The sequence below is a fragment of the Hakea prostrata genome, chromosome 7 (assembly GCF_041222555.1).
Source record: "Hakea prostrata isolate BN-2017 chromosome 7, UWA_Hpros_2, whole genome shotgun sequence".
NCBI classification, from domain to species: domain Eukaryota; kingdom Viridiplantae; phylum Streptophyta; class Magnoliopsida; order Proteales; family Proteaceae; genus Hakea; species Hakea prostrata.
In genome coordinates, this window is record NC_142606.1 from 24,265,102 (window position 1) to 24,337,190 (window position 72,089).

General features: G+C 36.6%; 1 protein-coding gene across 2 annotated transcripts; it reads right to left on the reverse strand.

Annotated features, from left to right (window-relative positions):
- Window positions 1–22,287: 22,287 nt before the first annotated feature.
- Window positions 22,288–35,464, reverse strand: LOC149010721 (pseudouridine synthase and archaeosine transglycosylase (PUA) domain-containing protein). Of its 2 annotated transcripts, XM_089161758.1 has the most exons (9): window positions 35,264–35,464; window positions 35,086–35,177; window positions 33,951–34,032; window positions 33,761–33,828; window positions 33,023–33,120; window positions 32,647–32,783; window positions 31,482–31,549; window positions 29,904–29,967; window positions 22,288–22,943 (listed from the first exon to the last, which is right to left on the reverse strand). In XM_089161758.1, exons 2-9 carry the CDS (start codon window positions 35,094–35,096, stop codon window positions 22,926–22,928), a joined length of 546 nt encoding a protein of 181 aa, XP_089017884.1. In that variant the 5' UTR covers window positions 35,097–35,177; window positions 35,264–35,464; the 3' UTR covers window positions 22,288–22,925. The 2 variants fall into 2 exon arrangements, with proteins under 2 accessions (XP_089017884.1, XP_089017883.1); XM_089161757.1 differs by having other exon boundaries at window positions 35,086–35,464.
- Between the last annotated feature and the right edge of the window lie 36,625 nt (window positions 35,465–72,089).

Below are 72,089 nucleotides of genomic sequence, written 5' to 3' on the forward strand. Positions count from 1 at the left end.
AAGTACATAATCCTAAAGTAGGTGAAGAGACACCTATGTTCTTCTTATATACTGTCCAAAACTTATCACCACTGCCGATAACCACCACAGCCCTCCTGCTGGCCATCACCGCCTCAACTTCCTCTGGTAGGAAATCACCCACCTAGAAGAAGCACGCCTAGTCATAGCCATTTTTGCTACAATATCTTGTTGAGCTTGGCTCCTATGCTATAATCATTTCTTGCAACTGCTAATAATATAAACGCGTAAAGTCTTGCCCCTGATCAATCAAATTGTTGTTGAACACAGGAGCACCAGATAAACCATTGCCAAAGGAAGGGAGAACCAAGGTTTAAAGTATCCCACGATACCGTACGATACTAGCCGATATGTTTCCATATTTGACCCAATCGATACGATACATCTTGATACATCTTTCCCTTCAATTACACTAAAATACATTAGTCAAAGCGATACAATACTCGATACAAGATGATACGTCTCTTAAAATCACCTGACCGATACGATACTTGACATCGATACTTTAAACCTTGGGGAGAACCGGAGAAACAAAAGAAGAAGAGGGGTGAGGAGAAGACGATGAGGCGAGACAAGTAGGAGTTGATTGAATTGCACGGTGATAACAAGATTCAAACAAAGAGGGCTTTTCTTTGGTAGCAAGAAATTGGATTTTGTCGGTCCTGAGGTCGAGAAACTGCCTCTGTGTCGACTAGTCGAGAGATGACGAAGACGTAGTGAGGGGCATTTTTCGAAAGAGATTCGCCAATTTCTTTCGTGGCTTCTCTTCATCTTTTCCTTCTTCGTTTGTACAAACCAGAGAGATTGAAGCACATGGAAGGAAGGTAACAAAGAAAGTTGGGTTGGATTGGATTGAGGGTTTGGAGAAATTTATTAGGTCAGACCATTCATTTCCTTACAGATATGTGGGATATGTCCCAACATCATACCAAATGGCTGAAAACTATTTATAAGCCACATCAATCCATTTGATGTGACTTATAAATGGATTTTAACGATTTGATGTGATGTTGGAACACATGTCACACATCTACAAGGAAATGATGGTTCATTTCCTTGTAAGAGATAGATCAAATATGAGTCTAAGGTTTTGGAGGGTTTATCGAAAGTTGAGGATTGAATTTTTAAAATAAGGTTTTTTATCAAAATTTATTTCCATTTAGATACAAAGAGAACGTAAACAAAGGAGTAATAGAATCAAGAGAGATAGCTTGAATTTTTAAAATAAGGTTTTTTATCAAAATTTATTTCCATTTAGATACAAAGAGAACGTAAACAAAGGAGTAATAGAATCAAGAGAGATAGCATAGTCAGAAGGCTCGAACTGAAACTTCTAGGCGTGTTAGTGTAGTTGATGTCTTTAAGACTTAATTTGCCCCCACATAAGGTGACATAGGGTACTGTGAACCATCTTCCAAGATATAAAAAATCCCAACTTGATGTTGCAAAGCACTAACAAAATACAAGAAGAGTGAGAATTTCCAATTTTTTCTATATTCCACTGATGTAAAACTAGAGAGTATTTATACAAGAAAAGCATTGAGGTCCCACTAAAAAAACCCAACTCGATGTTGTGAAGCACTAACAAAATACAAGAAGAGTGAGAATTTCTAATTTTTTCTATATCCCATTGATGTAAAACTAGAGAGTATTTATACAAGAAAAGCATTGAGGTCCCTATACTGAATAGTGTCAATGCCCCCATTTAAATTTGAGCTATCAATTCCATCACAACCCACTGTCCTCAGTGTGACAAAAGTGCTTAAACAACCCATTGCCCCTGCTGTGCGATAGTGAACTCTAATGGTACACGTTCTTGCTCGTACACCGCACACACATTAACGCGTCTTTTTACTATAAATCAAAGTAAATAGACAATGACTATTAATTAACTCGGATTCCAACATGGGACTAAATAAAAAACACTCTCCTAGAAAGAAATATTGAAAAGTTTTTACTCACTTAACGAATCAAGAAAATTAAACCTTTATTTTTATTATATTAAAAATAATACAACAAAAAATCAATCCAATCGATCCACTTAGGAATTCCGAGAATTCTTCTCATAATCCCTTTTTTGAGCTACCTCTTTCATCCAATTTGAACTAGGGAGCAAGTGATTGAGAGTGAGTAGAACCCTGACACACGAAGAATTAGGGTCTTGGGCAAGGTTTAAAGTATTGGTATCGAGTATCGTATCGGTCATGTGATTTTAAGAGACATATCGTCTCGTATTGAGTATTGTATAATTCTGACAAATGTATTTTAGTGCAATTTAATAGAGAGACGTATCGAGATGTATCGTATCGGTTGTGTCAAATATAGATACGTATCAGCTAGTATTGTATGGTATCGTAGAATACTTTAAACCTTGGTCTTGGGTCAATGATTTCCGGCAAATAGGGGTATGTGGGAGTGGCAGTGGTGGCTGGCAAGGAAAGGCCTATGGTAATGGATGGTTTTTGACAAGTTCTAGAAAAAAAGATGGGTGTAAGAGGAATCTCTTCATCCACCTACGGGTTGGGTATAAGATCAGACACAATGGTAGTTTAGTAAATTAATATTATGAAAGTATTTTGGTCATTTATTTTGAGACTTAACTTATTGTGTACCATATGTTATATTGGATTGAATTACATGCAATATAACTTTTTTTTTTTTTTAAGTAACCTTATATAACCACTTAAAGGGCAAAAATAAAAGTTTCATTCCAACTTTAAGTGACGTGAAAAAACTTAATATTTTATTTCTTTTTTCTTTCATCTCGTCTTCTTATCCATCTTCTTCTTTTTTCATGACTAAGAACTTAAACAACATCGTTCACCTTCTATCTCATTCATTGATGCACCTCATCTTTAAAATCCATAAACGTTGAAATAAAATTCAGGAGTAAGGTTAGAACAACATAATCATCATTTATGAATATCTTTTAGACAAGGTAAAAATTAAAAGTAATAATACTAATATGTGCGTACTTCAATTTTAAATACGTTAAAAAAAATGCTAAAAAAAAAAAGAAAAACTCACCAAATATAATAAATCCATATAAATGGTTTCCTCTAATGCTTCAGGGTTTGACACTTGCATTGCCATAATTACTTTCTCTTACATAGCCACAAGCTTTCTTTTGGGAATAGAAATCAAAGAATGGTGCCAAACACAATTGAACAATGATTTTACAAAAAATTAGAATATGTAATGAAGGTTTTTCTGTAAAGATTGTTCACATCAATTGCATGCATAACATAACCTCTATCATCAAAAAATGGCATTAAGCTCACACATCTTGTGAAGCTATAAACTTTTCATGTGTTTTTCCTTCTGTTTTTTTTTTATTTTTTTTTTTTTTTTTTTTTTTTTTTTTTTTTACAAGGTATCCTCTATCGTCGAAAAATGGCATTAAGGTGTTGCTGGTTATTTTGGCCAAACTCCAGTTATTAAAAGATTGGACATATATTTGGTTTTCGATAAGATGGGGGGCGATGGTGAGTAATTTCTGATAGATTGATTAGGCTTTTTCCTTCACACACATATCTGTAGAAGATTCCGAGCAAGTATTTTAGGTCCAATTTCAACTGATAGGATCCACGCTAAACTTGTTAAGAAATCTGCACAATGGTTTGTCCTCTTACATGCTAAAGCGATGAAGCATGTGCTAAAGCCTATGAAAAGATCCTTAATATCTTCTATCAAACCCAAAGCATAGTAAGGCACTTGAACTTCTCCCTTAAATCATCCGAATGGAACGGCTGAATGAACATGGAAAAAGTGGGATTTTGATTTTACCCAGCCTGACAAATGATGATTTCTATGTCTAATGGTGAAAATAATATAGGGTCTAATCCAAGGTTTAATATGTTGGCATCAAGTATTCTATTGGTCAGGTGATTTTACGAGACACATTGTCTTGTATCGACTATTGTATCATACCGGTCAATGCATTTTAGTACAATCCAATAAAAAGAGGTATCAATATATATTGTATCGTACATATTTTCCCTCTCGTCTCTTTTCATGTATGAAATATCAGTACTTGGTCCCTTGTTTGGAGAAAATTTTTAATTGCAAAGATAATGGGTAGAAAAATCATCGTGCTTTATCTAAAATATCATACTTGACCTCATAGTAAATACTGGCTCTGCCACCTGTTTGTTTTCAACATCCTATTTCATTAGGGAAACATTTGAAGATCCGTAATGGTACCATTCTTAGATTTAGATATAAATGTTGCATGGCGTGAGCTTTTTTGTGTTATTTTAGTTTCTGATTATTCAAAGACACAAATTTTTTTTTCCTTTTTTATTATTTTATTTTTGAGTTTTTATGTGTCCCCCTTAAGTTGGGCCAAAACTCGTATTGGCTTACTTTAAGTGGCCTAAATTATGTGTAACCTACAACTAAGTTACGTCTAGCATACAACTTAACAACCTCAGTTAGTGCTAATTAACTCCTAATATGAAATGACCAAAATACCCTCATAATGTTAAATTACTAAAGTACCCTTGTCTCATTCTATACCCAACCCTTAGGTGGGTGCAAGGATTCTCCCTCTGCCCATCTTCTTCTTACACCATGCCCCAACTTATCCACCTTTGTCAAAAACCCCCAAGCCCCATCCCCTTGCCGTTCATCACCGCCCCCACCTTGCCCCTATTGGAACATTGGTTTTAGGTGATCCTAACTCCAGCTCATGGAACATATAGATGTCTGTTGCTTCAAATTCTGATCATACAAAATTATGAATCTCATGGCACAATTCCAAAAATTTGAATTTACTCTCTCTTTAACTCATATTTCATGTTCATAGGAAGCAAAGATTTTGGGGCACTAGACTTGAAAGAAAATGCGTTCAGGTTTGCTCAACTGCGAGCCTTTAAAAGAAATTTTCTTCTTTTTCCTTAGGAGTAGTGATCTTTCATCATTGACTTGTAGGTAAAGGACCCAACTTTTCCATTTTTTTAGAATAATTACTCTTGCCCTATACCATACTGGCTTACTCTGGTTTTATTACTAATCAATTCTTGTTCGTTACAAAATTACCATTGTCCCAAAGTATTAAGTAGCTGTTAGGTTTGACTATATAATATCTATTAAGCCTTTTATTGAAGTTAAGAAATCAAAAGACGATACTATGCTCATTTATAAAAATCGGAGTAAATACTAGTTTTATCATTGTTTTTCAAACTCCATTCATTTTCACCAAAAAAAAAAAAATCCATTCATACTTCATTGTCTCTTTTTCTCTCCACCCATTGACGATAATGAATCAAGGCCACAAACCCTACTCCTTGCTAAACCTCAAATCTGCTCCCAAAAATTTCATATCCTTTAAAATTTTCTTCTTCTTCTACTACTTCTTAATGGTCACACTAGCTACTCTTCACTGACTCCAGCACCAGTAAATTTGACAATGATGAATTGCAACAACCACAAACACTATTATAGTGACAGACCTCAAATCTTGAAGCAATTTTTTTTTCCTACGTTCTTTCGATTTTTTTCCTTGTAACAATCCTGCTATTTGACTTTTTTATCTGACTCCAATGTTTAAAATATTCTTCTTCTACAAATTTCTCTGTAAAACTTCCCCATAGAAGAAAGGAATCAATTAACAAAAATAAGTATTCATTATCATTGAATGAATTGAATCATGTTCTTTCTTACACATTACGTACTATGCTTTTCGAAAGTAGTCTTTAGTGTTCTTCAATATCAATTTCAGTAATTTTTGAAACACAAATCAAATTGTGCAATTGTTTGTATAAGCAATATAATAAAATGGATTTATATGTCTAATCTTCAGTTTCTATTTTGAGTTTTTTTCAATCACTTCTTTCATTTATTCGACCGTTTCTTTTTAGAGAAGAAAATGGACTTATTTCCCTCATTTTTAGTTTCTATTTGAGTTTTATTCAATCATTTCTTTCTTTTATTTGACTATTTCTTTATAGAGAAGAAAATGTATTTATGATTATTTTTTTTCTATAATTAATTAAGGGTGGTACTGTAACTTGACAAAAGGGTAAATGAATAAAGAGAAAACTCTAAGATTATTTTGGGTTTTTTGAGAAAATTCACAGATGCAACATCATCAGTCAACTAACAGAGCTTAATGATAAATGGGCATTAGTAATTGTAGACAAAAATAAAGATTAGATTAGTAATTTTAAAAAGTACAAAAGATAACATAGTAATAAAGCCAAAGTACGTGAGTGCAAAAGTAATTATCCATTGTTATTTTTATTTTTTAGCATATGAGGTTCATTCGGGCCGGATTGGTCATACCTTGATTACATCCTCAGGAGGAGGTTTGCGTCTACAAAGGTAGATTCCATGACCTCTCCACTGAGAATATGGATCTTATCGCTCTATCAACCCTGTATTGATATCCATATATATATATATATATATATATATATATTTTTTTTTTTTTTTGATAAAAACATATTGAATCAAGAAAGACTAACCTATATTACATCCTATAGTATTTAAAAGTAAAGACCTCCAAAGTACAAGGGGAAGGAGTTAAAAAAGGAAACAGTCATGTGTTAAAGTTGCATGCTTCGCTATAGAGTCTGCTACAAAATTCACCTCATGGTAAACATGTGAAAACTGAATACTGGAAAAACACTTTGCCATCTACCCTCTCACCTCACTCTGATCTCCTCTGCTTCACCTGTCCACCTTCACCTCCGGTAGCACCAGCAACGCCGCCGCCGCCTCCACTAATGCCTCCTTCGAACTCTCTCGCCGGAGGAATTCTACCAATGCCATTCTCTCACTCCTCTGACTACATTACCAATATACCAGAGGCATGAAGCTCTTCACCCAGTCATGGCTTCCTCTCCCACCCAACCCAGTCTTGGGTGTCGTCGCCGTCGTCCACGGTTATACCGGCGAGACAAGCTGGTTTATACAGCTAACCGCCATCCTCCTCGCCGAATCGAGTTTCGCCACCTGTGCAATTGACCACCAAGGTCACGGCTTCTCCGACGGTCCCTGTCATCGACGACATGGCCTACTTCTACTCCTTTAGGGCTCAGTATCAAAGCCATACAGAGTTTCAAAGAACCAAATTTCACACGTTTACTCCATACACGTAACAAATCTACAACCAATGAACCAAAAGATGCTGCAAAATAGATTCGAAACAAGAAACAGGCCACTCAGCTAACTAAACAAATACCAAATCCGACCAAAATCCTCCAGTAATTTTGAACTTACTGATCTCCGAAGAAAATTGATGCAGAAACCTCAATTTAAAAACAAAGAGAACAATTAAACAGTTGCCTGATACACCCACCAATCGAACACCGAAGATCTTCCGGTATAGCTGTTGGTTCCTGAAAAAATTGAGGCTAACAAATGCAACTAAGCCATGGAAGTCAATAATTATTGGAGAAAGCTTCTAGTTGATAACAAATGTGAGACTCTGAGAGGAAGTTCATGTAGAGGCCTCATTGCTGAAGATGAACAGAGAAGCAGGTGAGGAAATGAAACACGGGATTTCGGAATGGTGGCGTTGGGTGAGAACAACAGAACATTGTGGAGGTTTCTTTCAAGGAGAAGTGGAAGAGGAAGTTGGGAATGGCTTCCCCTAGGCGGAGCACGGCTAAGCCAAGAGCTGCTACGGCCGGGGAGCTGCTCAGGGTTTCGAAGGAGCTTCAAGGGAGGTTTGAAGAGGTGGATCTGCCGATGCTCATCGTTCACGGCGAGCAAGACGTGCTTTGTGACCCGGTTCGCGTCGAAGAGCTCTATCGACGCACTTCCAGCAAGGACAAAACGATTCGAATCCACCTTGGGATGTTGCATCAACTCATCGGTGAACCACAAGAGAGCGCGACATGGTCTTCGGTGAGGTCGAATTGGCTCTCAACCGGAGCCCAACGCTAGGCACCAACTCCACCGGCGAGGTCGTTGATTGCAGGAGTGACGACAACACAGATAGTATGGAACAGGATACCCCAAACTAGTTTCTTTTGCGAAGAGGACGATGGAGGAGTTAGTGGAGGAGGTGGCGGCGGCGCGGTGCACCGGAGGTGAAGGTGGACCGGTGAAGCAGAGGAGATCCGAGTGAGGTGAGAGAATAGATAGAGTAAGGGCATTTTTGGAATTAAAGAAAAATTAACAATGGGTTAATGGTTTTACTAACGAGTGGACTAGTATGTTTAATAAATGGGGTGTCCGTATTTTTAAACATAAAGTGGGGGTGTTAGTGTTTTAAAGCCTCATTTTGTAGGGGGGTCAGTGCAATTTGAGGATTGAAATAGATGCATAGATTGTTAAAGGTTTGAAGAGGTGGATCTGCCGATGCTCATCGTTCACGGCGAGCAAGACGTGCTTTGTGACCCGGTTCGCGTCGAAGAGCTCTATCGACGCACTTCCAGCAAGGACAAAACGATTCGAATCCACCTTGGGATGTTGCATCAACTCATCGGTGAACCACAAGAGAGCGTCGACATGGTCTTCAGTGAGGTCGTTAATTGGCTCTTAACCAGAGCCCAACGCTAGGCACCAACTCCACCGGCGAGGTCGTTGATTGCAGGAGTGACGACAACACAGATAGTATCGGAACAGGATACCCCAAACTAGTTTCTTTTGTGAAGAGGACGATGGAGGCGTTAGTGGAGGAGGTGGCGGTGGTGGCGGCGGCGTTGCTGGTGCTACCGGAGGTGAAGGTGGACCGGTGAAGCAGAGGAGATCCGAGTGAGGTGAGAGAATAGATAGAGTAAGGGCATTTTTGGAATTAAAGAAAAATTAACAATGGGTTAATGGTTTTACTAACAGAATGGACTAGTGTGTTTAATAAATGGGGTGTCTGTATTTTTTAAACATAAAGTGGGGGTGTTAGTGTTTTAAAGCCTTCATTTTGTAGGGGGGTCAGTGCAATTTGAGGATTGAAATAGATGCATAGATTGTTAATGATAGTTTTTGCTTTCTTAATGTTTTTCTTTCCTTGGCTACCAGAAAAGAGACTAAGAAGCAGCGAAAATGCACAAGACATTTCCCAATTTCATTATTGAGATTTTTTTCTTTTCGTTTTTAGGTAACTAGGTTCTTCCGGTTATTGTTTGGCCCATGAAGATTCATATCACCACAACTAAGGGTGTCAATTTGGGTTCAGATCTGGGAAGAGTCCCACTAAAACCCAGTGTTTGAATTGGTTTTGGAACTGGTTATTAAATGGTATATATGAGACAGATCTAGGATTTCAGAGTAGTAGGACCAAATTGAAAACCCAAGATTTAGAATAATTAAGAAATATTATGATGATTTGAAATGTTAGCACAACTACTTTCATATGAACAGATCATCCTATTACTAACTAAGAGCAGGTTCCCCGTTTTGGGACTGTTTAATCAACAGAACAGTTTCAGATTAAATCCTTTAGGACTGAAATTGGTAAGAACTTTCCCCACTTACCAAGAATCATCCCATACAACACCCTAAACTCTAAATCCCTGCATGTAATGCCATAACATATTAAATACCCCACCAGATTGGCTCCCTAGAGTCCTTTTGTTCACATGAGATTCCAGTTATAACATAGGCTCTTTATAGTTATGGAACCTTCACAACAGCAAGATCATTGGATAATAAACCCGCCGAATAAGATCTCAAGGTGCTCAACTAAGTGAATTACATGTGGAAAAACTCTATATTTTATTTCTTTTCATATCCATTTTCTTCTCTCTTCATGACTGAAAACCCAAACAAAACATCTTTCACCCTCCACATCCTTCTCTGATAGTCTCCTTCACCATCTTCCCATTCACCTCATCTTTAGAATCCATAAAAGACGAAGTAAAGTTGAGAAGTATGGTTAGAACAATAGAACCATCTCTTATGAATATCTTTTAAAAAAAGTACTTCAATTTTAAACACATTGAAAAAAGGGGGAAAAAAGAAACTTAAACTTACCAAATGTAATAAATTCATATAAATGGTTTCCTCTAATGCTTCAGGGTTTGACACTTGCATTTGCCCATATACTTTCTCTTACATAACCACAAGCTTTCTTTTGAGGGAGCAGAAATCAAAGAATGGTGCCAAAACACAATTGATCAATGATTTCATAAATAATTGGAAGAATATGTAATGAACGTTTTTCTGTAAAGGTTGTTCACATTAAATGCATGCATTTCCTCAACCATTTGATGTCACACATCTTGTGAAGCTATAAACTTTTCATGTGTTTTTTTTTTTGTTATAAGTATCTTCTACTGTCAAAAAATGGCATTAAGGTCTTGCTGGTTATTAATTTAGGCCAAGCTCCATCTATTAAGAGATTGGATATATATTTGGTTTCCAGTAGGATGGGACCGGTGGTGGGTGATTTTTGACAGAATAATTAGGTGTTTTTCCCTTCATGCACATTCCTGTAGAGGATTTTGAACAAGTATTTTGGGTCCAATTTCAACTCATAGGATCCACGCTAAGCTAGTCAAGAAATTTGCACAATGGTTTGTCCCCTTACAAGGTGAGCGATGACAAGTGCTAAAGCCTATGAAGAGATCCTTAATATTTTTTATCAAACCCAAAGCATAGTAAGGCACTTGAACTTCCTTCTTAAATCCTCTGAATGGCAACGGCAATGTCTGAATGACAGAGAAAAAATGGGATTTTGATTTTACCCAGCCTGGCAAATGGTGCTTCCTATGTCGAATGGTGAAAGTAATATTGGGTAAAATCCAAGGTTTAATGTGTCGGTGTCAAGTATTTTATTAGTCAAGTGATTTTAAGAGACACATTGTCTCGTATCGACTATTGTATCATACTGGTCAACGCATTTTAGTACAATCCAATAAAAATAGGTATTAATATATATATTGTATTGTACGTATTTTCCCTCTCGTCTCTTTCCATGTATAAAATATCAGTACTTGATCCCTTGTTTGGGGAAATTTTTTTATCACGAAGATAATGGGTAGAAAAATCTTCGCGTTTTGCCTAAAATATCATACTCGAACTCATAGTAATTACTGGCTCTGCCCCTATCTGTTTTCAACATCCTATTTCACTAATGAAACATGTGAGGATCCGTAATGGTAGTATTCTTAGATTTAGATATAAATGTTACCTGGTGTGAGATTTTTTGTTTATTTAAATTTTTTATTATTCAAATGCAAATTTTTTTTCTTCTTATCTTTCATTATTTTATTTTTGAGTTTTATGTGTCCCACTTAAGTTGGGCTAAAATTCGTATTGGCTTCCTTAAGTGGCCTAAATTATGTGTAACATTAACTAAGTTATGTCTAGCATACAACTTAATAACCTCAGTTAATGCCGGTTAACTCTTAATATGAAATGACCAAAGTACCCTCATAGTAATTACTAGCTCTGCCCATCTTCTTCCTACGCCATGCCCCAACTTACCCACCACTATCGAAAAACCCCAAGTCCCCTCCACTTGCTAGTCACCACCACCCCCACCTTCGTCTCCCTACTGAAACCTTGATTTTAGGTGATCCTAACTCCAGCTCATGGAACATATGTCTGCTTCTTCAAATTCTGATCATACAAAATTATGGATCTCATGGCACTGCAATTTAGCCAAATTCCAAAAATTTGAATTTACTCTCCCATATTTCATGTTCATAGGAAGCAAAGATTTTAGGGTACTAGATTTGAAAGAAAATCCGTTCAGGTTTGCTTAACTGCGAGCCTTTAAAAGAATTTTCTTCTTTTTTCCTTAGGAGTGATCTACCATTGACTTGTAGGTAAAGGACTCAGCTTTTCCATTTTTTTATAGAATAATTACTCCTGCCCCATACCTTACTTTGGTTTTATTACTAATCAATCCTCGTTCCTTACAAAATTACGTTGTCCCCTTCTAAAGATATTAAGTAGCTGTTAGGTTTGATATATAATATCTATTAAGCATTTTGTTAAAGTTACGAAATCAAAAGAGGATACTACGCTCATTTATAAAAACCAGAGTAAATACTAGTTTTATTATTGTTTCAAACTCCATTCAATTTCATCCAAAAAAAATCCATTCATACTTCATTCTCTCTTTTTTTTCTCCACCCATTAACGATAATGAATCAGGGCCAGAAACCCTGCTCCCTGCTAAACCTCAAATCATCTTCCAAAAAGTTCATATCCTTTAATTTGTCTTTTTCTTCTACTAATGGACACGCTAGCTCCTGTTCAAATTGTGCAATTGTTTGTGTAAATAATATAATAAAATGGATTTATATCACTCATCTTCAATTTCTATTTTGAGTTTTTTTCAATCACTTCTTTCCTTTATTCGATTGTTTCTTTTTAGAGAAAAGATGAGATTTATTTCCGTCATCTTCAGTTTCTATTTTGAGTTCCATTCAATTAATTTTTTTTCTTTTATTCGACCATTTCTTTTTTGAGAATAAAAATGATTTATTTCCCTCATCTTTAGTTTCTATTTTGAGTTTTATTCAATCATTTCTTTCTTTTATTTGACGATTTCTTTATAGATAAGAAAATGTATTTATGATTTTTTTTCCCATAGTTAATTAAGGGTGGTACTGTAACTTGACAAATGGATAAATAAAAAAATAAAAAGAAAGAAAGAAAACTCCAAGGTTATTTTGAGGTTCTTGAGAAAATATAAAGATGCAACATTTCACTCAACTAACAAAGCTTAATGAAAAAAGTCATTAGTAATTGTAGACAAAATTAAAGATTGAATTAGTAATTTTATTTCCTTTTTCTTTAATGTTCTCTCATCTCCTCTTCTTATTCGTCTCCTTCTCTCTTCATGACTGAGAACATAAACAGCACCGTTCATCCTCTATCTCCTTCTATGCGTCTCATTCACTTCATATTTAGAATCTGTCTCTCTTCATGACTGAGAACTTAAACAGCACCTTTCACCCTCTATCTCCTTCTCTGCGTCTCACTCACTTCATCTTTAGAATCCATAGAAATAAATTCAGAAGTAAGGCTAAAACAACATAATCATCTCTTATGAATATCTTTTAGAAAAAATAAAATTAAAAATAATAATACTAATATGCGTACTTTAATTTTAACCACGTTAAAAAAGTTAAAAAAAGAAAAAGAAAACCTCAACCGATCACTGAATGTAATAAATTCATATAAATGGTTTCCTCTAATGCTTCAGGGTTTGACACTTGCATTGCATAAGTACTTTCTCTTGTATAACCACAAGCTTTCTTTTGGGAGTATAAATGGTGCCAAACACAATTGAACAATGATTTCACAAATAATTGAAAGAATATGTAATGAACATTTTTTTGTAAAGGTTGTTCACATCAAATGCATGCATTTACTCAACCATTTGATGTCACACATCTTGTGAAGCTATAAACTTTTCTATGTGTTTTTTTTTTTTTTTTTTTTTTTTTTTTTGTTATAAGGTATCCTCTACCGTCGAAAAATGGCATTAAGGTCTTGCTAGTTATTTAGGCCAAGTTCCATTTATTAAGAGATTGGAAAAAAAAAAAAAAAAAAAAAAAAAAAAAATATATATATATATATATATATATATATATATATATATATATATATATATATATATATATATATATATATATAGGGTTAGGGTTTAAGCACGAGGTTGTTTAAAGCATTACACCCCGAGTATCTAGTTTGGAATACCTGCATCATTGCTTCCAGCTAGTATTTATAGAATAAATACTGAATTCTATTGGTAATTGGACTCTCCTACAAGGCCCATTACACCGTTAGATCGTAACTAATCGCGATGGCTCATATTAGAACATAAGTTGAGTATGACCCAAATACCTCAACAATAAGTTGGGTATAACTTGAGTACCTCAACCTAATTGGGTATGACTCAATCATATCTCATGATATGACTAAAATACCTCAACCATATTAAATGAATTTACCCTAAACTTCATTTATTTTAATTAATGAAATGGACAAAATTCAAATCCATTTTCCCACCTCACTAAACTTCATTTATTTTGAATTTTTTAGGTGATATTCAGTCCAATTGAGTTGAATTGATCTCCTCTCGTTCTATTTGAGTTTTATCAATATTCTTTCTTTATGGTATTTTTTGTTTTTTATTTTTTTTTTTTATTAAAGATAAAACGGATATATAGTATATATATTGACAAAAAGGTAAATATATAAAGAGATAAGTATAGGGTATTAGGTTGAGAAAATAAAAGAGAAAGAACGGAACAAGGTAGGGGGAAGAAGAAAGTGAAGGTTGATAGTATTTGACGGGAAATAGTAATAAATAAGAGGGGCCAATAGTAATTATCCCATATATATATGATTTTCAGTAGGATGGGACCGGTGGTGGGTCATTTTTGACAGAATGATTAGGTGTTTCTCCCTTCATGCACATACTCTAGAGGATTTTGAACAAGTATTTTGGGTCAATTTCAACTCATAGGATCGACACTAAGCTAGTCAAGAAATCCTACATGGTGAGCTATCACACGTGCTAAAGCGTATGAAGAGATCCTTAATATCTTCTATCAAACCCAAAGCATAGTAAGGCACTTCAACTTCCCCCTTAAATCATCTGAATGGCAACGGCAATGTCCGAATGAACATAGAAAAGCGGGATTTTGATTTTATTCAGCATGACAAATGGTGCTTCCTATGTGGCTATATCTAATGGTGAAAGTAATATTGGGTCAAATCCAAGGTTTAATGTGTCGGTATCAAGTATTCTATTGGTCAAGTAATTTTAATAGACACATTGTCTCGTATTGATTATTGTATCATACTGGTCAATGCATTTTAGTACAATCCAATAAAAAGAGGTATCAATACATATTGTTCATACATATTTTCTCTCTTGCCCTTTCCATGTATGAAATATCAGTACTTGGTCCCTTGTTTGAGGAAAATTTTTGACCGCAAAGATAATAGGTAGAAAAACCATATTGTTTTGCCTAGAATATCATACTTGAACTCATAGTAAATACTGGCTCTGCCCCTGTTTGTTTTCAACATCCTATTTCACTCATGAAACATGTGAGGATCTGTAATGGTACTATTCTTAGATTTAGATATAAATGTTGCCTGGTGTGAGATTTTGTGTTTATTTTAATTTTTTATTACTCAAACACAATACCCTCATAATGTTAAATTATTAAAGTACCCTTGTCTCATTCTATACCCAACCCTTAGGTGGGTGCAAGGATTCTCCCTCCACCCATCTTCTTCCTACATCATGCCCCAACTTACCCACCACTGTCAGAAACCCCCAAGCCCCCTCCCCTTGCCGGTCACCACCACCCCCACCTTCACCTTCCCCCTATTGGAACTTTGATTTTAGGTGATCCTAACCGCAGCTCATGGAACATATGTCTGTTGCTTCAAATTTTGATCATACAAAATTATGGATCTCAGGGCACTGCAATTTAGTCAAATTTCAAAATTTTGAAGTTACTCTTGTTAGGGATAATGGATGCACAGCCACGAACAGAGAAGAACACAAGCAAAGCACACAAGGGGAATTTAACGTGGTTCGGCAAAACCATGCCTACATCCACCAAAGAGAAAAAGAGTTTCACTATTCCAGGAAACCTCACACCACTCTCACACCCACAAAGTATTATCCTTTGCTTGCCCCCAATCCTTATCCTCAGGATGGGTTCCCCAATCCCCTACAGGGATTGATACCCCAATCTCCTACAGAGATTGATACCTATAGGTTATCCTATAGAGACTATTTATAGGAAAACCTAAAACCCTAATCCCAATGTAATTACAATTTTACCTTAATAGTAGTAATTGACTCAAACCCTGTTTCAATTACAAATATAACCAAAATCATAATTACATGGACCCACAGAATACAAGACACCCAAACCCAACAACTCTCTCTCTTTTAACTCATATTTCATGTTCATAGGAAGCAAAGATTTTAGGGTACTAGATTTGAAAGAAAAATCCGTTTAGGCTTGCTTAAGGGCCTGTTTGGTTACATGAGTTTGGAGATTTCAAATATCTAGAGATTTCAAATCTATAGATTTCAAATCTATGGAGTTATAATTTATAAAATTAGATGTTTGGTTGTGGAATGAAATCTATGGATTCATACTAAAAAACTATTTGATCGACGTGATTTTTGTGAACCTGCAAATGTATAGTTTTTTTGAAATCTCTGGATTTCACCCCTTACCCATAAATCTACAAATTTACGTTTTTAATGTAAAAAGGTGAGTCTCTAGATTTCGTGAATCTAGAGATTTTTACAACCAAACGGGTATAATTCTCAGATTCATGAATCCAGAGATTTGAAATATCTGGATTCATGTAACCAAACAGGCCCTAAATGCGAGCCTTTAAAAGAATTTTTCTTCTTTTTCCTTAGGGGAGATCTTTCACCATTGACTTATAGGTAAAGGACTCTGGTTTTATTACTAATCAATTCTCGTTCTTTACAAATTTACCATTGTTCCCTTCTAAAGGTATTAAGTAGCTGTTAGGTTTGAATATATAATATCTATTAAGCCTTTTTATTAAAGTTAAGAAATCAAAAGACAATACTATGCTCATTTATAACAACTAGAGTAAATGGTAGTTTTATCCTTGTTTTCAAACTCGATTCATTTTCACCCAAAAGAAAATTCCATTCATACTTCATTCTCTCTTTTTCTTTGCACTCCCATCCATTGACGATAATGAATCAGAGCCACAAACCCTACTCCCTGCTAAACCTCAAATCTTCTCCCAAAAAGTTCATATCCTTTAATTTGTCTTCATCTTCTTCTACTTCTTAATGGTCACGCTAGCTACTGTTCAATGACTCTAGCACCAGTAAATTTGACAATGAATTGCAACAACCACAAACACTATTACAGTGACCAACCTCAAATTCTGAAGCAATTTTTTTTTCTGCCTCCTTTCGATTTTTTTTTTCCTTGTAACAATTCTGCTATTTGACTTTGTTATCTGATTCCAATTTTTAAAAATTCTTCTTCTGCAAATTTCTCTATAAAACTTCCCCATAGAAGAAAGGAATCAGTTAACAAATTAAGTATTCATCATCGTCGAATGAATTGGATCATGTTCTTTCTTACCCATTACGGCATTACCTACTATGCTTTTAAAAAGTAGTCTTTAGTGTTCTTTAATGTCAATTTCAGTAATTTTTGAAACACAAATCAAAATGTGCAATTGTTTGTATATGCAATATAATAAAATGGATTTATTTCTCTCATCTTCAGTTTCTTTTTTGAGTTTTTTTCAGTCACTTTTTTCCTTTATTCGATCCAAAATGTGCAATTGTTTGTATATGCAATATAATAAAATGGATTTATTTCTCTCATCTTCAGTTTTTTTTTTGAGTTTTTTTCAGTCACTTTTTTCCTTTATTCGATCCTTTCTTTTTAGAGAAGCAAAGTGATTTATTTCTCTCATCTTCAGTTTCTATTTTGAGTGTCAATCAATTACTTTTTTCTTTATTTGATTGTTTCTTTTTAGAGAAGAAAATGGACTTATTTTCCTCATTTTTAGTTTCTATTGAGTTTATTCAATCATTTCTTTCTTTTATTCGACGATTTCTTTATAGAGAAGAAAATGTATTTATGATTATTTTTTTCCATAGTTAATTTAGGATGGTACTTAACTTGACAAAGGGTAAATGAATAAAGAGAAAACTCTAAGGTTATTTTGGGTTTTTTGAGAAAATTCAAAAAGGGAACATCATTAGTTGAGCTTAATGATAAAGGGACATTAGTAATTGCAAACAAAATTAAAAATTGTATTAGTAATTTTAAAAAGTATGAGGGGGTACAAAAGTAATTATCCATTTTTTTTGATAAAAGCATATTGTATTAAGAGAGACAAACCTCTGGATATATTACATCCTATAGTATTTAAAAGTAAAGACCACCAGAGTACAAGGTGAAGGAGTAAAAGAAAGGAAACAATCCTGTGTTAAAGTTGCATGTTTGGCTATAGAGTCTGCTACAAAATTCACCTCATGGTAAAAATGTGAAAACTGAATACTGAAAAAAAAACACTTTGCCTGATTCGAATGTCAACAAGAATATAAAAGAGCTTCCATGGTGGGTTTGATGGGGAGGTCAACAGTGTAATTGGAGCTTGATTGTCACTTCCAATCTGCAGGTGTGGGATTCAAGTTGGAGTATGAACGATATTTTCCAGTTTCTTGTTTGGAGTATTAACAATCCTTTGAAAACTCTCATTGTCAACCCTATTACCACTCATGTTTTCTATAGCAAAGTTGGGGGAAAGTATGTAAATGATATAAAAATAATAATAAAAAGAAAAAGAAAATATGACATTTTTTTTCTGTAAAAAGCGTAACCCTTACCAAATAAATTTATATAACTAGTTCCCTCCAATGTTTTAGTATTTGAAGTTGCATTGTCAAATTTTAGGCAAGCAATATATGACTTTTCTTTTTATACATTGCTCACATCAACCGCATGCAATTCTTTGGCCGTTTGATATCATCCATCTAGGTATAAGACTTTCATGTTTTTCATTATAGATCATGAAAAGATGATATCAAGGTCTTACTGGTGTTTGGGCCATAGGTCTATTCACTAGGAGTGTGGACATTAGTCCAACGAGGAGGGTCAGGATTTATTTTCAAGCATTTGAGAGTGGTCCAAGACATGGTAAAAAATTTGAGAAAAACTCAAGTTTCGACAGGGTGAAAATGAGAAACTTAGGTGGAAACTTGGAAAATTTCGAGGAAACCGAGGACTTTTCCGTACAAGTTCCGACAAGTTTTAGAAAGTATTTTGGGGTGGGATTCTGTATTTAAGCTAATTAGAGTATAAATAACACATTGGTTGTATTTTACTAAAAAAAATCAATGTAGATATGTCATTTAATGTACATAACATCAATACATCAATGTAGAGTTGTCCGAAAAGTACATTATAACCTTAATTACTTAAGCACATAACATTCAATATATAATTTTTAACTTCAAAATAGTTGACAATAAAAGGAAAATACAACTTAATGCTAAGAGGAGTGCCAAGAGTGGATTCATCCTATGAACTGAGTAGTACTATACCTGTAAACATCCTCTCTTGCAACCAACGAACATAGACATCCCATGACATTTCTTGCCTATGGTTGTTAAGGTAATCGACAACTCTAACTTTATGAATCTGGTCATCAACATTCTTAAGATAACTAGCCTGAGGGAATACGCACTTTAGATATGGAAGTCCTGATGAAGGGGGTATTTGTCGTGGTATTTGGGGAAACATGAAATAAACAAAAAAATTGAAAATTTGGGAAAGCTACAAATTTTACAGGAAAAAGGCCCAAGTTTCCACGAAATTTTCCAGGTTTCTACAAAATTTTCCAAGTTTCCCACAAAATTTGGGATTTTTTTTCTCATGAACCAGCTAGTCCAACTGGGTTGAACAAGGTTTCAAGGTTTCAAGGTTTCGACGAAATTTCGACAAGTTTCGACGAAATTGAGGATTTTTTTTCGGTCCTCACAAGTTTCGTTTTGCATTTTCCAAAATGGGAAATTTTGGTCGAAATTTCACACATTTCGACCGAATTTTGTACCATAGTCCAAGAGACTGTATAATTCAATGTGAAACCCCAACTAAAACCCAGTGTTTGAGTTGGTTCTAGGACCGTTTATTAAATGGAATGAGACACACCTAAAAAGGGTTTCAGAGTATTAGGAGCCAATAAGAAAATTGTTAGAACCAAAACCGCTAGGATCAAAATCTCGACCGGAATTTCGGATCCGACGGTCCGAAATTTCGTATCACAGTCCTACGCATGAATGTGCAAGACTGAAGCAATTTCACATACAACACCCTTAGCTCCGAATCCCTGCATGTAATGCCATACCATATTAAATACCCACCAGACTGGCTCCCTTGAGTCCCTTTATTCACAGGACATTCCAGTTATAGCATATGCTTATAGCTATGGAGCCTTTACAACAGCAAAATCATTGGATAATAAGCCAGCCTAATAAAATCTCAAGGTGCTTCATCAAACAAGACAACAACTTAACACTTTGGAACTACTTCATATGAGAAAATAGAAGTTTTTAATTAGAGGTTAATAAGTATTGCAGATCCCTTTCCCAAAGTCACCTTTCAAAAACCAATGACTAGGTGTTAATCATGAAGATGGAGAGATAATCACACGCAAAGATCTTGGTTTTGTTCTAGATTCATAATCTTCCATTGTACAGCTTATGTCCATTAGTTACTTATAGCTCAACATCATACTGAACTAATGATTTCCCAGTATATGGCATATAAAGGTTTTGAACTACAGTTGGACATCATTTTCAACTCTGTAATCCAATAGAGAAGACCAGAAAATCGTGACCCCTGAATGCACTCTTTATTTTTCTGCTGGGCTGATTCATCTACAAAGGAACCAACAACATTTTGAGGATCAATATGGTATCATAAAATCTAGTTTGTGCAACAGCGAAGTTTATCATGGTGAGGTGGTGACCTAAGGTGAGATGACCAACCTGTCAGGCAGGTTAACTAACAAGGAATAATCTAAAGGAAAAAATGTAGCTAGCTCCTTGAGCCGCATTTGAAAGGCTCAATACATATCTCGAATCATGGGAAGCTCCACCAGAAAAGAGAACACCAGGGAGGCAAGCGACTGCAGGGGGATTGGCTCGAACCAATGCTCTCAACTTTAAGTTTATATAAAGGTCACCTTGTGAATGGCTTTGACTCAACTAATAAGAAAAATACAAAAAGTACTACTAAAGAACAAAGGGAAAATGAATTAGGCCAGCATAGTAACAGATCAACAAAGGTTGAGAGTACTTTAATGAGACTAAGGGTATCATTTTTCAGCATGAATCGATTTCAAGCTTAAAACTGGGATTTTAAGCGAAAGAAGGATCTTCCAGTGTAAAAGACTTTTTCAGTTTTAGTAATAAACAACGTCGTCAACTGATAACCAGGGACCAAACCACATATGCAATCCACAAAAAGAAAATGAAGCAATGGAAAACTCTGGGAGCTTAAGAGAGGACAAACAGTGTTGGCACAGTGATTGCAGTTCTGAATATATTCTATATATTAGTAGGGAGAAAAAAGAAGGTTCTGTATAGATGTTAAGATATCCAGCCTAGGACTCAACCAAAGCCAAAGCCAGATAGATGCCTTTGAGTCAAGTTGGCCAGGGCCAGGGCCAGGGCTCAGGCAGCAAGATATCATGACAATAGACTGAAGTAGCAATGTTGCAATAAATTGTGGACAACCTTATCAGAGGTACTATTCCTTTGCCTAGAAAACAATATGGTACGACAATCTTGCTGATCTTATCTATTGGACATCATTCATCTATCACTTAGCTAGACTAAAAGGTAGTACAGAAAGAAGTAAGCATACTGAATCCATATCAAGGAATTGCAATTCTCATTTATTTTCCAATTGGAAGGAACAAATAGTTAAATACATTTTTAAAAATATTGGAATTTACCTTCCCCAACTTTTATGACCCAGTGTTTTCACGCATTTTAACCCTATTGAAAAAGTGACATGGAGGATGATGTCTCTCAAAGAATTAAAATAGGGTGGATGAAGCAGAGAGGTGCGTCATGGTTCCTGTATGATTGACGTATTTCCTTTAAGCGCAAAAGAAAATTCTATAGAATTGTCATTCAACCCGCTATGATGTATGGTACAGAGTGTTTGACTGTTAAAAACATCATATAAATAAACTCAGTGTAGCAAAAATGGTAGGTGATGAGCTACAAGAAAGTCATTTGAGCTAGCACAATCACTTGTAAAATGCTCCTCTACGGAGAAGTGATATAATCCAGATTGCAGGAAGTAGAAGAGCTAGAAGTAGACATAAATTAACCTTAAGAGAAGAGATGAAAAAAGATATGCATAGCTTAGGCCATGTATCTAGCATAACCCCAAACAAAGCTGATTGAAATGTAAAAATTCATGTAATTAACCTCATTAACTTGGGACAAGACTTCTACTACTTGTTGAATTTTCTAATGAAGAGTGACAAATGGAAGCATATCATCTCCAATAATGCAGGCTCACTACTACCTCGCTGTTAAAGTTTTCTTGACTACTTCAACCTGTCAAAGTTTTTCTATTATTCTCAGTAGTGGAAGTGTTTTTTATGGAGAATTCTGGTCATCCCAAATTTAAAGTTTATGCTGGCATGTCATGCATGCTGTTTCCAACCAAGGCAATCTCATAAAAATGAATTCCGATCGATTTCTCTGTGTTATGTGGATATAGCGTCGGATTCATTTGACATTCTTACAAATAAATAAAAAAAATCCATTTGACATTGCTTTCTTTCAAGTCAACATCTAAGCATACTAATGTCTCGGCATATTTGGGTTGCCGGGCCTACAAGATTCAAAATAAAATCTCTTTCCCATAACCCAATGCATCGATCATGTTCATTTCGTTTATCTCGTACTCCGACAGACTAGTTCTCAATCTTTTGGTTCTTTTCGGTCTTCATTTAAGCCTTTACTTCCTCTGGCACCTTAGAAACAATGTTGTGCATAGTAAATCCAAATCAGCTCCTTTTTGGGTCATTGATCATATCTCCTCCATTTACAACTACATGGGTTCAGTTCCAGATGCTGTTGGTAGTAGGCATCACGCATGTCCACTCAACTCAAAATCAAGCATCTTTAGTGTAGCAACATAACTATACTCCACAGACTACAGTAGTTGTACCACCAACATTATAGCAGAAAGATAACGCGCAGGTATATGACACTCCCAAGCATAATTTTTTTTAACAATTACCAAAGAGAACGAACAAAATTTCTTTTACTCTCATTCAATGTAATTGAATGCTTTCATTACTCAAAGAGGAAACATACCATAACCCAACCTCCCAAGTAGAACCAGCAAACACTACACGAGTATTTAAACTTAGAAGTACATGGCATCAACATTACAACACCCTTACAGAAGATGCCCAATCCATCCTCAATCCAACCGCTCCATCTGCAACATCAAACCAAATGCATTTCTTAGTGTCCATTTATTTAGAACTAAAGTAATCAGTGAGATATCAATTGTATATCTTACCACCAACAAGTGAGTTAACAAAGAAATACTTTTTTTGAACTTCATTCCTAACGGAAGAACCTAAGCATATAATAATCTTAAGGGAGAAGGCTGTGCACACTACTTGCATAATGAAAGCCAGCACCCACTCTAGCTATCTATCTTGGCCTGCCCCATAGAAAAACTCTCTTGCCCCTTCTCTATGATGCCCTGGGCCAATCCCCCCACCCCCTCCCCCAAGTGCCCAAAAATAAGTGCCACCCAAAACATGCAGGCAGTGTGTCTATCCTCTCCGTGCTTGTAAATTTCTTGACGTAGTTCCCCTTACTTCCATATGCATTCTTGCCTTGCTTTGACTAGTTGATCAAACTGGTAGTGTAGGGTAGGTAGGATGAACTATATGTTCAGGCGTATAATCCAGACTAGAATAGTTAACAAAAGCTACCCTTCTCAGATGAAGTTCAAACTCTAATACACACAAATAAATAGGATATATACCTTCAGAAGATGGAAATGATCCAACAGTAGATTAAAAAGAATTTTGAAGAGAGATCAAATCTGAACAGAAATTCAACAAGATCAAATAACTCGAGAACGGCAAATCAGACCAGCATATAAAGCTCATCTAGATGTAGAATGCTTGTTTCTGAGAAGAATAAATGCTTAAAATTTCAGCCAAATCGAATGGGCAGATCTGCTGACAGACAGTGGAACTAGGACAAGTCAAAACCAGTTAAACTAGGTGATGTATGACTGATTTGATTACAGATAAAAAATGCCCAACAGAAATTAGCATATATTATAACACACAATAAACAGAGTAGTAAATTCAGATATAGAACAGCCTGCAAAATAAAAAGAATCTAGTCCCCATAGTACTAACATTGTATCATTCAACAGCAGATTCAGAAATTGATAACAGACAGGTAGAATATCAACCAAAAAGATTTTCGGATCTCAGAACACAAGTCAGACTAGTAGAGTATAGCCACAAGTAGGAAAGCCTTATTGCTGGGCAAAGAAGAAAAATACTGAGGCTTCCCACCAAGAACAAGAATCAGAGTCTCACTGTCCTCCAAAGATCTCCCACCCATTACTGAATTAAGCACCCAATTATAGAGCAACAAATTTTATTCATGAAATTGTCTATGATCAACAGGCTCTTACATAGAATTAAATCAAGATCCTAACCTGACTAGGAAATAGCATCCAACTGTTAATGACATAAAGAAACGCACTAGGAAAAGGAATCCTTTGTCTTGCAAGGTGAAGGAATTCAAATAATGTATGACTAGATTATTAGTCCCAATCCATCAGCAAAAATCATCAAGGCCAGAAATTAGAAAGTTAGGGTTAAAACCAGGCTTCGGAATTAAACCAATAATAGAAAGAATGTTGCTTGAATGGAGTAGAAGATTCCCGAAAATCTCACTTGGTTTTGATGGATGAGTTGGAAGATATACCAGGCACCAGCAACTCCTAGTATAGAAACTAAAACCACATAGACCAAACTAGCTGTAAGTCAGAGCCCAAGGTTGGATTGAGTAGAGGTCTTATGATGGGATGATCTGGTCCAAGTTGGGTATAATTGTGATGGGCAGAGATTAAGTTATGAAGGGGAATGCAAATAGAAGGTTTAGGTTTGAAAGCAATCCAGACAATAGAAGGCTAAGATTAGGACTGGAGGAGGTGGTAGTATGAAGTGGTGCACCAAAACTCTGCAGGTCTGATGAAGGGGAAGTGGAAGCTACTGAGACTTAAAGATGCAACAGAGATGCCAAGCCACAGGAGCAGTACCAGTATTCACTCGAATGGGGAAGACAGTAGCCACAACAGCCTTGGATTATGGAGTTGCTTGCAGCCTTCCATTGAGTCTTCTCAGCACACTGGTATTGTTCATGGTGAAAGAGCAGCACACAGGGTTCATTTATAAGGGAAAGAGAAAGAAAGAATAGAAGGGGTAAGTGGATGGTCGGGTCTCCCACCCGCCAATAATTAATGGCAAACGTGGCCAAAATTCTATCCTTGAATCATCTGCCTAACTCACAAACCCTTTTTTTTTTTTTTTTTTTTTTTTTTTTTTTTTTTTTTTTTGGGGGGGGGGGGGGGGGTTGGAGGGTGTTGTCAGTGTTCTTATTAATAGCTTCAAAAAGCTTATAAAAACATTCTAAATTACGGGTGCCACACATATGCGAAAAATCATATTAGCTTAATTGCGCAAGTAATCACTGAACGTGCGTTACGAATGGACTCATAGCAGTCAATTCTTAGGATTGTATCCGCATCTTACTAACACCATCTGAAATAGAATCTGGCGGCCGTTCACGCAACTAGAAACTACTAGCCGAGCCTAGTGACAATGAAATAGAAGGTAACTCAAAATCAGAAGCAACTAACTAGAAACAACTATACTAGATAGTTCAGCGACATGCAAGAATAACTAAAACCAAAACTAATAATTACAAGAACAGAAACCATTAAGCTGAGAACGGCAGATGAATAGAACTTTTGAACAAGATGGTTCTTTTTGAAATCTCTCAGAATAGGATCTGTTTCACACATATTCACCATGGTGCTTCAGTGGGGTGCAAATGTATATATTTCACCCTTCTAGATACCTTTTTCAGATCTATTGCCCACCCTTCTAAATACTTTTTCAGACCTATTGCCAATACTATCTAGCTGAGAAAAATGACACTTCACGTTATCTGCTCTAGGACCCTATATGATCTTCTAATATCATTCACCCCAAGGCAAAATCAGCGACTGACACTGTTCATCTAAACAGCATTTTGGCCTCTTTTTCTTCATGTTTTTCCTCCATAAATTCAAGCCCCAATGAACATTTTAAAATTCAAGACCAACACTAGGATCAAAACCAATACATACATAAACCAACTCATGCTTATTCCAATAAAATTAGACCATTTATGTGAGTTATCTGCATCAATTCTCCCTGGCAAAGTTGGACTCAAGAATTCTATAAAATAGAGGAATCGACTTTGATATAGCGAACATCTGCGTTTAAATCAAAATAGAGATCTGACAGCTCATGGATGTTAGAAATGCCAGCTTCAGGAGTGCAGCTCTCTCAAAATACTCTGGTAGCATGATGAACTTTACATTCTCAATCTCTAAACCAACATCAATCTTGAATATCATATCCAAAGGTTCCTCAACTTTGGGAGTCTTCTCTCATCAACGAATTGAGCCACAAGCTTTAAATCTTCAAGTACATCACAATGCATACTGACAGTTTCTTATACAGTATTGTTGACCACCACCTCATCATCCATTGATTCAGTTTTGTCTGCTTTGATTTTCTTATGATGTAAACCTCTTCATAGAATTCTCTATGTATTGATCTATTGTATTTGAAGCTTCATTCACTATTTCTTCTGTGTCATCACCAGTTGTTGGCCTCAACTTCAGGTTCTTTTTCTATAAACGGTGGCCTATTCACCTCACATGGAGGTGCTACAGATCATAGCTGTCATAGAGCCTAGGTGGACCACAGCAAAGGAGAGGGTTAAAATTCAAGTCAACACCAATTAGGCGGGTGAGGTGTCTGAGGCAACTGCCTTGACAACCAGGTGCTTTGTGACTCCTTGACAGGTATGCTACAGCTGACTAGGTATGCTACAGCTGACTTGAAAACATCAAAATATTGCTGCACTCAAGCCATTTGTTTATCCAGAGATATGCTGCTCACTCTACTCTTGATGATATCAATCAATTGTTGCATTGAACCTTCAATTCCTTAGATGTTAGTACTTGGAAGAGCCATATTCCTGATACCAATTTGACGAGGGTAGTAGGCAGGATGAACCCTAAGTTCAAGCTGAACACCCCCTCAGACAGGATCCCAAGTACCCAAACTAGAAGAGTCTAAGTCAACTTTCTCAGATGAAGGTCAATCTATGATAACACTCACAGAAATTAGGATAGATGATGATAAGGCCGGTCAAGTACATCTGCTATATGGTACAATAAATGATGAAATTCAGTCTGATCCAATGGGAGATATGCTAATGTAGACAACTCCTAATTAAACCAAGATATGTCAAAACCAGTCAATCTAGGAATCGTACGACTGATCTGATTACAGATTTAATATGCCAAACAGAAACCAGTATGTATTAATTATATCAGAATAAACATCAGATATAGAACTACCTTCAAAAATAGCAAGAATCAAATACCACTTGTGATAGATTTGTACCAGACATACAGCAGATCAAAAACTGATAGCAGAATAACGTGTATGGTATTAACAAAGAGATTTTCAGAAATTAGAACATGAGTCAAACTTGTAGAGTCTACATTCCAGAAAGCCAATCACAATAGCCTTACTGCTCTAAAAAAAAGGGGGGGGGGGGGGCCAATACCTATGACTTAGCACCAAAACCCAGGATCAGAAGTTCACGGTCCTCCAAGTATCTTAGAGTATCAAATTACACAACACTCCATTGCAAGGAAACAAACTTTTGGTCGTTGAATTGCTTGTGAGCCATTGGCTCATACAAGCTTTATATAGAAAGCTGATTCAAAAACCTAATTTGCATAGGAAATCAAATCCTACTGCTAATGACAAACAAGCAGAACACGTTAAGTATTCCTCTTCACCAAAAGGTGAAGGGACTCAAAAAATAATAAATAACCTGAAAATAAATAAAAAAATTAAAAATAATAATAAAATTAAAACTAACTAATCCTAGTCCCATACACTTACCTTCATCCCATATTTGAGTCACATCAAACTGAATAATTACAAAGAAAACACATAAGACAAAAGGCCCAACACACATATAACCCCAGCTAAGCCCATCCTTTGAACCTGTGCGTCATAAGGACATGCTGAAGCTGATCAAACATAATTAGTTCATCTGGTACTGATTACATGAAGTCTATCCCCACAACTGTGTCTATGATCCACTAAAGTTGACAGATGAAACAACTCCCATTTCACCAAGGATGTTACAAACATAAGGATGAAAATTAGATACCAAACGTGAATATCAAAATATGATATACCCACAATCAGTTATTTGTATACTATGCTACATCCTTAATTGTCAGGTCTAGCATATCTAGGCATTTGATGGGGGTGGAAATTAAGGCAACACCAGCAAACAAAGGGCCAGCAATGCTCCTGGTGATCCCAAAATCTAGTGCATAGTCCACTACAAATGGCATCAGATTATTCAACTACCAAAGTTGTCAGGGTGAACCAAGGCATGACGGGATGCTGAAGCATTCAGGTGACAGGGCGCACCCATATAGAGGTTGTCTAGGTGAAATACCAGTCTTATTTTTCTATGTACATACCTTAATATCATCAAGAATTAATATTAAGCCACATCAAGTCATCAAGTATCAATATTAGGCCATCAAGGCATCAAATATCAACACAGAGGAACTGAAAAAGCAAATAATTGTATTAAGCAGGTTGCTTAACTCTTTGGCAGTCACTGGAATTAACAGGTTTTCGATATGGTGGCAGCTTCCCCACGACCTGGAGCCAACCAAGACTCAAAGGAGGAATTCTCTCGCTTGATTCATGCTGCTTTCTTCAGCCTCACTGTTTTGGCTAGAGGTAGAAGATAATCCGACCCCACAATATCTTCTATTCCTTGTTTTATTCAACCACTCCAATTTTGTCCTCCCCTTTGGTGTTTATTACTATCTGAACTCTACATATCTGAGTTCAAGTTTAACCTCAATTCTTATCACCTTTTCGCATCTCCTCTTATTTGTCACTTACATACTTAAGCTTCTCATTAGTTACTGTTTTACCACTCCTTTACTACAGTTGGAGTTGCATATGGAATTGCCATTGTTTACCAACTTTTGACTATTGAATACTTTGACAACCCCACAAAGGAACCTGAAGGAGGTATTCTGAACCATCATACCCTAATCCCTAAACATATTTATTCTAATTCTATCACTTTCTCATGTTGCAAGTTATCCACGTTAACATCCTCACCAATCCAGTACATGATGCATGGCTGGTAATGATATGGTGTCAATATGCAATGACCAATTAAAGGGTCTTAATGTAGGGGTCCCACAAAGGAACCTGAAGGAGGTATTCTGAGCCATCATACCCTAATCCCTAAACAAATTTATTCTAATTCTATCACTTTCTCATGTTGCAAGTTATCCACGTTAACATCCTCACCAATCCAGAACATGATGCATGGCTGGTAATGATATGGTGTCAATATGCAATGACCAATTAAAGGGTCTTAATGTAGGGGTCCCACAAAGGAACCTGAAGGAGGTATTCTGAGCCATCATACCCTAATCCCTAAACAAATTTATTCTAATTCTATCACTTTCTCATGTTGCAAGTTATCCACATTAACATCCTCACCAATCCAGTACATGATGCATGGCTGGGAATGATATGGTGTCAATATGCAATGACCAATTAAAGGGTCTTAATGTAGGGGTCCCTAATGGTCTCTGCAACCTTATCACTCAATGGTTCAAAGCTTGAAGCATCAAAGTGTCTCTCCACAACTTAAGAATCTTTTTTCTTATCGTCTTGGAATCAGTTCTCCCAAAATTACATAGCATTCTGTTGAATGGAAAAGAAAAAGAAAATGTAGAAGTTGGGAATGTGAAACTGACGCTTCATGTCTCAAGAGGTATCTCATTCCTCCAGCTTTAAAGAGTTACTAAACTGGACTCTTGCAATCCATGTTCAACAGCTCAAGGTAGAATAAGAGCTTTCAATGTCTAAAATCTTAAATTGATGATAATTAGTCCAATAATTCCCACCAACAATAACATGCATATATAATTCAGGCTAAACAATAAACTCATTAACAAATGCAAAATTTCTGAGAGATGCTCGTGTATCAAGAAACAGTAAAGAATCTGACGTACCTTCCACAGACCATCATTCAGATAATGCATGTTATCCACACCAATTCCTTTGTTGATAGCTCTTCTGCAATAACAAATAATGATGGTGCTTAGGGCTATAAAGAGAAGAACAAACTGAAATTTCTTCCAAGCATAGTTATCAACTTCAGTATCAGGATTAATATCGTTCTAGGCTGATACCAAAAATTAATACATGTCAGCTGCATCAGGCTGTAATGGACAGCTTTGCCATCAATTTCAATATCAAAAAAATTTGGCCAGATTTGCCCTCAACAAGAACTGTTACATAATAGGGGCTCAGCAAGGTTTACCAATCTGGCCAGTCTGAAATCAATAAGAAAGATGAAGAAGACGGCCATCTGAAGGAAACAAAATTAACTTATCTAAGAACACGATAAATTTCAACCTCTAATCCTTTCTATCTTGTATTGCAACAAATAATGGGACATCATTCCAGATAAAAGTCATAAACATAAGCAACAGAAAGCAAATAAAAGCCCACCTTTTATTTTTTTGCCACGAGGGGGGGGGGGGGGGGGTTTCAAGCATTGGACTAAGCTGTTACCATGATTGTCCCTAGTGTCTTCAATTGTTTATACCCCTCTACACTTTTTATTACAGTTTTATCTCTCATCCCAGTCCCCAATTTGAACTAAAACCAGTTTGCCATATTCTACTTGTCCAATCTAAATGAACCAACCCATTGTTGTGTTCTTCCACTGACAAACCAAAGCCCTTTAGTGGATTACCAAAGTTAAAGGATGCCCTAAGTTTTGAAAAATTTACTTCTTTTCCATAGATAAGTTTCTTCTCTAATTCCCAAGCTTCTGCATGATTACAAAAATACCCTACAGGTAAACATAAACAGGAAGAAATGACTCTCCTCCAACTGTCATGGCTATTCTCCCCAAATGCTCAAGCACATGTTGAGGAAAAAAGAGCGACTTGAAATCTACAATACTGTCTGACTGATAAAAAGTTCCATCCAAGCAACAAAAGGGGATTCCAAGCAGCATCAGAGTCTGAACACAGCCAAGGTGATGCACTACTTTACTGGACTTGTTTGACTAGTTCAGACTCCCGGGCCACAAAAAGGTGATTCCAACCCAGGTTGCTGACTCCGTAGGACATTTACGGATATTTACCTTACTTGGGAGAATATCACATAATCTTTCACTTTTTCAGTTTCCTTGTTCAACTTACGTCCTACATCTCAGATACGATCATTGGGCCACACTTGCCAGTGTGACCCGTAATATGGACTATTAGATTGCATTATAAGGTCTGAGCTTGCTTCACCAAAAGTTTCCTTATTTTTTCCATCAACAAGGCATCATGTCATCTAGATAATTCATTCACACTTTTGTCAGTTCAATTTTCATTTTGGAGATAGAACAGGACAAGAAACAAATAAACCAAATTTAATATAAAAATTATGGATACAATGCCAAGAAAAATCCTAAAAATAATCAAGGGGAAATTACAAAATGGGGAAAAGAAGGAAGAAGAAGAATATAATGCCAAGACACTCATAGAAGAATATAAACAATGCTAAATTATGTAAAGTATGTAACTCACATATCTTTTGCAGACATTTTTGTGAAACCAATAGCAAGAGCATGTTGCTTTCCTTCAGCCATAATGGCCTGCAGAGAATTAAATATCATAATCAGACATGGAACATTCTGAGTTTCAACAAATGATGCAACAACCTCTCAGAGCTACAAAGTTGTGACAAGATACGCAAATAAATGGCTAAGGCAACTTCAAGTGGTGGAACAATATCAACAGATGGCAAAAGATCTTATATTACCCAGAACCAACTCACTGTTTGTCCTATGTCTGGGTTCAACTAGATGGCCTACAGCTTATAAAACTACAATATATCGTATGAGATCTTGCTTGAAACAAGACCTCTGGTTCAACCAATAGTATAAATTGTTCAGATCTAAACCAAGACCAATGAAATCACGACAGAAATCATTGGTTCCAGTGGCTGTGCTACTGGACTTCTGGGAATTCCATTTATCACTTGCTTTTGATGAAAATTTAGCCAGAGCAGCTGGATCAGGAAATGATATTTACTTTGTGCAATGCATAAAATAAAAACAAGTTAGATTTGAACAATTCCAAACTACAGGAACTGTTTTCTCCCGTATCTATTTTTCCTTAAAAGATTTGTTCAAAGCATGTTTATATTTACATTTTTTGTTACTTCAACATGGAATGGAATGATATATTAAGAGTTGGACACCTTAGTATTTGATGTATAAATGCATCTACATTCTGACTTTGTGCAAACTATGTTAAGGTTGATGAATTTTACATTTTTGCACTCTCCCAACTCTTGGATTTTCCAACCCTCTTACATTATACTTGGCATTGGACTGAAATTTGATATGTTAACAAGGATGGTTGGGGTACCTGTCAACAAGACTTGGGCCACACCCAAGTGGCAAATATTGGGACCTTGCAAGAAGCTGTTCCTAGGTGGGCGGGCTATGCAGGAACTAAGAGATCATATGTAATATATCAGATGAACTAATACATCCATGGCAGCATAATATATTTAAGCTTATATGGGAGAGGCTGCACATGCCAAGAAAATTGGTCCCAGATGTCTGGCTAGTGCGTCATAGAACACATAAAAGTTCAATCCTATGGGATGTTACTAAATAATAGTTTAACATCATTCAGAGCGCATCACAGTTCAATAACAATTTGGAAAAGGTGAACAGCATACCACGGGAGTTTCTTCCAGAACTTCATCATCCAAAGCCCCACCAGGAGATGTAAGGCCAGGACACATTATGTTTGCACCAGCGAGAACAAATTTAATTGCACCTCTATCCACTTGCAGCATTTTCATTATATTTGGATCTACAAAAAAAAGTTACAAGAACATATACAGAAATTAACCCTATTCCATCAAACAATTGTTTCATCTGTATTGGATGGTCATTTCATTTTCTGGACATCTGTCTAAACTATAAAGGAAAAATATGGCGGTCTTCATTACCAGAAACATAAGATCAACTAATCACTTCCTAGATATGGAATATATCTGTCGTAGTAGATAGGCCATATTTTTATTAAGCTATAAGTATAGAGGTATTTACATTGATGGAGCAGCCGTAGTGTAGGCATGTATGGACCATCACGAACATTGAAAAACAACGGCACATTGTTCACCACAACCAGATTCAGATGGTTTTGGCTACACAGAAAATAAAAATAAAATAAAAACAGGAAACAGGAAATCAAAAACAACTATCAGATAGAATAGAAGGTCAAAATGAATCAAATTCAATGGAAAACATCTCACAAGTCACAAACACAAAGGATGTCTTGCTTATGCAAAATATAGGAAACTGGACAACAAAAACAACCCCTACACTAGATAGAACAAACCAACTCTCACACATTTAAAGGTCCAAACTTCAAAGTAGTCACCTGACTAAAATTCCACAGACTAGTATAGATCAATCCAACCCCCATAAGCTCAATAATGCTAATGATCAAAAGAAAAAAGTATCCATCTGATATGAACATAATTTAAGAAATTTAAGTGCAGTATCAATGGTTTTGTTTCCTTTTGGTGCTAAATTTTGTTTGCTTTTGCTAAGCCCAGGGGTGTTCATTGGGGGCAAACCAATTATGAAAATTTTTCTATTTTATTGAAGTGATCCATTTGAGGTGATAACTTTATGGGGTTACATCTTCAGATGTTATGGGAAACAAAGATGAAATGGTCATACTCCATGTGATTTCTAAATGCCAAATAACGGGTTAGAGCTACTATGCTATCACTATAAGAACAAAATAAAAGGTAGGAGTAAGGAAGAGCATGAACAAACCATTTGACCACAATTAGGGGTACTTTCTTAGGTAGTAAGTCATCTAAGACTGGTTCCAGCCCTGGATACTGCAAAGAAAGTGGGAGATACCTCAGACGCAATTGAAGTGAACACATTAATACTTCTATTGTTCCATAGATGCAATCAAGCTAATCCAAGGGGAATATCCAAAGGTAGTTTCAATCCATACCTCATCTGCAATACTTTGCCTAATCTTACGCTGCACAGATGCTTTCACTTGATTTTGTGAGGAAACATCCTCAGAGGAGAACCTAAAAAAGTTTCAAAAGGTAATAATTAGACAATGAAGATAATGAGGAGGGGAAAAAGCCATGAGCTCATAAATTAACAATTCTTAAAATGCTTCAACAGTTATGCATTGTTACTGAATCAACAGGATTATAACTCTCATAACCCAAGCTAAAATATGATTGAGCACCAAAGGAACAATCAAAACCCAATATATCAAGTGCCTAATGACATTTGCATCAAGGAAGAAAAAAAAACTGACTCATGACATGAACACACACAAGATATGAACTTAAAATAAAGATAAAAGAATGGTTTTGAGTCAAAACAGTATTTTTGTGTGATAGCTTGGGCACCTTGGACGCCTTAGCAGCCTTGCTGGTGTCAAACTGAATTCTGTCTACCTTCACCAACACCTTGGTGTAGGTGCCATGAGTCATGGCAACTTCGGGAACAATCTTTTCTTCAATTTTCTTGCTGCTATTTGATTTCACCAGCAAGGTTGCCTTTGGAGCTACATTAATCACATTTTGATGGAGGGTGATCTTCAATGATGGACCTCCAATTCCGGAACCTGAGATAAGTTTTGGAACTCCACCTCCTCTGGTGTTAGCTCTATGATTTACTCGATGACATATGGTAGTATTCCTAATACCCTAATGAACCGACTCACTGCTGTATCATGGGGTCTCCCTTCGTCTTTTCTGCAACCTTCTGTCCCTCCCTCTTGAGTTGGGTGCTGCTAGTGCTTCACCCAGCATTCCCCCTCTCAAAAAAATAAATATAAAATACGATAACAGAAGAATATCTGACGCCTATCAGATGAAATTTTCCAATAACCATTTTAAGGTAATCAGAATTAGACGCTTCACGTAGGTAATAAAAAAGAAAATAAATGAAACAAGCATATCGATTCAATTGATAAATACATTAACCCTAGATCCTAGGAGAAAGAGCATAACATACTAAATGCTAACTGAATGGGTCAGTCCTTCCATTCTAGCTTAATCATTTGACAGCCATTCAAACAAACTGAATCACAAATTAAAAATACAACTATGAGGAGAAAGACTGACTTTTTGAACATATTTGCAGTTGCAGGATGAAATCCAAGTCCAACGTCCAGAAAAGTGAAGCAAAATGAATTGATTCCCCTCCCGTTCAGTTCCTGGTAGTAGTTGTTTCTCAGTTCAGGAGCCACGGGTATCACAGTTGTGCGAAGAAAGAATAAACGCAATGGGAAATCAAGGAAACCTGAAGTTTTTAACCCAGAAAATCTCTTCTTTGCAAGATACGAGTGCACGATCCCTCTGGAGCGGGAATTGCAAATCGCCTTAAATCCGAATCTGTTCTTCTACGTGAACCGTCTGTGATGATGCGTACCTGTCACGAAACCCTATGATTATCTGATCCGCCGATTTAACCCTGGAAGGGGTTTTCCTGGTTCGCCAAGTTTTTTTCTGAAATGACGCTAATAATAAAACAATCTTTTCCATCTTGCCCAAAAAAAAATTTAAAAAAATTTACATGACTAGTTTCTTTTACTCTTTCTCTTACAAAATTAGCCTCTCAATATTTCATTTTATAAAATTAGTCAAAACTGAATTTAAATTTACAAATCTAACAAAAATATTAATTTTTCACCTTTTTGGATATTTTTTGGATTTTTGTTCACGCTTGCTCTGGCATCCACCGCCCCGGCATTAGATTTGGACACGTAGTTGTGGAAACAATCAACGACTCCAATTTACTTGATTGAATTTAATATTTAAAAGGTCTTAAATATTACAATTACCTACCCTTGAAAGTTTTCAAATTTACAATATCAATCATTTTTTTTCCCAAACAAACAAAACCCTCAACTTGCATAAACGATGCCAATATTGGCCATTTCCACTAAAACCCGATGTTATCAAGCTCCACAAATGGCGAGCTCTACCAAAGCTTCAAATCAAAACAAAATTTCCATCCGAATAGAGAACATGGAATAAAGAAGAAAAAAAAAGAAGGAAAAATTACATGAATAGTTTATTTTAGTCTTCCTCTTGCAAAATTAGCCACTCAATATTTCACTTTACAAAATAAGTCAAAACTAAATTTGGATTTACAAAACTAGCCAAAATATTGATTTTTTACCTCTTTGGATATTTTTTACCTCAAAAATTGATCACTATTTTGTCCAAAAGAGAAAAATTATTATTTTTTAAATCCTTTGGACATTTTCACGCGTATGCCGATACAGTCAAATTTAGGGGTAAAAATGTCCAAAGAAGTGAAAAAAACACTATTTTGGCTAGTTTTGCAATTGCAAACTTAGTTGTAACTAGTTTTGTAAAATAAAACATTGAGTGGCTATTTTTGTAAGGGAAAACCTAAAAGCAGCTAATCACGTAATTTTTTCAAGAAAAAAAACAATTATTTTCCTTCTCTATAAGAAAGTAAAATTTTTTTCCCTCCAAGAATAAAGTAATTTTGATTTTAGTGTATCCTTCCTAATAATCCAGAATCTTTAGAATTTATTCTATTTTGTTAACATTCCTTAGTTTTAAATTATATATCAACCGTATTTAACTATTAGAATAACAGAGTTAAATAATAACTAGATTTTCAAAATTCCCAAGTTGCCTCCCTCTATCTTCAAACCTTTTTAACTTTCAAGAAAAAACAACAAAATAATATAGAGGAAAAAAGAAAAAAAAGGGAGGATAAAGAGCAATCATAACGAGTTTGTGAGTACTCACGGTGTTAAGCACAAAGGGATGTTTGTAATATGAAATATTTTAGGAAGTATAAATGTAATAATTTGCAAACTTAGGGGCCGATCTAAGTACTTGCAGTTTGCTTTTTATTTAGTTTTTTTTTATTTATTTACTATAGTTCAACAATTCTATTTGATGGATCTTAATGTAATTTGTCTAGAAAATTTGGATCCCATTTGGTCTAACACATGCAAGCTTGCTTAATTTGGTTACGTAATTATTTCATATCGACTGTTATACATGATTATATACACTTTATTTAGATATGTTTGATCAATAAAACAATGCTAAGATAATAGATAGCGTTCAGAATGTACCAGTTGTGTCCGAAACGATGTTAATAAAGATAAAGAATCACCGGCGGGGTTTCCAGATATATTACTGAAAAAAATAGACAAAATACACCTGATCGATTGGAATTGAGAAAATTTTCTCCCTATTGTCTCAAACATACGATTCATGGCGAGATAAAGAAATAGATAGAAGGGAACAAGGTGTATGTCGCCCTTTTGTAGGAAGAAGAAAAATTACAAATTCAATTCCATACAAAAATGAATGACTCTCGTCGAAGCATCTCTTCCAAAGATGTAGTCGAGGTTCGTGCAAGTTGTCTTGATCAATGATTTTTTTTTTTTTGGGTAATTTTCATCTGGACCCCCTGAGGTTTGCTCTATGTCATTTTTAGTCCAAAATAATTGAGACTTTGCATCTGCCTCCCCTGTATTATAAAAAAAGTCAATTTAAGGACAGATTATCATTTTATGACCAATTTGCCCTTTTTTTAATTAAATTTTTTTACATACATAATCTCTATGTTTATTTTCTTCTTTTTTTCTGGTTCTCCCATCGCTAATGTTTATTACAGGGAAAGTACACACTGTAAACCCTAAAAAATCTTGATCTTTCCCTCTGTGTAGCGGCCGACGTTTGCAAGGGAAAGTACACAACAAATTGTAAACCCTAAAAATTCTTGATCTTTCCCTAAAAAATCTTGATCTTTCCCTCTGTGTAGCGGCCAACGTTTGCAAGGGAAAGTACACAACAAATTGTAAACCCTAAAAATTCTTGATCTTTCCCTAAAAAATCTTGATCTTTCCCTCTGTGTGCGGCCAACGTGCAAGGGAAGTCACAACAAATTGTAAACCCTAAAAATTCTTGATCTTTCCCTAAAAAATCTTGATCTTTCCCTCTGTGTAGCGGCCGACGTTTGCAAGGGAAAGTACACAAATTGTAAACCTTAAAAATTATTGATCTTTCCCTCTGTGTAGCGGCCAACGTTTGCAATCGTGATTGGTTAGAAAAATTCATGGTTTCCCCTTATTCTACCTCTCTAATTCTCTTCCTCTCCATCGATGGTGAAATCGCAAAAGGTTCCATAGCAAATTGCCCAAGAAGCTTTTGGAGTCGTTCAACAAAGAACAACTAATCGACAAGGGCATAAAGTATTAGCCAACACAACACATAAACCCCAGAAGCCATTAACCTGCTCAAATAATTGTCCATTGATTACAAAAGAGGGTTAGAAAATCTTCAAACGGTAAGAAATAGGAAGTTCTTTTTGGTTTCTCTTTCCTTTTTCTAATTAGTTTGCTTCCAGATTTGCTCAGTTAGAACTCAAATGGGGAATATGCTGTTTTTTCAAGTCCATACAGGAAGATGCATTTGAAGCTTAGAATTTCCATTGAAATTGCGTTTGAATCCTGAAGCACGACTACTATTGAAGAAATTTAAAAAAAGGGGAATCCTCAAGTTTTTAAATTATGTAAAAATTCAAATTAAAAAAAATAAAGGGCAAATTGATCATAAAAGTGATACTTTGTCCTTAAATTGACTTTTTTCATAGTACAAGGGAGGTAGATGCAAAGTCTTAATTTTTTTGGACTAAAAATGACATAGACCAAACCTCAAGGATCCAGATGAAAATTACCCTTTTTTTTTTATTTGGAGACAAGCTACAAAGGAAAATGTGGAGACTATCTAAAACGGTCACGTGGCAGTGAGCAAGCATTACAAGTTGAAGATTTTTTTGGGGTAGAATAGTACAAGTTGAAGATCAAACTAGTACCTATCGTCACTTGCACCTAATCTTTCTACCATGTATGATAAGGGACCATGAAACATCATTCTGTCTTCTTTTTTTTCAACCTCCTAGTCAGTCCGCAGTCTTCCCTATTATTTATTTGAATTATCGTTCTGTCTGTGGCTTTGAAGTACAAGTTTTGCAAATCACAACTACCAACAGTACTGCAGCCGCGCAGCCGTATCAGTGTGTGAGAAAGAAAGATGATGGGTTTGCAATTTTGCTTCTGTAGTGCGTAATTAATGCACACTACGGTGGAGCGAGGGCTCGGATGATCCTTCTCATTAAATAATGAAAAAACCCCTTTACCTATATACGTTTACCGTGTGAACAGAGTTCCATCTGTTCGGTTCGGTCTGATGCAAACCAACCGGTCCATCTGGGCGGTTCGACTGGGTATAGTATATGTTATTAATGGTGTATTAAAAGAACAACAACATTAAACCCCTCCACAAGGACCACAACCCCACAAAAAGGTAAAACAACAAATTCTAAAAGAAACCGACCAAATCAAGTTATTACAGAGCATTTTTCATCTTTAATCAACGACCAAATCAGGGTTTCGACCACATCATCAGGAATTTCCATGGTAAGGGTTTTATGAGTTGGTTATTACCTTTTGAAAGAAGAATCGCAGAGACGAGACGAGACGAGACGAGACGAGACAATACGAGAATCCGAAATCGATTCTCTAAATCGCAGATGGAGCTTCTCGCTTCTTCTTCTTCTCCGCTGCTTCTTCTTCTCCCCTGCTTCTTCTACTTCTCCGATGCTTCTTCTTCTTCTCCGCTGCTTCTTCTTCTCCTCCCCGCTTCTTCTTCCTCTTCGATCTCAACTAACGATGCTCACGGAAGCTTCAGTACGCTTCTTACGGAAGCTTGAGTAGCCAAAAACGAAACAATACACCCTAACGGGTCTTCTTCTTCTTCTCTCCTGCGATTCTCGTAACCGGATCAGCCAACAACGAAAGAAATGAAAATGAAATGGGCGGGTTGGTTTTTAGCTCTTACAATTTTGAATCGTTGTATATCGGTTCCGTACAACCGATATACGATAGGCGGTAGTATGGAATACACCATTAATAACATATACTATACCCGGTCGAACCGCCGATGGACCGGTTGGTTTGCATCGACCGAACCAACAGATGGAACCTGTTCACACGGTAAACGATATAGGTAAAGGGGTTTTTCATTATTTAATGAGAAGGATCATCCGAGCCGTCCGATTAGATCGGACGGCTCGCTCCACCGTAGTGCGCATTAATTACGCACTACAGAAGCAAAATTGATGGGTTTGAGGATTCTGCTTGAAGCCCAGAAGAACATTAACAGAGATCCACAAATCATCAATAAAGTTACCATAAACAACAATTCGTTCTCACCTACCAATTCATCTCTGTATTCTCAATCAACTCTTCCTGCCGTCACTTTTCTTGACTCATGTTTTCTCTGTAAGCAGAGAATTTTGCCCGGCAAAGACATCTACATGTACCAGTGAGTTGTTCGCAACTGGGTTTGTTAGATTATTTTTTTTGGAATTTCTCCTTCATAGCTTATCCTTATGGTAAGGCCTTCAAGTTCATAAGTTTGCATATGGTGGGTTTATTTCATTATGTAATTTCTGTTGATGGTAAGTTGGAACTTCGATCATGGATCGCCTTTTCAATTGTAGAGCATAAGAGTTGCTGGGTTTTCTGTTAGATCATGTTTTTGTTCATTTTTCATCATTATGTTATTGGTTATGTCATTTCTAGAGGAGATCGGGCGTTCTGCAGCGTGGAGTGCAGGTATAGACGGATTTTCATGGACGAAAAGAGTGTTGAAAGTAAGAATTGCTGTTCATAAGCTGCCATGAATATAAAGGTGATACCTACATCGACGAGATCGCCTGCGGTTTCTTCTTATCGTCATTCTCACCGCAACGGGACCAGAACCAGGCAGGTGGATTCAACGCACTGAGAATCTGAGATTCCAAGAGAGTAAACCACTAGCAGTTGCAGTAGTTGGATTCTCATGAGGAGAAGCTGAATTACGTTATTAACCTCGTAGTTGTTATGTAATTAACTAAAATGCACTTCATCGTTGTGTTTGAGCTTCGTTGTAAAACGCAATTAAACCCATCGTAAAGAACTTTCCGGTGGTCACTGTGTGAAAAACCGCGACTGGCCGGTAGTGAAGAAAACGAAAGCCCATAGTTTCCTCAAGAGTGTTTGGCTGTCATGTCATTATCTTGGAATTACGTTTTTTTTTCTTCTTCTGGTAATATCTAGGAGCTCGAGTTACTTGACGTGAGATATGTGAAGAAGAAAATTACAAGAGCAGTTTCCTCCTTTTTGGAGAATTGGCTTTAGAAATATTTTACTCGAAAAAAAAAAGAAAATTGCTGCTTCATTGCAGCAGTCCCTCACACAGAATGTGCGAGTCTTTATAAGAAAATAAAGAAAAACAAAAATGTCTTCTGTTAGTTTTAATTACAGAAGACATAAGAATTAATAATAGACTAGAAAAGAGAGGGATTGAAGTGAATGTTGGATTTTGTTTTAAAAATATATAATATAATATAGGGATAATTACTATTGCCCCCCTGTACTTTGATTTTATTACTAATGTATCCCCTGTATTTTGTAAAATTACTAATCCAACCTTTAACTTTATCTATAATTACTAATTCCCCCTACTGTTAAGTTCCGTTAGTTTACTAATGATGTGGCATCTCCATATTTTTTAAAAATCCCAAAATACCCTTTTACTTATCTCTTTACTTATTTACCCTTTTGTCAAGTTACAGTAATACCCTTAATTAATTGTAGAGAAAAAAATAATCATAATCTGTTTTACTCTAAAAAAAATCACCAAAATAAAGAAATAATAATTGAATAAAATTAAAATAGAAACCGAAGAGGAGGGAAGATAGAATTCAACTCAAGTTTGGAAACTGAATATCACCTACTTCGTTAATTCCTTCTCTGGCAAGATTTTGTGGTTTCGTCAATGGTGGGTTAGTAGAGCGGTAAAAATTCTAAACTCCCATGGGGAGGTGTTACGTTTCATTTCCAATATTAAAAAAGCATCAGTCCCCCCCCCCAAAAAAAAAAAAATTGTGGTTTCCTTCCCTACGTATGCTAGAGGAGAAGGTGGGAAACCAAATCAAATTTGAATTTTGTCAATTTCTTTAATTCAAATAAATAAGTTTAGTGAAGGTGGAAAACCAATATTTTTTAAATTCAAAATAAATGAAGTTAGGGTAAAATTGACATTTAATCTGATTTTTATAAATGGGGTAGTATCGTTTTTCGATTTCTTAATTTTAATGAAGGACAAAGTGGACATTACATATTCAAACTTAACGGCTACTTAACACCGTTATAAGGAAGGGGGCAACAGTAATTTTGTAAAGAACAGGGTTTTATTAGTAATAAAATCAAAGTACAGGGGGGCAACAGTAATTATCCCTATAATATAATATACTATTTAGATAAGTTTCAAAATCATTAAAACTCTATCTCCCTAGTTTTGTTTTAAGACTCTTGTTTATTTTTACTCTAATGGACTCTTCTGGATGTATATTAGGTGATTTAGATTACCATATGTGTTTAGTCCCACATCAGATGGAGCTAATGATTATATGATTATATAATTATATATAGTTCCTAAGTGGGGTGTATGCTAGTAGAGAGCTATGTGTGGATCACGAGCATGCAACGAGCTGGACCAAGTCGGGTGTGGTTGCGGTAGTGGTCCGTAGACACTAGTCTAACCAAGACATGGGGCACTATAATAGATGTTAAGCTCTGAACAAAGAATTCATTCTGTTTTTGGTGAAAAACAGAAATTCGAAAATCTAGTGTTAGAAAGTTCCATTTTTTGTTTTCTTCATTCGGTGCTGTGTATTACCTTCGGATCTCCTTTGCAAGTAGACTCTGTTGGAGTGTTGCCTTCGGATCTAGGAGTTGTTGTATCTTGGAGGTAAGAACGTCAAGGTCAAACCCAGCAGCATAAAGGGGGCGTTCAAATACCTTAAGGAAAAGTACGGTTCGTACACCTCAACTCACCCTGTGAAAGTTCGTGCTGGTTTTCCTTTCGCTCATTCTACTACATTCGAGTAAGTGATTCTGACATAAAGAATATGTTATATATTTGTTTCTCCTTGATTCTGTAATTGGTCTGTCTGTACTGTGCCTCGGTCTTCTGGTTCTAAAAGTGAAGATGTTGGAAAACAAATATAATATCATGAGCAATCATATAAGACAAATGAAGACATACAATCATAAGAATCGAAAATTTATCTTATTTTGAATAACATGAATGATCTCCTTGTTGAAAGCATCGTATTATACATCTATCTAATGATGTACAAACAAAGTTAGCGGAGTTGAGATGTGTCGGTGGTGGCCTGCACTTTCTTTAAGATATTTAAACGCCCCGAATAGTGCACACGGGTTCTAAGTGCGTTTTCACCTCCAAGATCAAACAACCCCTCCATCGTTGACGATGCACTCCGTTGCGATGAACTAAGGATCCAAAAGCTACATTCACCAATCTGTTGTTGACATAGTTTTAAAACAACTTCAAAACAAAACCTAATCCGAATAAACAACCCCTTGCACCTTTATATAAGAAAGTAAAGGACACCATTAAGGATTGTCTCCAAGAAGCACATCCCTTCCCTTAAGGCTTGTTTGTTAGCTACCAAACTAGCATCTCAAGAGAAACACCTATTAGCAATTTAGGTGTCCATTAGGAAAAGATACAATTGATCAATCAAAACGAGATTTTTGAATTTTAAAATAAATAAAATTACAATAGAACATAATCCAATCAAAGTTGTTTGAGGTTGTTAGAGCTGTACTGAAATGATGGATGCAAACGAGATAGGTTTGGATGAGTATAGTAAAAAGTCTATGATGATTTTGAAATGTATAAGCCAGAGATTGAGGTTTAGGTAGAGAAGAAACTAAGGAATAGTATATAGTATAGTACCTCTTATGAAAGTGTTGGGGAGTAGTCACTTAGGTCAAGAAGCGTCTCGGGAGCTAGAATCCAAAATGATGACCTTAAATCCCCAACTTTTCATTTGATCAAGGAAGCAAATATCAAAAGAGAATGTGACTATTTAAAATGATGCCTTCCATCTTATTATATTACTTTAGGCTCTTTTGTTATCAATTCTCATTCTCTATTATGCTTATTTAAAAGAAATAAGTATAAGAATTCATTATTGGTCAAGAATGAAAAATGGTTTGGTGACATTTATCGACAATAAATTATGGAATGAAAAATAAGTTTAGTATGTCAAAATAAAAAATTGCTAGAAAATAATAATGAAAATTAATACAAAAAAAAAAAAAGCCAGTCTGAAGCCACTTGTTTTCTAAGAAAATTATGTAAAGTAATAGCACAAGCAATAACGATCAAAATTTGAGTTTTAAACTTAAAAAAAAAAATGTACAAGAAAAAAGAAACAGACAACAACAATTAAAATAAATAAAACAGAGGGAGGCCTCCATTATTCCATGGTCTCTAGATTCCATTGATACTTTTGGTACAAGATTAGTCCTAATCTGCCCATCTCCCTAACAAGAAAAATCATCACAGATTAGTGTCCACAAACAAAATTAGCGAGCAACAAGTCGATTGATTTGATCTAAGACAGTCAATTGTGAAAAATCCACTGCTCAATTAAGATAGAAAATTAAATATGTATTTGAGTAAAAGATTAATCCTGATTTGCCCAACTTCTAACAAAAAAAACCTATCATAGGTTTGCAAACACAACATACACTTAAAACCCATTTCTTTAATATTAAATTTAAGAAAATTGAGCCAACGTGATTGATGTTCCTATTCACTCATGTGATAGTGAGGAATCCAAAACTCATCTTATACATCATTACAGGTGGAGCTAGACAGAAACCATTGGATCTATAGAAACTTGCAGCTTAATTTTTAAGTATTGGAGATGAAACAGGAATTGAATACTGAGAAACAAAAGGGGATATAGGGCAAGTGAGATGCTGAGTTGGGAAATGAGAATAAGTCTGGGCTCTTTATCTTGTCAGCTTTTGTTAAATTACTTGCAGTTTGTGTGCTTCATTTTATTCGAGTAAACACATTACACATGCACTGGTAATAACTTTTTGACTAAGGGCTAATTCATTTTAGTGCTCTTAATTATTGTAACAAACAAGTCAGATGTCTTACGAAGATGCCTGTTTTGTCTTTCTTTTGAAGGGAGCATCTAAACCCATCTGGGTGAATCAATTTGGCAGCTCAGAAACAATCTCCATTGATCAAATAATCTATTTCCTTGGATAACATTTAGAAAATTTCTGAGTAAGATTTGATAACCTTCTCTACAACAAGAAGCCCAAGATAGAACATCCAAGGTCAGCTTGGCAATGACAAACTCCTCCCAGTGGGGATTCAATACTCCACCCCCTATTTCTAGTAAGAACCCATCTCAAAAAAGAAGAAGAAAAAAAAATCCAAAGATAGTTAGAGAAGACGGTTATACAGAGGAAAAATATACCCTGTATCCTTCAATTTGTTCCCTGAAGCAAACTATGGATGCCATCGATGATTCTTGAAGCTTGTCTTGACAATATGAAATGTCCAAAACTTCAAATTAGTTCAATTTCTAACGATATGTTGGGTATGAATGTTTCAAAAACAGGGTAGTTCCAGAGAAGAAAAGATGTGACGATCCGAGCTTAGAGAAGAAATTATTAAATTATCATACAAGCTTTGACGACACGAGCTTAGGAAAATCGACGAAAATCGACGAAACGTCGGCAAAATTTGTTGGTTTATTATGTTTCGCCAATGGCAAACTGGTGAATTTGTTACCTTAAACAAGTATGCATTTTAGCTCCATTAGGTTTGTGATTACAATAGGCTACAAGTAATCGTGCAGAGTCTTCTGCAACAAGCTCTCAATTATAATAGAAGACAATGTTATGCCATCAACATAAAAATGAAATTCATGAGTGGATTGCGCGAAATTGACCCTAAAATCTGTCCTAGAATTTCTCTCACAAACATGGTGTAAAAAGACATAATCACCACACCATCCCTTTAGCTACATTATGTCCACTATTAGGTATAATGCTCTCCAATAAATCATTTACCCATCATGGAAACACCAAATGGTTCCCAGGAATCTAATCAGATCTCAACATGTTGAAGCCCAAGGCAATATAGCCATCCCCATAGGGCCCATACCACGATGACAAATTTCCAAGACCTCTGTAGTGCAAAATATTATTATATCATGCGTACCTCCATGATGAAAAATAGAGACCTATTGATGGCAACACAATCGTGGGAGACCAGGTCCCCTTGTGACAAGAGACTTTTAGAGCTTCAAAGTTCGATTTTGCTTGGGAGCAGTGTCTATGTGGCATTGCTCCAAGCAGCGAATGGTTAGATTAAAAGAATTTTTGAATAATTGAATCTCGATCGTTAAATATTCACACATGCAAAATTCATCCACTTAAGTGAATTTATGGGGAGTTTTACAGGTTAACTCAAACATATGAACCGAACCGAATCGGTTTTCTTTTCATTTCAATCTCTTTCCCCTTGGGTAACCACTACTGTCGTTGGCGTGACTTCCTTGGCACCCTCCGGCGCCGATGATGTTACCATTGTAAGGATTCCTGAGTTTGGGATTCGGATTCTCAAGAGTCTTTGAAAGTGAGAAAAACATACAAAAGATGTCAGAGGGAATAATGGTGGGTGCATTGGCTGGTGTAGTAGCTGGAGAACCGTTGTCCGTTGTCTATGGTATTAAAAACTAAGAATAAGGCTATCAATTTCAAAAAAGATCTTGAACAACTCCAAAGTACTCTGGAACATGTGGTTCCTATTTTTGAAGAAGGGAGGCTATTGGATTTAGAGTTAAACGATAGTAAACGAGAAGGGCCGGAGAACTTGATCAAGAAGTTGCAGAGGGGAAGAGATCTTGTCCTAAAGTGCGACGAGGTCTCGTCTTTGAACATCATTCAAAGGTTTCGTTACTCCACCAAGATCCTCAATTTGGATGAAACTATTCAAAGGTTATGCCAGTGGGAGATGCTGGTTGAAGTCTGGCGAGACTCCAAAGTGGTTCAACGTGACACCCAACTGGTTAAATGCGACATTAACCAACTTATGGTCTATGTTTACACAATTAGACTGCATTTTATCAGAGTAGCTGCTTGGTTCAAATGGGCGACTCAAGAATAATGCACAAAGGGGAAATTTGGTTGTGCGGTTTGGGAGGAGAAGAGTAAGCGTGGTGATTCAGGTATTGATGAAAGTGCTGAAGCGATGCTCAACTTGTTGACTGAAGAACTCGGTGATACCTTTGTTGGTCGATCAGCATCGACAATGGTAGTGGCAACGCCGGAGGATGCCAAGGAGGTCACGCCAGTGACAATGGTAGTTACCGAAGGGGAAATAGATTTGAATGAAAAGGAAAACTGATTCGATTCTGTTCATTTCATATGTTTGGGTTAACCTGTAAAACAAGCAATAGATTCAGTTAAATGAATGAATTTTGCATATGGGAATATTTAACGATCAAGATTCAACTATTCAAAAATTCTTTAATCTAACTGTTCACTGCTCCAAGCAGTGCCTAGTAAAATCCCTGTGTAATTCACTCCTTAAAGAAAGAACCTGTTAACTGCGAGGTCAACCAAGAAAGTCCACTGTTCCATTAGTGAACCATATTTTACTAAAACAATGGAAGAAATTTGAATTACATTTCTTCTTTTACACGTTTTGTTATCATTGCTTTTCATAATTTTGTTTAGCCATACATATTAATGTCCATTTAAATACTCCACTCAAGCTAGCATTTCCTTTGCGTTTATTTCAAAATTATCTCAATCATGATAATTATCATGACATTGAGAATATTATTCATTAGGTACAATATAGTTTTAAACTGTTCCCACTTTGATTGCTTTATCATGATATATGAAATTCCCATGATTGAGACTTCAATGTTTCAAATCGATGTCACTACCATAAAATTTTACAAACGCAAAAAAGTTATTATTATCATTGAAGTATAGATTATCTAAACTTTCTAAAGAGCTAAAATTATGTAACCTAACTCCCTCTGCCAAAATGGAAAATGAAACTCAAATATTTTTTATGTGGGAAAAAGAAGACTGTATCCGAGATATTCGGATTTATTTCATCCATTTCATGAGTAGAAAATGTTGGAGAGATATTAGACATACAAAAAGAGCTATTAAGTATACAAAGGCCTAACCAAAATACTGATATAGATCACACACTAAATCACACCATACTAAAGTGATTCACCTTTATAGTAAACTATTCTTTTTTTGGGGTGGACAGGTGGGTTTGCATTGGTGTACATTCATCTGGTAATGTTAGCAGGTTTTCCATCAATATTTTCAATGATCGATAATACTCAAATAACTTTTCAAACAAATATTAAATGAATATATTGATATGATTGGAAGTTATTTGAAACTAAAGACAGGTTTTCTCTAAGTGACAACAACAACAACAACAAAAGGCATTGTCCAATTAAATGGGGTCGTTACATGGATTCTTGCCTTCCGCTCAGTTCTGTTCGACGCCATGTTAGATACAAGGCCTAAGCTACACATATCATTTCTCACTACTTCTCTTAAGGTTATCTTAAGTCTACCCCTAACTCTTCTAGTTCCTTAAGATTTTCTCTAAGTGACAATGCCTACAATATCCCCATTGAAATTAATTATTAGAAAAATCAAAATAATGGTTTGTAACACCTAATTGTTGATGTCCAATTTAGATTTTATTTTAATTTTTAAAAATATGATCTTCTACGTGATAAGTACCCCTACAACAAGTATGTATTAAATAATGAGAGGAATACTTACTTAGGATAAATACTTTGGCGGCCTCCAATGTTTTATGTTAAACATCTTCTTGTATTGTTTTATAATTAAACTCAGAGAAATGTGTATCAAACATTTGAGTTTATGATATGAACTAGCTGTACCGGCAATATGTTTCTATCTCTTTCTTCTCCTCCCTCCTGTTGATTAATTACCTAAGCCTTAGTTTAGATGGGTACCTTATTCTATAACATTTAACTAAGAATCATCTGTCTCAGATAAATGTTCAATTAAATATAATTCAAAACAAAAATAAAAATTCTAGACAAGAAATCATGTGGTAAATTTGACGTGAATGGTATGAAAAATTCATCAATGTTTGTATCTCAAAATTAATTAATATCACATTTACTATGGATGACTTATCATGAAAAACTTATTTCCTATTCTATATACATGAAGTAATAATGCCTCTAAACATCATGCTAATTGATTGCACTTGTAGGACAATCAGCGCATACAGTAAGGAAAAAAATTCCCCTAGTAGTACTGTTAACTTCATTAAAAAAAGACATATTTACCCTTGTTGAGAAAGACATTTTTTTCTTTCTTTTCAGTACAAAGACAAGGCCAAGGTCGGGGGGAAAACTAAGAAGACATCGCCATGAGATCAGCATGAAGGATTTCTCTCAACTCCTCAGGGGATCTAGAAAGAACATCAAGGATTGTTGAACAGGGAGGCCCATCTTCGACATTAGTCAGTTGCTTTGTTAGCTTCATGAAAGACATGCTTGAAGTGAACACGCCTACTCAAACCCACCACACTTCGGTTGTGAATCTTGCCAACCACCCTCATGGCCACACCTTAATCAAATGAAATGCAATAATAACAATAATATGTACATCGTATTAGTTTAGATCCGAATTCCCTTGAATGGATATAGATGTGGATTTGGAAGTCAATTTCCCAACCCCCAATATCCCATGTTCAAGAAGATGGATATGAGTTTCTCTATTCAATGAAGAGATTCCTTATAGTTATTGTTAGATTGCATTAGGGCCTGTTTGGTTACTGGAGTCTGGAGATTTTAAAAATTTAGTGATTTCAAATTTATGGAGTTAAGGTTCATAAAATTAACTATTTGGTTAGCCTGAATCTTTGGAATGGAATTTGTAGATTCATCCTGAAAAAACATCTATGGAGTCATGGTCAAATGTTTAGCGCTTTTATAGTAGGGTTGAAATCTCTGGATTTCACCTCATACCCATAAATCTACAGATTTACGTTTTTAGGGTAAAAAGGTGAATCCCTAGATTTCATGAATCTAGGGATGGGTATAAATCTCCCATTTGTGAATCCAGAGATTTGATTCATATAACCAATCAGGCCCTTAGAGAATGATGGAAAAGAAAGAAAATTCCTCTTTTGCGATACCAGTGCAACAAGAGAGAGTGACACCTATAGAATCTCAAATCGATGGCTAACATTAAAGTCTTTTTATCTTAGTGTCGTGTTTTTAGTGACTAAGATGCCCCTGACACGCCGAGTTGTGTCCTATACCGTTCAAGTTTGTTGCGATCAAATTCTTGGCTTGGGTACTGCAAAAGCCCTAGTAAAACCTGTAGAAGCAAGCATTCCCCTTCTCTACCAAAAACCAAAAAAAGCAATTGGTAGTTTGCCAAATCCATCTAGTGATTCCACAGCTTCTAAGGAGATGAATTTGATGTACTAAACTGTTCGACTTAGATTGTGAAACTTCTCTCCAAGAATCAACTAATGTGATTGGTAGTTTGCTCAATCGGCCATCTAGAAATGCCAAACAACTTTGGATATGTCTCTATTCTCTCTTCTCAGAGCACTGGATGACTCTACGTATTACGTATATTTCTAGAAATTCAACCAAAACCCTAGCCACCATTTCATCTCAAGCTTATGTGGCTAGGGTTGCTTCTAAGAGTTCCATACTTGATCAAACACTAGCCACTACACTCAAGAAAGTTTTTACAATTGGTACTCACAAAGACTCTGACCAATCCAAAGAAGAGTTTGATACATATTACAATTGCTACAAAACCCTGGTCAATATTTTATATAAATCCAAACACTGTAACTCAGGGAATCTAGAAGATCACAACTACAGGAGTCCTAGAACATTAATGAACAAGAAATCTATCTCTATATTAAGAAACCATGTACACAACCCTCAATATAGTGGAAAATATCTGAAACTCTCTCGTGGACGTAGGTTGAATTCAATCGAACCACGTAAATATTGATTTCTGCCTTCTCTCTCTCTCTCTCTCTCTCTCTCTCTCTCTCTCTCTCTCTCTCTCTCTCTCTTCATTCCACATTTCTAGCATGGCATCAGAGCACCAGGTTCTTTCTCCCCCTGTTTTGCTTCCCTCCCTTAACGATCTGCTAACCATTAAGCTCACAGACAACAACCACTTACTATGGAGGTCGCAACTTGTTCCTCTTTTGAAGTCTTATAACTTATTTCCTCTTGTGGATGACTCCTCAATATGCCATCCTGCAACTATCATCATTGAAGAAGACTCTATTTCTGTATGCAAACCAAATCTGCTTGCCTATAATTCATGCATGGATTCGTCAGGACCAACATCTCATGTGTTGGCTTATTGCCTCACTCACAGAATCTATTCATATTCAAGTTGTTGGATGTTCTACCGCTAGAGTAGTTTGGCATCACCTTGAAACTACTTATGCAACACCATCTACAGTGAAGATTATGCAACTTCGTTTTCAGTTACAAAACATGAAACGAGGTAATAGTATGATACATGACTATTTCAGTAGATGACATTTGTCTGCATGTTCTCAATGGTTTGGGCCCTGATTATTTAGCCTTTGTTACTTCTTAACAATTCATGGCTTCCTTGTCACTTTTATTGAGTTAAAAAGAATGTTATTCACTCAAGAAATTCGTCTTAAGGATGACTTAGTCTATGACTCTTCTTCCCCTTTGACTAATCTGGTTCAGATAGGCAATGCTCGCCATTATCGTCCTCCCTTTCGAGGTCGATCGCATAACATAGGCAGATCTTTTCGTGGACGTTCTTCTGTCTATCGTCCTCTACTTCTTGCCACTCCACTTTCATCCTCTATTGGTGGTTACAAACAACAACAACTGTCTCTCATTATTTGCCAAATTTGTGATCATCACGACCATAAAGCTCGTGATTGTTATCAACGCTACAATCATGTTATTAAAGTACAACCAATGTTCCCCCCCTCTGTGCATGTTTCTAAATTCTCTGGAGGCACTTGTGCAGACGAAACTTGGTATCCTGACTCTAGGGCTACACGTCATATCACCAATGCCCTTGACAAACTTCAAATTGCTCGACCTTACATGGTATGGATATGTCTATGTTGTCTCTTCTCCAAAGCACTAGATGACTTTACATGAGATCTTCTAATATGTGGCTTTTCTACTGACAGCTTTGACCTATCTAAGAGATGCCGGGTAAGTTAGGATTAGAGTGATCAATTACACACAATCGAATAGAAAACAAGGAAGAAAGAGACATGGATTTTATTCTGGTTCACCTCAATGTGAGGCTATGTCCAACATTAGGTTTTTCACTATATTCAATGTTCTGTTACAAGGGTATATATATAAGTGCTTAGAGACCCTAAGCCACAACTATTCATGGGTCCAAGCCCAAACTATAAAGAAACTCTAAGGCCCACATAAACATGGACCCTCTACAAGCTATGGGGGTAGCACATCTGTTGGGGAGGCCTCTCCCAGAACCCCGCCCGGCTCACTGGGGAGCAGGACCCCTTGTCCGTCGGCATCACGATGAGAAGCATGAGCAATACTCAACAATTTGTAAGACAAAGTGGGATAGTTCTGTTGGACTCACCACCGAAACTATGAATTCATCAATGTATCAGACCTGAAGGAACGTGGCAGCATCAGTATATAGTCGATGATTTTTCCAGGAGTAATTTTCCACACTCTGTAGATGATGAGATCAGCTCTGATGGTTACCCACTGTGGAGGGAATCTTGGGACAAACACGTCACAATCTTCGGAGCATCCAGTAATTTCTTAACCTGGAGGCAGCGAATTATCAATTATATCTTCTTACTCGACAGATAAGAGTAATTTGGAGAAAAACCGCAAAGGGAAATATGGAAACCATTTAAAACAGTTGCGTGGCAATGAACAAGCAGTACAAGTTGAAGATCTCTTTGTTCAACTTTCTGCGGTTACAAGTTGAAGATCCCTTGTTTGTGACTTTCTGCCGTTATATGGAACCATCGATCTATCTCTTTCTCTCTTTTCTTCCAACCTCGGAGTCCACAGTCTTCCCAATTATTTATTTGAATTATCGTTCTGTCTGAGTGTCTGTGGCTTTAAGTACAAGTTTTGCAAATCACAACTACCACCTGTACTGCACCCGCTTCTGTATATCACTGAGAGTGAGGGAAAGAAAGATGATGGGTTTGAGGATTCTGCTTGAAGCCCAGAAGAACATCAACAGAGATCCACAAATCATCAATAAAGCTACCATGATCAACAATTCATTCTCACCTAACAATTCATCTCCATATTCTCGATCAACTCTTCCAGCCATCACTTTTCTTGACTCATGTTTTCTCTGTGAGCAGCGAATCTTGCCCGGCAAAGACATCTACATGTACCAGTGAGTTGTTCGCAGTTGCTTGGATTCTTTCCAATTAAACCTAGACGTTTTGTTAGCAACTGGGTTTGTTTCATTTTTTCTTTAATCTCTCCTTCACATCTTTGTGACAAAGCCTTCCTTTCCTGTAAACAACAGGAAAGCAAGTTATCGTCATGCCTTCAAGTTCATAAGTTCAGATGATGGGTTTATTTCATTATGTAATTTCTGCTATTGGTAAATTAATTAGAACTTCGATCACGCATCACCTTTCCAATTCCTGTAGAGCATAAATGTTGGTGGGTTTTCTCATAAATCATGTTAATTTTCATTTTTCATCATGATCTTATTGGTTATATGTCGTTTCTAGAGGAGATCGAGCGTTCTGCAGCGTGGAGTGCAGGTGTAGACAGATTTTCATGGACGAAAAGAGTGTTGAAAGGAAGAGCTGCTGTTCATCGGCTGCCATGAATATGAAGGTGATACCCGCGACGGCTTCATCGTCTCGTCATTCTCATCGCAGAGGGACCAGAACCAAGCAGGTGGATCCAACGCATTGAGAATCTGAGATTCTAAGAGAGTGAACCACTGCTAGTCTGGTAGTCGCAGTAGTTGGATTTTCATGAGAGGAGGAGCTGAACCCCGTAGTTATTATTTTAATTAACTGATATGCCCTTCATCGTTTTGTATGAGCTTTGTTGTTAAATGCGAACCCATCGGAAAGAACTGTCCGGTCGTCGCTGTTTGAGAAAAGCGCGACTGGCCGGAAGAGAAGAAAACGAAAGCCCATGGTTTGGGTTTCCTCAAGAGTGTTTGGCTGTCATTATCTAATTATTAGTTCCGTGAAAGGAATTATTTTTGAGATGGTGAGAGGGGATAATCTGGGTTACTTGACGTAACATAAGTGGAGAAGAAAATTACAAAAACACTTTTCTCCTTTTTTGGTGAATTGGCTTTAGAAATACTTTTCCAGGAGAAAAACAACACTTGCCCCCAGACCACGATGTGCGAGTTTTTAAGGAAAAAAAAAAAAGGGAAGAAAAAAGACAAAAATGTTCTCCATTTTACTTAAATGTTTGTCATACATTTTGGGGCAAGCAAATCTAAATTCTCTCCACCTAGCCAAGGCATATTATCTCTTCACCTTCAAACGCATCATGCCAATGGTAAATGAGTATATTTATGTCAACCGGATCCAAATCCTCTCCAACCATTCTGCTCTGTGCCCCCCCCTCCTCCAACACTCACATAAGGCTAGCTTGACACAGGCAGGTGCTTGACACAAGGCCTGCCCATGTCAAGCCTTATGTGAGTGTGGGAGGGGGTATGGGTAGGTTGGATGGAAATGATCTTCACACATGTCAGCCCAACTATGAGGAAAGGAGGATTGGGGGACAGCCTATCCGGGTGGAGAGGATCTAAATTCATCCCTTAACTGATCTAATTCCTAATTGTAGAAGAAAACCCCAAGTTCTTCCCTCTTGAATCAATCGCACATCTTAGATACCCATAATAGAATAGATAAAACAAATCGCCCACAATAAACACATATTATACTTGGTCTGGATCTTGGTGATCCTACATCCATGGCAAAGGAGATACTCTAGTCTGCTTCCACTATAAATCAAATGAAATACACGCTCATATTGCTTTTTAAAAACCTCTCTTTATTGAGATTATAATGCATAAATCTAGAGAGATACAAGAAGCATAAAAGCCCCAAATTTGCAAGAGCAAACTAGCAAGAAATTGTAGCAACAAAGAGTTGCAGCACTTCACATGAGAGAGAGGAAGAAGATGATCGCATAACACAACTGACGGTAACCCCTAATACAATGAGATAAAATCCTAAACCAAAATACCAGGTAAAAGACACTTATGCCCCTAAACTCTAATGCATAACAGAATGACAAATATGCCGTTACAATGATCATGGATTTAAACTACATTACAACATACTCCACCTTGGTTTAAAGCCAACATCCTAAGATCAAGATACAAGACTAGAGATTATACCCTTGCATTGATTCAACAAAGGAAAAAACTAATCCTGAATTTTTAGCAAGCTCAAAGCTTCCCTAAACTTACCGACAAGAACACATTTGGTTAGTATATCAGCAAGATTAATTCACACTTGAAGAAATCTTCTCCACCTTGACCTGGCCATTTACTGATTTACGATGACTTCCTTGATAAAAATGCTGTTGAACATTTATGTGCTTGGTCTTTCGTGGTATGTACTGTTATTTGACAAATGTATTGCTCTTTGTTAATTACAGAATATGATAGTTTCTTCAACTTCAAATCTCAATCCATTAGCAATTCCCTTGATCCATAGAGATTCTTGTACAATTTTAGCTAATGCAACATACTCTACTTCAATTGATGATAAAGCAACAATATTTTGTAGGTTGGATTTTCAACTTACAACGTTGCCACCAACAATAAATACGAAGACAGTCATGACCTTCTTTTATCTAAATCAGCTGTTAATCTGAATCACAAAATCCTTTTACAAGAAAACTGTTTAAATCATTAGAAGTAAATTTTAAATAATGATTTGAAGTTTCATTCAAATATCTTAGAAGCCATTTTATAGCATCTCAATTATCCTCACATGGTTTTCCATAAACCTACTAGCTATACTAATACTATAAACAATGTCCACCCTAGTACCTATCATGATATATATCAAGCATCCAATAGCATTTGAATACGACACATTTCTCATACAATCAGCTGCATCACTAGACAAATCACCATCAACAGATTTTAATCTAAAATGATATCCTAAATGCACATTAGCAGGCTTACATCGTGCATAAATTTTTTTTTAATAATCTTGTAAACATAACTAGATTGAGTTAAAGACATAATTTTATTCTTTCTATCCCTAACAGTATCTGTTCCCAAAATTCTTTATACAAGTTCAAGAATTTTTATATCAAACTCAGCTTCAATAATTCTTTTGACCTATTAATATCATCAACATTCTTAGAAACAGTTAACATGTCATTAACATAAAAATTAGCAGATAAATAAAACATTTATCTTCAGCATCTTAGAGAAAAATGCAATGATTGTAGCTACTTCTAGCGAAGCCAAGAGACAAATGAAGTCATCAAATCTTCTATACCATTGTTTAAGAGATGGTTTTAAATCTTATACTGAATTCTAAACAAACAAACATATTTTTAGAACCCTTTTATAAAACCTTCAGGCTGTTTCATAAAAATTTCTTCATCTATATTGTTATGTAAAAAAACAATTTTGACATTAAATTGTTCTAACTCATAATTAAAAATTGTTATAGCAGATAACATTAATCTTATAGAATTATGTTTAACAAAAGGAGAAAAAACCTCATGATAGTCTATGTCCTCAAAGTGAGAAAAACCTTTAGCTACAACCCTACTCTTAAATCTATCATTCTCAATACCTGGAATAGTAGGTTTTCTCTTGAAAATTCACTTACAAGTTACAACCTATAATTTTCTTACCTTCAGGTTTGTTCACAAGGGACCCGATTTGATTCTTCATCAAAAAATCAAATTCTTCCTTTATTGCCCTTAGCCACTCATTCTTAAATGGATTCTCACATGCCTTTTTGGATTTACTTGACCCATTGAGCTTAATTAAGTCACCAACTTGGAACGGAAAGGGTATAACATCAACATGGACAAATCTATTAGGTGTCCTAATGGTCCTTCTAAGCCTATCTCTAAAAAGAAGATAATTAGACAAAGGATCATTGCCTTGACCACCTTGATTAGATCTAAACATCAGCATGGACAAATCTACTAGGTGTCCTAATCGTCCTTCTAGACCTATTTCTAGAAAGAAGATAATCAGATAAAGGATCATTGCCTTGACCACCTTGATTAGATCTAGTTTCTAGAGGTATATTAGGGGGTGCTTCTAGATGATCATCATCATTATTACCATGCTCTTGATCATCATAATTATTACCATGCTCATGGTCATGATCTTGCTCCAATTGTGGACCAAATAATGAATCTTGAGCATCACCCTCATGCTGCTTAGAATGAGCTGCATTCTCCACCTCCAACCTAACTCTATTTGAGTCATTAAACTCTTTAGTTTCTTGCAATACATTTCTATAAGAGCATACATCATTAAAGATAATATCTCCACTAATGACATACTTCTTTTCAGCAATAAACTACAACATATAACCTTTGGTTCCTAGAGGGTATCCTAAAAAAACACACTTGATAGCTCCAGGGTTTAATTTTCTTTGTTTAGCATGCACATAAGCAATATAATCAAAAGTTTTAGGTAATTCAGCTTAGGGGGATTAAATATTTTCCCCAAAAGCATGCTTATTGTTAACGTAATGGGAATAAGAGGTTGAGACTATTACATATACCATTAGGGAGGATTGAACCTTAACTTTCCCACTGGGAAGTGTTGGTCATTACCAATTGAGCTAGCCTTTTTTTTTTTTTTTTTGAGTAAACATTGAGCTAGCCTTTGATGCTATATCAATAAAAATTGCATATAAGCTTTTGGCCACCCGTTGACATCTCTATCATTTTATTTGTGAGGATTAAAGTTTGAAAATTATGAATTTAGAAACTTTTTTCCCCTACTTTTTACAGACAAAGGTATTTGGTTATTAGGAAATAATCAATATACTTCTAATGTTAAGTTAGGATCAAATAGGGCAGAAATAAGGCATTGGGTCGAACTTTTCTTTGGTGTCAAGGTAATAGCTATGAATAGTCATCGACTCTTGGGAGAGGGTAGAAAATGGGACTTATTATGGGACATTTAATGCATTATAGACATATGATTATTACGCTTCAACAAGGCAATTTTATTCACCTCTTATGGATAAAAGAGTCTTTGAATTTTTCTTACATTTTCTTCGCTATTGATTTCCCTTTGTGTTTATTGAATAGAAAATCTAAAAAAAATAATTAGCTACCTTAAGTTAAAAACCTGTAAAAGTAAGAAAACAAATCCAATAAAGTAACCTAATAATTTAATCCGTCGGATAATAATAGGTCGGAAAAGGAAATTACTATATCGGTGTCTTATAAGTAATTGGATTTGAATGCCTCTAAATGGATAAGAATGCCAATTTAGAGGTGGATTTGGCTCATAGAACCAAAGTCACCATATCTTGATTTATAGAAAATGCATCCGATAATTTTTTAATTTTTAATTTTTTTGGTATGAGGGCTTTAAAAATAATACAATAAATTTATATATGATAATATATCTTGCCATTGACATTGTACTTGTTGAAAAAATGTTTTAAACTTGAGTCGTGTATTATATATATTTTTATTTTAATATAATTATATATATTTATTCCCCTCAGGTTCAAGGGACGCATTTTCAGGACTCTTCCCCTTTTTTTTTTTTTTTTTTTTTCTAATGTTCTCTCTTGCTTCTCATAAAATACCATCCTTGCGTGGTTGACGAAATCGTCGGAACCTGCGTGTTCCACAGATCCACAGATCTAGTTACTAGTATAAATTTTCATACATTTTGGACATTTTCACCTCTATGTTAGTATGGTCACATTTAGGGGTAAAAATGTCCAAAGGGACAAAAAACCGGTATTTTGGTTAGTTTCGTAAATCAATAACTAGTTTTGGTACTGGTGCTTTTTTTTTTTTTTTTTTTTTTAAATCTTGGAAATGAAGCGTCGCCGAATGGATGCGAACCCAAGACCTCCCCATGGGAGTCTAGGCTTTTGTTAAGTAAACCATTTTTTTTTTTTGGTAAAAGTTAAGTAAACCATTGAGTGACTACATTTGTAAAGAAAAACTAAAAGCAGCTAATCACATAATTTTTCAAAATAAAAATCCTCTAGTACTACAGCAAGAGAGAGTGACACCCGTAAAATTCAACATTGATGGCTAAGATGAAAGTCTTCATTAAGTTTAGTGTTTTCAATGAGATAGAGTGACACCCCTGACACATTGAGTTGCATCTCCCACCGTTTTATGTCTGCTACGATCGGATTCTTTGCTTGGGTTTAGGGTTGGTTGATTGTCAGTGAGAACCATGAGCTCATAAATGTGCAGTACCGTACAACCTATATGGTTCAAACTAAAATTTATGATTGAGACAAAATCTTGACTACTCATTTTGTAGTTAAACTTTACAAAAAAAAACCAATTACGTGAAAGGAATGATCGAAATTTTGTGCTGATCACAAATTTCAATCTAAACCATAAACTACATGTTATTGCAGTAGCGCTGAAGCAACTTGGGAGGACCACACCGCATGGATGTGCAATTATAAGATAGAGTTTGAGGATCTGGGTTTTAGTGATATGCGATCTGGGTTTTAGAGATATCTCACCAGTATTTTCCTCCGAAGTACCAATTATGAGCATGGAGTAACTTCCCACACTTAATTGGTGAGATCAACTCTAATGAACGTGGAGAATCTTGGGACAAACACGTCACAATTTTCAGAGCATCCACTAATTTCCAAACCTGGAGGCAGCGAACTATCATATCTTCTTACGCGATAGATAGGACATACTTGGAGAAAAGCAGCAAGGGGAAATGTAGAGGCCATTTAAAACAGTTACGTGGCAGTGACCAAGCAGTACAAGTTATTCAAACTAGTACTTATCGTTCCTTGCACCTGATCTGTACTTATCATTCCTTGCACCTTATCTTTCTGCCATGCTAGGGAACCATGAACCGTCGCTGCATCTCTTTCTCTTTTTTCTCCAACCTCCCAGTCCACAGTCTTCCCTATTATTTATTTGAATTATCGTTCTGTCCGTGGCTTTTAAGTACAAGTTTTGCAAATCACAGCTACCACCAGTACTGCAGCCGCCTCCGTATCAATGTGTGTGTGTGTGAGAAAGAAAGATGATGGGTTTGAGGATTCTGCTCGAAGCCCAGAAGAACATTAACAGAGATCCACAAATCATCAATAAAGTTACCATGATCAACAATTCGTTCTCGCCTACCAATTCATCTCTATATTCTCAATCAACTCTTCCTGCCGTCACTTTTCTTGACTCATGTTTTCTCTGTAAGCAGAGAATTTTGCCTGGCAAAGACATCTACATGTACCAGTGAGTTTTTCGCAGTTGCTTAGTTTCTTTTCAATTTAGCCTAGACGTTTTGTTAGCAACTGGGTTTGCTTCATTTTTTTCTTTAATCTCTCCTTATGGTCATGCCTTCATGTTCATAAGTTCATATGATGGGTTTACTTCATTATGTAATTTCTGTTGGTGGTAGATTAATTAGAACTGCCATCACGCGTCACCTTTTCTATTTGTAGAGCATAAATGTTGGTGGGTTTTCTCTTAGATCATGTTCTTTTTAAATTTTCTTCATGATCTTATTGGTTATATGTCATTTCTAGAGGAGATCGAGCGTTCTGCAGCGTGGAGTGCAGGTGTAGACAGATTTTCATGGACGAAAAGAGTTTTGAAAGGAAGAACTACTGTTCATCCGCTGCCATGAATATAAAGGTGATACCCACATCGACAACATCGCCTACGGCTTCATCTTCTCGTCATTCTCATCGCAGAGGGACTAAAACCAAGCAGGTGGATCCAACGCACTGAGAATCTGAGATTCCAAGAGAGTGAACCACTGCAAGTAGTTGGATTTTCATAAGAGGAGAAGCTGAATTACGTTCTTAGCCTCGTAGTTGTTATGTAATTAACTGAAATGCCCTTCATCGTTTTGTTTGAGCTTTGTTGTTAAATGCGAACCCATTGGAAAGAACTTTCCGGTCGTCACTGTGTGAGAAAACCGTGACTGGCCGGAAGAGAAGAAAACGAAAGCCCATGGTTTGGGTTTCCTCAAGAGTGTTTGGCTGTCATTATCTAATTATTAGTTCCGTGAAAGGAATTACGTTTGAGAGGGTGAGGGAAGATAAAAGTTACTCGACGTAACATCAGCGAGAGAAGGAAATTACAAAAACACTGTTCTTCTTTTTGGAGAATTGGCCTTTAGAAATATTTCTCTAGGGGGAAAACAACACTTGCTGGTTCATTGCAGAGGTCCCCCAACAAAGGATGTGCGAGTCTTTTAAGTAAAAGAAAGAAAAAGACAAAATATTCTCCTGTTTGTATTTAACTTGTGGGGCTGGCAAGTCCAAATCCTCTCCATTCGGCCGATCCTCCCATCCCCTATCTCACACATAGCCTGCCCATGTTACACTTGCAGGTTTGTGTCGTCTGTGTGAGAATAAGGAGGAGAGGGGGCCAGAGTGCCTAGGTGGAGAGGATCTTAATTTATTCTTTAATCTATCTAGCTAATTCCTAATCTCATTATTGAAATGTCCTTGTGCACACTTCAAATCTAGCATATCTGGATGTTGATGTATGATTTGAATGTCATTTGAAAGAAATAGATCAAATGTAGAATAACTGGCAAGGTTGGATGGTTCGATAAAGGTAACTTCATCATATATTTTAGAGAGAGACCCACCTCCTGTGTTGCTTCAAAATCCTGCTCGACAGCACAAATGAATTAACCTGCAAGAACATGCTGGACCGATTGGTTGAGTTATGCCTCCGATGATGAAGTTAGTGAAGCACACAGCTTTAGATGAAGAAAGCAAGTTATAGATCTCAATGCTAATGGGAATAACTCAAGAATGCTTTGAGATGTCGTAGGTTTATTTAGTATATGTAAGAGGTTACCTTAGTTGTGTGGTGAAGGAGTTCGACTTGAACTCTATCATAGTTATTCACTTCCTAGAGAAGTTTATCCATTGTATGTTACTAATGTTATAGTTGTTGAGTCCGGGCATAATTCTTTACTTTATGCGGACTCACAGATTTATCGAAGCTCTTTGTTACTTGATCATCTGATCCAGATAGATATAGTCTCCAAGTTCGATTAAGATTGGTGTTGAAGACTAGGGGTTTTAGTAGGACTCTTCTAGAATCTTTAACGCGCAAGTTTATGTATTGGTTCGCCAGTAGCTTGACCAAATCTTGGTCGAACCACATGAAACCTGGTTGGGCCGCATTTGTCCGATTCAATGGAAATCAATCGTATCATATGCCCCTAGTTACTTGGTCTCAGAATTCAATTGTTCAAACCTAGGGACTAACATTCCTTCCGAACACCCTTGATTCAAGCATTGTTTAATCAAAGCTTCAAATGACACCTGTAGAGGCATTAATTGCAAATGACTAATGTGCAGACGACAAGATTGTGCACGTCTTTCAACCCCCTTTATTAATTGCCACGTGGCCATGCCTTTTGAAGTGACATGAAGCAGTTTGAATCTCAAAGGGCCTTGAATCTCGACCGTTCAGATGGTCCATATTTGGACCTTAGATTAAGAATCTAATGGAAGTTCAATCATCATGACCCCTCAACCCTTAGATGATGCCTTTTTACCATCGTTAGATGGGAATCTTTCAATGACAATGCTTGACCAGATCTGGTTCGTCAGATAAATCTTTCTTTAAGCCATTCAATTAAGATCCTTCCATAGATACAAAGGAGCTTTATTTGCATCGTTGGATCAACTCCATCATTGATCTTTGGATCAGAATCATTGAGAAAGTGTAAAAAGGCCTATTCATCTCCTCTTTCTCATTTTCTCTCCTTTGCGTGCGAGAAGACCTTGAAGTAGAGAGATTCTAGGTTTCCTTCTTCTGCAACTCAGTCCCCAAGCCTTTGCTCTTCATTTGTCAAGCAAAAAACAGTAAGTTTCTTCTACGTTCTCATTTTGATATTTTTACTTTGACCATGAGAGCTCCTGTGGTAATATATATATATATACTAGTAAAAACTGCTACGTGCAAATGCACGTGACGACTGTACATGTAGGAAAAGAAGGGAAATGTCTTGAAAATCAACTTTTAGTTAAATTATATCTTCCTTATATTGGTACTTAGGTTTGCATACAGAGAGTCATATTTTTACTTCACTCCATAATAACTTCAGTTGAGATGTATCCTTCTTTGCTCAATACTTGTCCATATGATCCTTTATATCTTCCAAGAAAGTTGCATCCTCTGACTTCAAGAAGTTATGGGTGGTGTAGTAGAAGCAGAAGGCTGCTGTGGTTCTCAAAGTTATATTAGTCATGTTCCTAGGAATGCAAAGAAAACAGACAAAGTATACCAAATTAGGAGTTCCAACAGTAATAGAGGAGAAACTCAACTGCAAGGTAGATGAAAAGAAAAAGAAAACAGTTGATTTGATCACACCTCCATAACCAACAGTCATCAAGAAAAGAATTTATCACATTTTACATATAGACCAAATTCAGCAAATAGGTGAGGCATCAATACATCATAAAGGTTTCAAATTCTAAGGGACCTCTGTTTTTTTGAGTAAAATGATACTGTGATAGGAGCACAAATAAACATAAACTTCTAAAAGAACTCAAGAAGGTTGCAGCAAATTGGTCGAGCCAAATCAATTACCAACAGCTTCATATTATTCCTAAAATCAACCAGTCAATGACAAGAAGAAATTTGGCAAGACTATCACAAGGCTTTCAAACTTCATATACAGGACTACAAGGTCAACATGGTGGTTTGTTAGAGGCACCAGGGTCTGCCTGGTTTCTCACGGAAAGGTTTGGGAAAACATGATGCCTGCATACTCAACAGCTCATATATTGGACAGCTTATAGTCTCCAACACCATGTTAAGAAGCACACTGATGCAGCATTCCTCCTAAATACAAGATGGTCAATCTTAAGGTAAACTCTCTAGACAACATCTCATACAGTACCATTCAACACTACTCTCCTATCTTTCATACAGCTCCAAACTCTCGTGTTGTCTGCATTAGAGAGTCTTGAATGGAATTCAACTTCTCATTCAGTAATTAAATAGTGAGGTGAAAATGGAATGGAATAAGTTTCCTCCCCCATAGAGGAATGGGGACAATTCAAACGACACCCTAGGGTTCACAAACCCTTGCTGTTGTGTTTTCAAATTACCCAAAATACTCTCAAAATACCCATTGCCGCCCTCTCACTTGCCATCCCACTCATGGAGGCAAACTTGGCCCAAACAGAACTATTTTGTTTTCCTTCAACCACCCCCTTCAAAGAGAGTCTGCAATAATTGACTGTTGCGTCTAGTGTGAAGCACAAGAAAATAACAATTGACCATCTATAACAAGGTTGTGCCCCAAAAGATATACACACATCAACCAAATTGGCTTCTTCCTCTACTTTTCTCCTGCAAGTTAAATTCCAGATAGTTACGAACGACATCTTATCAGCTTAACTTCTTTTCGCTCTGCAGTCGCCTTCACGGCTTCCCACTCTCTCACCCCAATCCCGCTAAGTCCTGAATGAAATAATTCGGTGATTAAAGCTTTGGGGAGGGAAGGAGAGCAACATAATCTGACAATTTCAGGGGAACAAACACTAATCTGATAATTTCAATCATAACTTTCAGCCGAGACAAAGATTTTAAACAAGAAGTTAGTACAAGAAGATGATATGCATGAGTTCCAAACATCAAGCCAGTGTTGCAGGAAAAAAATTACCTACTCTAGAAAAACCTGAGTAAGAAAAAGACTATGAAGTGGGGAGAAGCTTTAATTGATTACCCTGCGATGCACTCATTTGTAACCTCAGAACTGAAAAACAGACATTGTGTTGTAGCAAAACAGTCTAAAGTTAATATAAGTATATAACTATGAAAAGAGAAACCAACAAACTGAAGAGGAATCCTCACCTTGTTGCAGCAATAGATCATCTGCTCGACACCAAGGGTGAAAGCAAGCAGGCAGAGCATGCTCACGGGTCTGACCATCTTTAGAGATACCAGCTTCAAAGCCTCCAGTGGTAGAATCGATGATAAGGACAGCATAGTCAGCCTGTGAGAAGGCAAAGAACACAATATCATAATGATCGAATGATGGAAAGTTTTAGAGTTCCAAACGCACAAACCTTCATCTTCGACTTCCGCCAAGTGCAGCAGAGCAGCCAAGTATCAATTTCTCGCTCTGTGTTTAGCCCTTGATCTTGTGAAGCTAAATCTTCAAGTTCTCTTCAGACGTTGTATCTTTAAGTTACCAACGCTTTATTCCGAATCTGTTCTGAATATTCTAATGAACTAAGACTCTGATAGAACAGTAAAATCGTATGCTCGTAGAACTAACCAAGTAGAATCGTATGCTTCACCAGCCTTGTATTGTGCTGGAATTCATAGTATTTTCCACCCTTCTCCATAGGACCGAAACCATCAAATCCAACAACCGCTTCCCTCACAAAACCATTAAATCAAGAACCCTATTGTACAAATAACGTCAAAGATTCAGAGAGATCTAGAGGGATTCAGAGCGAGTTCGAGAGGGATTCAGAGGGAGAGGGATATAGAAAGCGAGAGACTAAGATTGAGAGAGGTCGTGAGAGATAGTGGTGATTTAGAGAGAGATTCAGAGAGAGTTCGAGAGCGAGAGACTAAGATTGAGAGAGGTCGTGAGAGATAGTGGTGATTTTGAGAGAGATTCAGAGAGAGTTCGAGAGGGAGAGGGATAGAGTTACAGACTTTGAGAGAGATTGAAAGAGGTTAAGAGATAAATCGGAATTAAAATTAAGGATAAATTCATAATAATTCATGACTACAATGTCCAAATTATCCTTGCAAAAATAACTAACGAAATAACAAATAGTACAGCATTATTGGTATTTAGAATAATTCTAAGGATAGAAAAGGACAGAGAAAAATTTGCGAAAAAAGTAGAGTACATGCTTTTATTATAGTAGTATGATATATATATATATATATATATATATATATATATATATATATATATATATATATATATACATTTTTTGTTTTTAAAATCCGCATAGAAAGTCCCTTTTCTTCCCCAGTATTATATAGCCTCAGTGTGAGAGAAATGGGAGTTAAATATGTTGCCTCCAAACCCCCTAGATCATCTCAACGTATTGAACCCTCTGACTCTGCTATTGGGAGCGATAGAACAAGTGAGTAGGGTGATGCCCTAGAACACTCAAGTGAGGATGCTCAGAATGCCAATGCCTCTACTTCTGTTGTTGTTCGGGATTCTGGTGGTAGCATCCCTAGGATGTCCTGCCATGTCTAGCGTTCTCTTAGTCCCTCTGCCATCTTCCATTGACACATTCTCATCCATATCGAAAACATCATCTTCTGAAGAATTGTCATATCGGATATTTATTTGATCATCCAATTCAGAATTCTCTTCATATAGACCAACAACTAGATGAATTCCACACTTGTTTATTTTTTGGTTTCTCCATTTCAATTGATACCTCCAATTCATCTCCATCCCTCAACGGATTCCGAAACTCTCTCTGGTTGGTATGCAGGCGATCGACATATGATCTTCAGGTACTACTGGGATTGCATCACATAATGGACTGTATCTCGACTTGGTCTTCTTAGTTTTGTTATTGACATTAAGGAAAGGAGCGTCGGCAAACTCATCCTCCTCTCCGATAATGGCAAATTCATCACATACATTAGCTTTTGGATCTTATAATCTGAAAGTGGAGGCACCTTAAGAGAGATGGAAGACCCCAGACTCTGATGGCTGAACCACTCTGGTATTTCATTTCCAGGAATGAAGAAGCTGCGCTCACAGATGAATGTTGAGCAGAGTCTCTTCGACTTCACCTTAGATTTTGGTTGAGAGCAATTAAACAGGGAAGAAGACTTGTAAAATTTGGTTTGGTTTGAACCGAGCTGATCCGGGTTAAACAAGTAAACCAAGAGCAAGTAAACCAAGTGAGTTAATGCTGCACATGGGTAATATCTAAGGTGAGGATTTAATGAAAAACCCACTTTGAATCCTCACCTTTCGCAGCTTGCAGCAATGCTACTTAGGCACTGTTGCCAAGCAAAATCCTATGGTCGATGAAGAGAAATCCCTTTAGTATTCGAGCTCGTTTCAAGGCCAATAGAAAGAAATGGATTGACAGTCTTTCTCCCAAAGAACTTGGGGCCGAGCGAGGCAAACCATGTTGATTTTGATCTGAGCACTTCTGATCCCAAATTTTACTCTAGTAACCGAGGAGGATTTGAAATTCCGCTGAGCTCGTTATGCCATACCTGACAACTACATTCTCCGCATCCCTTCCTATCATGAGTGCGTTCATCGACATCCCCAAGGTGAATTTACCATTTATGAGGATGCCTTAAAAAGTGGGTTTAGACTCCCACGTTCACCTTGTCTTCATACAATTGGCGCAACATGATCTATTTATGGAGTTTTTGTAAACAAGACAAGGTTGGAGTTGTTCCTTCTTTAGCATTATTCATGCATTTCTTTATAGCCAAGAAACAAGAGCAAGACCGTTGGTTCTACGTTTCTAAATGAACTTCTTCCTAGTCCAGTTGGGAAGGGAACTTTGTTGGAAAGGGAACTCTTCCAACGAACACCAAAGGGTGGAGGCCCAGGTATGTGTTTGTCCAACAACCTTCTACTCCTAACTTCCCAACCACATGGTCCAAAGGTCCTTTGGAAGGGTCGAATAATTTTCCAGATCTCAAAGAGTTCGAGTAGGTGGCCAAGAACTTGATCTTACAGATCCACACCGAAGATTGGAATTTTCAAGCAATTAATGGATACTGTCTGGAATATCCAAGTATTCTACATTTTGGGGGTTTTCTTACTAGTGAGCTTCCCTCTATTTTTCTATAGTTCTGAATGAATTTTCTCCTTGTGAATTTTTCTAACCTTTTGTGTTCGATTATTATGAGTGTAGTGCTGCTCGCAGAAGAGGATTTGAAGCTGTAACTATCCAGAAAGATTTTGAGGATGAAAAAAAGTCAAGATTCTCTCCTTTTTGCTCCCTGAGGGAAGCAGGCCTCCCATCCAAGTAAAAGAGGAAGATCGTCATCTAATCTTCCTCCTAGGCCAAGCAAGAAGGCAGGAAGCTCGAGTCGTCTGAGCATGAATCCAATGGGGAATAGTTAGTTCGAGAACCCCCTAGTGAAAAACCTACTATTGGCGTAGCGATCCCGACCACATCCTCTACTCCGTCTGTTCCTTCTATTCTGGCTCCGGTCTTCCTTTTGAAGGGGACGTTCTTCAACCAAATCGGTCGCTTAATTTTGAGTCTTCAATTTTTACCCGGCAAGATGGGTCATTGGTTGCTAAGGATTGGCTACAGGGTTTCCTACTTCCTACCCCTCTGATATTTATGAAACATGGGTTGCCTTCAAGCTCATAACGTTACAATGAGGTATGGTCGAACTACTTTTGTTCAGTTTTATTTTTTTCCAACATCTCATTTCTAATGGTTAGTTCTTTCACTATAGGATATCATGTGCCCTTGTGCAATCGTTTGGGCAAAGTATGTGTGTTGCTCAAGAAGATTATTTGTTTATTAGACAGCTTGAACAACGATTGAAGGAGCAAGAAGTAGAGTTAACTGCTCTACGTTCGAGCAAAAATGATTGGGTTGCTCGAGAAGATGATCTAGTTAGAGAGTTGCAGCCTTGATGGGAAAAAAATGAGGGGATGCAATCGGAGAAGAAGAATCTTGAGACTCAACTAAAGGAAACTCAAGGTTCCTTGGTCGGGAAGGAGAAGACACTTGCCGACAAGGAGAAAGAAATCTTTGAGTCACTAGAGAAACTTCAAGTGGCCCGACTAACTTAGCTGATTGATTTTTGAGCTCCCTCTACTTTTGAAAACCTCCCTAATGAGTTGTGCCATGAAGTAATTAAAAGATGGGTCAGGACGAAGAATTGTAGATAGTTCATGGCGAAGGTAGTTGCACTTGACTACTAGTATGCTTGGAGGCAGACTTTCTTGAGCATTAGAGGGGAGTTCAAGGACTTGGACTTAGAGAAATTCAAGAGTTTGATTGACCCAAGGATCTTTGACGACCTCAAGGTTCCTCATCCTAAATGGTGCCAAGGTCAACCATGTTTTCCCAAACTTCAAGGAGTGGATGTAGTAGATTTTTTGGACTTCGACTAGGAGTCAATCCCTAAGGTCGGTGTGTCGAGTAGCTCCTAGCCTACCTGAAAAGAATATTCTTCTAAGGAGGGTGAGACCGAGGAAACCAAGGAGAGTGGGTCAGATGAGGAGGGCTCAACTGATGATGGGGAGGATGCACAAGCTATAGACAAAGAATGATTCTCTGAGCAACGGTTTTTCTTTTCTTTCTTTGGTCGTATCTGTTTTTAGTCGATCTTGGATGTAAAAATTTTTTATAATCAAAAACTCTCTTCTTCCTCTTCTTCTTCTTTTTTTAATCTTCATTTGGTCGATCTTGTCTTTGGTCAACTTTTTGTAGATTTCACTATTTGTCAATAGATATCTTTTGTATGCTTATTGTTGTTTTCTTGATCAAGAGTACTTCCGTGGTCGATTCTTAAGGTTTGCAACGATTTCAAATTTCATCAAGTTGCCATGCTCAACCATGTTCTTTGTTCGAAAATGTTTTGTGGTCGAGAAGTCTTACCATTTACTTCCCCCCGACCATGGTAACTTGAATTGAACCCACAAAGCGAAAGTATAGCTTACTTATGTAGTGAAAGTTTTATTTGCTCAAGAAGCAAAATGTTGTGTGTTGCTAATCAACAAAACAAATTTGGGATAGAACCCTTACAAGTAATGAATCAATATTGCCTAAAAATGATCAAAAATTGAAACATACTACTAATAAGATTTTTTGAGATTGCTTAAATTCCATGATCGAGGAATCTCTTGTTCGGTTTCTGGATTGCATAGGTGATATGCTCCAGGAGCAACCTATTGGATGACTATGTATGGTCCTTCCTAGTTCGGAGCTAGCTTCCTTTGATTGGTCGAATCTAAAGCAATTGCTCGGCAAAGGACTAGGTCCTCGGGAAGATATTGCCTCATTTTCACTTTGGCATTGTAATAACTGGAAATTTGTTGTTGGCATTCTTCTAGATGATATTGTTCTTTGTCTTTGACTTCACCAATCAAGTCTATGTTGGCTTTCATTCCTTCCATGTTAGCTCCTTCATCAAACTCCTCTTCTCTGAGAGAGCCGACCTATATTTCGACTGGTACTCGCGCCTCTACTCTATATGCTAGTTTGAATGGAGATTCTCCTTGATCGTCCTAGGTGTTGTTCGGTATGACCAGATAACACTTGGCAATTTGTCAACCCACCTTCCTTTTAATTGATTAAGCCTTTTCTTTAATCCATCGAGGATAATTCGATTAGTGACTTCGACCTATCCATTGCTTTGAGGGTAAGCTACCAAGGAGAGATGGTGTTTCATCCCTTGATCTTTGCAGAATCTCTCAAAAACTAAGTTCTCAAACTATTTCCCATGGTCAAACATGATTATCTTCAGAACTCTATACCTTTATATGATATTGTGGGTGATGAAGCACTTCATCTAGTTGGTATTTATTGATGCTAGAGGTTCCTCTTCTACCCACTTTGTGAAATAGTCTACTGCAACCACTAGGTACTCTCTTCCTTTTGAAGCTTTTGGTAATTTTCTCACCAAGTCTATCCCCCATCTTGCAGAAAGAATAGGTGATGGCACTAATGTTAATGGTATAGCAGGGCTGTGAGGTACGTTGGCATGAGCTTGACACTTGTCACATCTTCGGATATAGTTTTTAGCATTTTCTTGCATAGTTGGCCAAAAATAACCTTGTCTTAGAGATTTATGGGTTAAAGGCCGCGGGCCGGGGGGCCAAAGTAAATATGCTTGCTCAATTCACACCTATGTAAATATCCCTGTACTATGCATATTCCTTCATGTATCTCCCTTAAGACTTTGTTGGCTTCTGGAGAACCTAAACACCGAAGTAATGGTCGGGTTGTTGATTTCTTATATAATAGGCCTTCTCTGACAGTGTACCGAGCGTGTCATTGTTAGATTGTTTGAACTTCTATTTTATCTTCTAGAAGCTGATCATGCTCCAAAAAATGAATGATTGGTTCCGTCCAGCCTTGTTCGACTTGTATATGCATATGATCGATCACATATATGCTCGGACTTTTTAATTCTTCCAAATAGACTACTGGCTTTGTAATGTCTAACTCTTCTATGGCCAGGTGAGATAGTGCATATGCCTGGTCATTCTCTGTTCTGGGAACTTGCCTGATTAGTAGATCTGTGAAATATTACCCATTACCCATATTGATTGACCAAACTTAGATATTTACCAATTCTCTTTCCTGTTGCCTTGTACGTTTCATTGACTTGGTTCATAATAAGTTATGAATCGCTTTTACAAAATAAATTTCAGAATTCAACCCCAAAAGGTTGAATTCATCAGTGTGAATTTAAGGTGATAAATAACCTACCATGTTGCGCATTTGTACATGTCAATGTGCATTTGAGAAGTAATTGTCCCATTCCAAACCATTGAAAATTTGAATTTGATTTCAGATCCCACATCTTAGAAAGGAAGGAGAGGAAATCGGGAAGAAGCTCTCCATTATAAAATAATTGTCCCATTCCAAAGCTGAAAGATAATGCATTGGAAGTAAAATAGGAAAATAAGTTCTCCATTTTTTTTTTTTTTTCTAACTAGAAGTAGTTTAGGTAGAAAAAATGAAGCCTAAATAATTATGTGAAGGAGCTAAACGAATAAAATTAGAAGGTGGTGGTGCAAAATGATAATACATTATCCTGAACTCTCAAGACCTCTTAAAAGGTGTGCAAGAAATATCAAGGGCCAGGATTCAATTTAGCGCATCAGACGGTTCGCTAAACAGTCCTATGCATTAATTGAAGCAAAATCAGGAAGAAAAAAAAAAAACAGAGAAATTTAAGTTTTATTTTCTCCTTTTCTTTTTCT

Bases quoted from the DNA above. Each gene is read 5' to 3' on its own strand.
- LOC149010721 (XM_089161758.1), bottom strand. The intron at 33,121-33,760 runs GTTTGTTCATGC...TTTTCTGTGTAG, and splicing joins CCCCTAATTGTGGTCAAATG to CCAAAACCATCTGAATCTGG. The intron at 32,784-33,022 runs GTAAATACCTCT...TTTTTTTTGTAG, and splicing joins ACTACGGCTGCTCCATCAAT to ATCCAAATATAATGAAAATG.